Source organism: Sebastes umbrosus, chromosome 1, assembly GCF_015220745.1.
Source record: "Sebastes umbrosus isolate fSebUmb1 chromosome 1, fSebUmb1.pri, whole genome shotgun sequence".
Lineage (NCBI taxonomy): Eukaryota > Metazoa > Chordata > Actinopteri > Perciformes > Sebastidae > Sebastes > Sebastes umbrosus.
Window position 1 is genome coordinate 20,601,601 of NC_051269.1, and position 63,945 is coordinate 20,665,545.

At 39.6% G+C, this 63,945-nt stretch overlaps 4 protein-coding genes across 6 annotated transcripts in view; 3 read left to right on the forward strand and 1 right to left on the reverse strand.

The window, feature by feature from the left end:
- trib3 (tribbles pseudokinase 3) overlaps positions 1-4,842 on the reverse strand; it is a 6,945-nt gene extending 2,103 nt beyond the window's left edge. Inside the window, exons 1-2 of the mRNA XM_037778357.1 lie at positions 4,201-4,842; positions 1-21 (exon numbers count right to left, since the gene is read on the reverse strand). The exon at positions 1-21 is cut by the window's left edge and continues 258 nt beyond it. Of these exons, the coding sequence (XP_037634285.1) occupies positions 1-21 (21 nt within the window). The 5' untranslated portion in view covers positions 4,201-4,842. The remainder of the gene's footprint in view (positions 22-4,200) is intronic.
- Positions 4,843-33,273: 28,431 nt separating this feature from the next.
- Positions 33,274-40,097, forward strand: pnp4a (purine nucleoside phosphorylase 4a). The gene is made up of 7 exons (XM_037795878.1): positions 33,274-34,077; positions 35,637-35,800; positions 36,594-36,697; positions 38,051-38,226; positions 38,447-38,637; positions 39,481-39,560; positions 39,883-40,097. The coding sequence occupies exons 1-7, from the start codon at positions 34,055-34,057 to the stop codon at positions 40,030-40,032; spliced, it is 888 nt and encodes a 295-aa protein (XP_037651806.1). The 5' UTR covers positions 33,274-34,054; the 3' UTR covers positions 40,033-40,097.
- Positions 40,098-41,626: 1,529 nt separating this feature from the next.
- si:dkey-111e8.4 (uncharacterized protein LOC793802 homolog) lies at positions 41,627-46,825 on the forward strand. The gene is made up of 5 exons (XM_037795646.1): positions 41,627-41,697; positions 43,762-43,921; positions 44,739-44,953; positions 46,291-46,350; positions 46,558-46,825. The coding sequence occupies exons 2-5, from the start codon at positions 43,824-43,826 to the stop codon at positions 46,722-46,724; spliced, it is 540 nt and encodes a 179-aa protein (XP_037651574.1). The 5' UTR covers positions 41,627-41,697; positions 43,762-43,823; the 3' UTR covers positions 46,725-46,825.
- Positions 46,826-51,071: 4,246 nt separating this feature from the next.
- Positions 51,072-57,906, forward strand: rem1 (RAS (RAD and GEM)-like GTP-binding 1). Of its 3 annotated transcripts, none has more exons than XM_037792315.1 (5): positions 51,072-51,390; positions 53,467-53,888; positions 55,342-55,424; positions 56,875-57,105; positions 57,205-57,415. In XM_037792315.1, exons 2-5 carry the CDS (start codon positions 53,501-53,503, stop codon positions 57,274-57,276), a joined length of 774 nt encoding a protein of 257 aa, XP_037648243.1. In that variant the 5' UTR covers positions 51,072-51,390; positions 53,467-53,500; the 3' UTR covers positions 57,277-57,415. The 3 variants fall into 3 exon arrangements, with proteins under 3 accessions (XP_037648243.1, XP_037648084.1, XP_037648168.1); XM_037792156.1 differs by having other exon boundaries at positions 51,086-51,390; positions 56,875-57,082; positions 57,205-57,906; XM_037792240.1 differs by having other exon boundaries at positions 51,091-51,390; positions 53,467-53,876; positions 56,875-57,082; positions 57,205-57,906.
- Positions 57,907-63,945: the final 6,039 nt, after the last annotated feature.

Below are 63,945 nucleotides of genomic sequence, written 5' to 3' on the forward strand. Positions count from 1 at the left end.
TGCCGTCATGCCCATGCTCATCTGTGATTGGAGGAGACAAGTGAGGTGACATCATCAGGTTAATTACAACTTATAGGTTTATTGTTACTGTGAAACAGCTGCAGGAGGCGTATAAAACAAGACGTTATGTCGGACTGGATCAAAGATGCTGAATATTCTCCCCGTTGAGGCAAAGCCATGTTGAGACGTCTTTATTTACACACAGAGCATTTTGGAGTCGTGTTTGTGTCCAATATTTACACTTTTCCCCCAGGAAACAACACTATGAGAGCGGTGAGAGTGAACCAAAAGTAGCAGCTGGACAGCTAAACAGTGAGCTGTAACTCACTATAAAGCTTCGTAAAGTTGAGGGGAGCTGCAGGTTCACCACTACCAGCAACATTTTTCACATCACCATTTGATACCTTGTTATAATAACAAAATATTGATAATAGCCGCGTTAAGTCTGCAGATTTCAGTTTGCCTGTTTGGTTTAGCTCAGGTGTATTTCAGGTTAAGATCTATATATGTATAATTAACTCTTTTACAACGTTTCAAGCATAGAAGGTATCCTAACTACATGTATGCAGATTGTTTATTGTGGACAGTTTAAAGTTCATTCTCTTTGGCAGCACCTGTGGTGGTAAGCGTAACAGCAGGTGTGTTTTTCACTTCCCACAAAGCGCTGCTTGTGGTTTTCCCCGGGAATGTCCCCACAGAAACCAAGTTAGCAATAATGCAAATGCAAGGGGCCAATCACTATTGTGCTCAGCAAAATTCCTCAAGATTATTACTTTAAGTGTGAGAACTTTAATTAGAACTTGTTGTGTTTTAGTTTATGTTGGAGACTCCCTGGATAAAGTCCTGGTAGAACCAGTTTCATGTCTGCACTGCAGCGCTCTCTGCTGGTCCTGTGACAGCTGAGCCTCCTCCCACTGAACCCCCCTCAGTTATACGTCAACATACAGTAAGAAGAGTTGAATCACGTCTCGCTGTGTTCTCTGTCTCTGCTGCTCACATGTTACACTGCTAACGTGTCTATAGGCTTCATGATGCAACTTCCTGTAAGCTGACAGACGCTTCAGCTTTCAGATCATTGCATCAGAGCACAACAGTTTATAGTTTAAACAGGCTTTAAATACAGTCAACAGCTACCACACACACACACACACACACACACACACACACACACACACAGTGAGAGTGTGTGTCTGTTTTTCTATAAAGTTTTTCAGAGCCTGCAGTTGCCCTGGTGACGCTGTGTGGCAATCTGCTGTTGGCCAACGCTGCTTTCACTCTGGTGAAACACCCTGAATCACAGCGTCACCACGGCAACGTCATCTCCTGACACACACACACCCACAGAGAGTGAATCTGTGCTGTTTGATGTCTCATCTCGTCAGCTGCAGTTTCACAATCTGAGATCAGACTCTTAATAATAAACAAAACCTCAGTAGATTCTACTGAACTCTACTGGATCTGTGAGCATTTACTTAATTTGTCTTTCATAAAATAACAAAGCGTGTTCGTCAGCTTTACTCTCCATATTTGGAGAAATCAGCATCCGTTGCAGCACTTGCTATTAGAAGACAACTTTGTGATTTTAACAAAGTTAAACAGCAATAACTCTGCGCCCATACAAAAAGACTACAGCTCCCATGAACATTTAGCAGCAGCGGTGCCTGAGCCTTCCACATAATTAACCAACTCTCACTGTTCACCTTTAATCTCTGCTGTCTGCTTTATAAACATGTATTCACTCCTCTCTGTCCGGCTCACCGCAACATTTTCATTTGCCCTCGGACTCACAGAGCTGTGACGTTAAGGTCGCAAAGGTCTAGGGCTGATGGGAAATGTGTTCTTTAAAGGTAGCTAAAAAATTAATATTTAATAAACAAAGATATATATATATAATGAACCACACGACATTGAGTAAGGTTATGATCCAAGGTTAGATTTTTAGTTAATTACTTATTACAAATGTCAATGGGATTTTGAATGAGGTTTTCTTACTTCTGAAATACAACCTGGTAGTTCAGGTTTCACTTTCGCTTATTTTTTTTAATGTACTGAACTCTACTGGTCTCAGCCTTACTGAAAAGTTCCACTCTTGTCTTCATCGGAACATTCACAGTTTGACGTCTTCTCTCTACGGAAAGAGGATTAGGGCCACATGTGAAAAATGTATTTGAGTTCAGAGTTTAAAGTCAGGATTATATGTGGCTCTAATCCTCTTCCGTATCTCTCCGTCCTGCAGATCAATGTTACAGCTGAGATTAACAAGAATCAACTTTTGTTGGGTTTTCTCTGCTTCAGGAGGAAATCTACTCTCTGACATCTTTACTAACTCATCTTAAAACTCGACTGCAATTAACAATTATTAAGAGTATCGATTTATCTGCTGACTATTTTCTCCTTTTAATCAATGAATCTATTGATCTATACAGTGTTAGTGTCTCCCAGAGTCCAAGGTGATGTCTCAAAAATGTCCTTTTTTCTCAGACCCCAAAATAGTAATTTACAATGGTGTGAAATTTTAAAAGTACAAATCCTCGCTTTTCAGAAACTAGAATCTGTATTTTTAAAGATATAACTTAATTTACTAATCGACCATCAAAGTTGTTGTTGATTAATTTTACTGTTGATTGACGCATTGATTATCGACTGTTTCAGCACTAAAATTCAATTTCGTACAAGAGTTTTTCACCTTATTTACTTATTTTACACTATAATATTTCGTAGTTCACTATATTTTTCCTGCTACTGTTTGTCTTGACTACTGATAGGACCTTCTTTTTTATATTTGCTCCTATTACTGAGTCTAATTCACGTTTTGTTTGTATTATATTTGTGTTCACAGTGCACACTCGGGCTGCAGTAAGTACATGTTTACTCAAGCTTTTCAATCGTCTTTATCAGTGGATGGAGTTCGCTCAGGTGTCGTTGAGTCAGTCGACATAAAAGCATCAAAGTTTATTCTCGATCTTGGAAACGGTGCTTGGACCAAACATTCCCAACTCAAGGGCTCACTTGCTAGCTTTTTCTAGAACCTTCAACTGTATCACACATTGTGCCAACAGATCAAAATCTCCAAAAAGTTAAAAGACACTGAGCTCAGGTGTCAACAGACCCGTCGCCATGACAACTGAGCACACTCATCCGCTGATGATGATGACTGTCAGAGTTTCATCAGTAGAGTCCAGTAGACTCTTCTGGACTGTCTGCTGCTCTCAGTGGTGTAAAATGAGCATAAAATATATTTAATCAAGTATTGTATTTGAGTGCAATTTTCAGGTATTTGTACTTTACTAGAGTACTTGCATTTTTTGCTAATTTGTACCACATTTCAGAGGGAAATATTGTATAATTTAACCTTTAACTGATAGCTAGATGCAGATAAAGGTATGACAAACAAAACCTATGAGATATGATCATTTCTATAAAATGAAACTACCAACAAAACTATATTAAATTGATCAAATGGGCTCCACCTCGACCAGGTACAACATAATGATGCTGTTTATGTTTAATGCATCAGTAGAAGTAATACATGAATATTAAAGGTCCCATATAATGCTCATTTTCAGGTTCGTACTTGTATTTTATGTTTCTACTAGAACATGTTTACATGCTGTAATGTTAAAAAAAAAAACTTTATTTTCCTCATATTGTCTGCCTGAATATACCTGCATTTACCCTCTGCCTGAAACGCTCCGTTTTAGTGCCTTTCAATGGAATTGCAGCGGCATTGCGTTGCGAGGCAACGATGTGGGTCCACGTTTACTTCCTGTCAGCCGATGTTATTAACATACACTGCAACAGGAAATATAAACTGGGACACATTTAGAATGTTTACATTTAAAACCATGTAATGATCTAAAAAATGTATATTTGTGACATCACAAAAGGACAGGAACGCACAATTTCTGAATATGGGCTGTGTGTATCTCTCCGTATATTGAGCGTTTTGATACTTTCATAGTATTTTTATAGCATTTAAACCTGCTTTATAATATAAAAAAAACATGAAAATCTAACTTTTTACAATATGGGACCTTTAATATAACACACTGAAAGAGGTAAGTCTCATAATGAGTACTTTAATTATACTTTTTGCTGATAATACCTGTGTATTTTATACTTGAATGAACGACCTTTATTTATAATTGAATATTTGTATAATGTGTAAATGATCTTCCACCACTTCTCTCAGCTTCTTACCTTTAGTCTTCAGACAGACAGGAAACCAGTAGACTCAGTAGAAACCAGTAGACTCAGATGGTCGGTCTGTGGAGTAGCTACAAGTTGCTGAAGGCATAAAAAGCACAAGGTTTTGTCCTCCTACTGGGACCAGCAGCTCTGGTAGTATAGGAGACAGCAGTCCTACTGGGAGACTGGGTCTGTCCTCTGATGACGTCTTTGTCTCGGTGTGTTATTATTGTCTCGGTTGCGCAAAGTGTCGTCAGACAGTCAGGCAGTCAGCTGTTTGCTGAGTTCAGTTTCTTTTTCACTTCTTCAGTCTGAGCAGATGAAAAACTCTGACGATGAAAATAAAGAAGTAAACAAATAAAAACTGTTACAAAAAAAAAATTAAACTATTTTGTTTATAACGTATCCATAGCTGAAGCGAACAAAGCCGAGTCAAACCGAGTCAAACCGAGTCATACCGAGTCAAACCGAGTCCTGTCGTCCGTCTAAAGAGTTTAAATGAAATGGCCATGTGTCGCTGTGTGTCTTATATATCCAGTGAGATCCTCCAGGACTCTGGTCTGCTCTGACCCGGTTCTTCCAGCAGGACTACAGGAGGAACAGAAGAGGACTGCAGGTCTGACGGTCTGGATCTGGCTCTGTTTGGTTCACAGCTCTGGTTACGTTGTCTCCTCCAGCGGTGGGCGGGGCGTCCAGCGGTGGGCGGGGCTTAGATGTTGCAATCCTGATCCGATCAGTCGTCAGACAACAGACACGAGAAACAGTCTGTTTCATTACGTCTCTTTATATGAAACACAACCAGAGGAAGCACTCACATACTTTAATGTCACAGTGTAGAAGAAATACTCTGTTACAAGTAAAAGTTCTGCATTCAAAATGTTACAGAAGTATTATTATCAATACTGAAAGTAAAAGTAGACCTAGTCATAATTCAGAATGACCCATATCAGAAAGATAAGATAAGATATTCCTTTATTAGTCATCATCTTCATCACTTTTATGTTGAAGCTGGTGCGTTTCCACCTGGGGATCAATACAGTTTTTATCTTAATCTGTAATATTGCATCATCATTTATTTGTTAATGATGTTTGTTCATCTGAATCTGCAAAGTAACTTATCAAGTAGATGTAAGGGAGTAAAAGTACAATCATTCCCTCTGATTAGTGGAGTAAAAGTCAGTAAAGTAGAATAAAATGGAAATACTCAAGCAAAGTACAAGTACGTCAACATTTTACTTAAAGTGGCAGTAGGCAGAATATTTTTCTTATCATTGGGCATAAATTCCATAATAACCTTTCAGCATGTTGTAATTCAAGTGTTCTGAGAGATAACTAGACTTCTGCACCTCCTCATGGCTCTGTTTTCAGGCTTTGTTTTCCTCCGGTCTGTGAAATCTTGCAGATACCGTTTGCTCTAATCTTGCCTACTTCAGCTTTTAGTACAATACTTGAGTAAATATACTTAGTTAATTTCCACCGCTGATGATAGATTTCATCACACATAATGAACACGAGTCAGTCTGGGTGTAAAGATACAGACTTCTGCCTGCAACACATTATATATTTTGACATCTTCCTTGTTATGACGATGACAAATATTAACACTGTTTACATTCATATAACTTGAGTCACAGCTCTTTCATACATTTTTTTTTGTATTTTCTAATTAAGTATTTGGAGAGGTAACTATTAGTATGACACCTCTTTGTTATTAATACCAACAAAAGAAAAGTTCTTGTACGGGATGTTTTACCAACAAACATTGTTCCAGTAGCAAGTTATGTTAAGCAGTTATGTTAAGCTACTCTCTGAAAAAGGGTGGATATATGTTAAAAATATCATAGACAGCATGTTGATGATGTCAGCAGCTGCAACAGTCAGAGATTTAATTTTAAACAACAGCTGCTTGTTTTATATATATATATACATATATATATGTATATGGAGATTATTACATTCTACACCGACCCACTGGGCGAAGTGAAAAGTCAAAATCACAAACTTTGGTGAAGGGCCTTCAAAAAGTCCCTAGCCTTTGTGTTTGAAAGGTGATATACAAATAAAGCTACCTTGAATGTTCTATTTATTACCCAGAATCCTAAATTAAACTATTAAAAGTAATATTAGCACCACAGAAGACAAGTTATGTGAATACAAATCTTTTGGTTTGACAATTTCTGACAATAACTACAGTATAATACAGTAGATATGAGGTTTTACTCTGACAATAACTACAGTATAATACAGTAGATATGAGGTTTTACTCTGACAATAACTACAGTATAATACAGTAGATATGAGGTTTTACTCTGACAGTAACTACAGTATAATGCAATAGATATGATGTTTTACTCTGACAATAACTACAGTATAATGCAATAGATATGATGTTTTACTCTGACAATAACTACAGTATAATGCAATAGATATGAGGTTTTACTCTGACAGTAACTACAGTATAATACAGTAGATATGATGTTTTACTCTGACAATAACTACAGTATAATACAGTAGATATGAGGTTTTACTCTGACAATAACTACAGTATAATACAGTAGATATGAGGTTTTCCTCTGACAGTAACTACAGTATAATACAGTAGATATGAGTTTTTTTCTGACAGTAACTACAGTATAATGCAATAGATATGATGTTTTACTCTGACAATAACTACAGTATAATGCAATAGATATGAGGTTTTACTCTGACAGTAACTACAGTATAATACAGTAGATATGAGGTTTTACTCTGACAATAACTACAGTATAATACAGTAGATATGAGGTTTTACTCTGACACTAGTAGTATTATAATACAGTAGATATGAGATTTTACTCTGACAATAACTACAGTATAATGCAGTAGATATGAGGTTTTACTCTGACAATAACTACAGTATAATACAGTAGATATGAGGTTTTACTCTGACAATAACTACAGTATAATGCAGTAGATATGAGGTTTTACTCTGACAATAACTACAGTATAATACAGTAGATATGAGGTTTTACTCTGACAATAACTACAGTATAATACAGTAGATATGAGGTTTTACTCTGACAATAACTACAGTATAATACAGTAGATATGATGTTTTGCTCTGACAGTAACTACAGTATAATGCAATAGATATGAGGTTTTACTCTGACAATAACTACAGTATAATACAGTAGATATGAGGTTTTACTCTGACAATAACTACAGTATAATGCAGTAGATATGAGGTTTTCCTCTGACAATAACTACAGTATAATGCAGTAGATATGAGGTTTTACTCTGACAATAACTACAGTATAATACAGTAGATATGAGGTTTTACTCTGACAGTAACTACAGTATAATACAGTAGATATGAGGTTTTCCTCTGACACTAGTAGTATTATAATACAGTAGATATGAGGTTTTCCTCTGACAGTAACTACAGTATAATACAGTAGATATGAGTTTTTTTCTGACAATAACTACAGTATAATACAGTAGATATGAGGTTTTCCTCTGACACTAGTAGTATTATAATACAGTAGATATGAGGTTTTCCTCTGACAGTAACTACAGTATAATACAGTAGATATGAGTTTTTTTCTGACAGTAACTACAGTTTAATATAGTAGATATGAGGTTTTCCTCTGACAGTAACTACAGTATAATGCAATAGATATGAGGTTTTCCTCTGACAATAACTACAGTATAATACAGTAGATATGAGGTTTTACTCTGACAATAACTACAGTATAATACAGTAGATATGAGGTTTTCCTCTGACAGTAACTACAGTATAATGCAATAGATATGAGGTTTTCCTCTGACAATAACTACAGTATAATGCAGTAGATATGAGGTTTTACTCTGACAATAACTACAGTATAATGCAGTAGATATGAGGTTTTCCTCTGACAATAACTACAGTATAATGCAGTAGATATGAGGTTTTGCTCTGACAATAACTACAGTATAATACAGTAGATATGAGGTTTTACTCTGACAATAACTACAGTAGAATACAGTAGATATGAGGTTTTACTCTGACAATAACTACAGTATAATACAGTAGATATGAGTTTTTTTCTGACAGTAACTACAGTTTAATATAGTAGATATGAATTTTTACTCTGACAATAACTACAGTAGAATACAGTAGATATGAGTTTTTTTCTGACAGTAACTGCAGTTTAATATAGTAGATATGAGGTTTTCCTCTCATAGTTATAGTAGTATAATACAGTAGATACTGTACGAGGTCTTGTTTGTTTGTAAAACCTGAGCAGGTGACCTGTAGAGCTGCAGCCACTCGCTGACCTTTGACCTTTGGCCTTAATCTGTGGGTCGGAGGCTCAGCAGCCGTTCACTACACCTGTTCACCTGAGTTTGTTCCACATTCAGACACGTGTGACATGTTTCGCCTTTTTCTAAACTGGGTTTCCTCTAACCTGTCTCACCTCTGCTCACCTGTCTCACCTGAATTCACCTGTCTCACCTGACTCACCTGTCTCACCTGTCTCACCTGACTCACCTCAGCGCACCTGTTTCTGTCCCTCCCCTCTCTGATCTACACACACAGGTGAGTGACCTTGTTATCTATTAACAAATTGCTGAAGTGAAAGTTCTGTCACAAAACATTGTTCCGTAACCTTGCCGTTTTTAAGTGGGTATACGTAACACAGTGGGTACACAGCATATACCTGCGTATCAAGTAGACGACCCCACTGCTAACACTCTAAGGATGACGAACATGGAAAACATTAAACCTGCTAAACATCAATATGTCAACATTGTCAGAATGATTCAACAGAGTCTAATTTAATCACAATAACACTGAGTGGGGACATTCCTGTTACGAGTCTGTAAAAGTAAAGTAGGCTACTACTACTAGTAAAGTATTGTCATCAAAACATATTTAAGAAAGTAAAAAAACTCATAATGCAGAATGGCCCATTTCAGAATAATGTATATTATATTATTATATTTTTTTATAGCAGACCGTTGCTATGCAAAACAGACTGTTGCTATGGGCGCAGTTCTGTGTCGGTCTCTGGCGGACCATTTTTGTGTCAAATTATTGATTTCTTAAGTAAGTAGCCGTGTAATAAGCGGGACAATGTACAGCTAGCAGGTCGCCCTGTCGGGGTTTATTTCACAACAATGACCGGCTCGCTGTATATTATCCCTTACATACTTGTGGTTTGTGAAGTCTTATCTTTATCTATAATAAAACATCATAATGTATTTGTTAATCATATGTTCTATTATTAATCTGAATCTCCATTTAACAAAAGTTATCAAATAAATGTAGTGAAGTAAAAAGTACAATATTTGCCACTGAAATGTTGTGGAGTAGAAGTACAAAGTAGGATATAGTTTAGTACCTCAAACATTACTTGAGTAGATGTACTTAGTTACTTTAACTGCAAACCTGCACGTGATTACAGGACGTATCCCTCCACCACACACAGAGAGGGACTTTGGAACCTCAAATTATCTTCAACTGAACTGTTAGCAGTACTTTGTGCACAGAACAAGTACTGTGTGTTTCTCACAGTGTAGTACTGTTAGTCAGTATATACTGAATAACTCCGCACATGGACGTATGGGCACGTGAGACATGAGAGCCGCCGTCAATTAATCCCGGTAGGAAGCGCAGACAGACGCCTGCTGCTCTACAGGAAATGAGGTCACATCTTCATTATGTAGATTTACTCTGTTTGTGTGTGTGTTGACCTCGGTGTGTGTGTGTGTGTGTATAGTCAGCTCTGCTCTGATTGGACAGATTCCAAACGACAGGTGGAGAGCCTGACTGACCTGGTTACACACACACACACACACACACGCACACACACACACACACACAGCAGGTTATCTCCACATGGTTAGTGTGTTTTTACGCCACATGATGAAATATTGAAGAAACAGAGGATGAATACTGTGTGTGTGTGTGTGTGTGTGTGTGTGTGTGTGTGTGTGTGTGTTAAACTTTACTGTCTCTTTCATAACCGACGTGATGAAATCAGAGGCCAAGTGTCTGACTCAACTACGGCCCGCCGCGAGAACACACACATTCTGAGAACAACACACACACACTCAGAACACACACATATGTTGTCTTTCCCGCTGTCCTCGTTCTCAGGATTATCACCTGTGCGACACCTGTGCTGCTGCGATGCTTAAAGTTTGATCTCCACCTGAGTCAGGCTGCAGTGTGTGTGTGTGTGTGTGTGTGTGTGTGTGTGTGTGTATGTGTTACAGTTTTAAATCCACTTCCTGTGTGTAGAGCTGCTGTCTGGTCTCTCAGCTCTGTTCTGGTGGCCTCTCTCTGTGTTTTGCTTCAGGGCATCTTGAATGTGGTGAACAGTGGGAGCTTTAAGAGACAGTTTAAGCAATATCCTCGAGCGTATTGATCCAGTGCACTTGGTGGTCTGCTCTAAATGCAGTTTAAACCAGCTAACAGCAGCATTTAAAATAAAAACATACAGATTTGTGTTGGTTATAATAGAAAGCTGAGCTAATACTACTAGATTGCCTGTAAACAAATAGCTGTACTTCCGTGTAGCCGAGCTCTGCTCACCTGTTCGTCCCCAACTCACCTCTCGGAGCAGTAGTTCAGTTTTTCTATATGTATTTACGGACCGTTTTGCACATGTTTACACACTTGTTTAAGAACGATTTGAATTACATTCAAAAACCAAACATAACACAAAAAAAGCAGAATAATAGAAATACATAAACTGGGCTAAGAGCAGTATTACATTTTTTTACACACATCATAATACTGAGTTCACTTTTTAAAAAAAGCCTTCACTCAATCAGCACAACAGCCGTCTGTGTGGACTAAACTATGGATCTCAGTCAAACTCATCTACCACCAAAACTCTGTGTATCTACAGTCCATTTTGCACATTTTTACTTACTAAAAGGTCTTAAATGTACATTCAAAACCAAATATAACTAAATTACTGTAAATTACACTGGGATTTGCTTCATTCTGCTACAACCACATCTAAAAAAGTAGAAAAATAAAAAAATACATAAACAGTTAAACTGGGTCATACAACAATGAGCACCTCATTTACAGTTTTTTTATTTGATCGTTTACATACATTTCATAATACTGAGTTCACTTTTTCTCAAACTCTTCACACAGTCAGCACAACAGCAGTCTATGTGGACTAGACTGTGGATCACTTTTCATTACTTTGACACAAAATGCATTCAATGATCAAGTCTTTTAAAATTCATAAATCTTTTCTCACTAAATCTCTACGTATTTACAATTTTGCACATGTTTACAAACTATTTTAAGAACAGTTCAATTTTCATTTATAACCAAACATAACATCCGTTGGTTCTTGACCAAACCTTTGCCAAGTCATAATGTTCAAATTTGCATCTTTCTTACCACTTTAAGTCAAAAAGATTTCTGTTGATGCTCTCTAAAAGTAGTAGTTCATTATGATCTCTGCCAGGAGATTATGTATTCACACTCACTGTGTGTGTGAGTGTATGTCTGTGCATGTGTCTGTCTGTCTATCTGTCCATGACTAATCTCATATTGCTCGACTCGTCAGCCAAATATTTTTTGTGCTCATTTATGACATGGTTGCGTTGATTCACACTTTTTGAAAACATGTTTTATTGACTGTTTTATACCGTCACTGCTGCCGCCTCCTCACTACTCTTAACTGGCCTCTAGGGGCCGTAAATGATCAACAGCGGCTTCAGTTTGGACTCTTCTTTTGGACTCCTCAATCAAACATTACAGCGGTAGTCGTTTAAAACAGGGCTCAAGACTAACGGCGTCTGGTCCTCAATATGTTCACTATCACTTCGCAAATGACAAACTCAACTGAGCACGCCTTCTCATGTCGCCAGGAGGACAGCTAATTAGCTGTTAGCTATTGGGCATGTTTTTCTTTAGGGGCAGTTCATTTTATTTGTATAATTTGATGGTCTGCCAATGAAAACTATGCTGCTTAGAGAGACAGCGGGGCAAAACGGTGTGTAGAGCCAGCATATTTTCACATCTAACTCGGTGAACTACAGGTTTATTATTACATAACCAAGACGGTTTTGGTGAGTTTTATTTTGTTTCTGTCGAGTTTGAATGAAGCGCTAAGCAAATGACAAGCTGAACCCAGTGCTGACTACAACTGAGCAAGTCTCCTCGTGTCTGTAGGAGAGCTAGTTAGCTGTGAGCAGCCGGTGGGCAGCAGAGTCCTGCGGTGTGTTAGGGTTAGGGTTGGCATTAAACAGTCAACATGAAGCGTTTGATACACTTGTAGTCTAGATGTAGGGTTAAATAGGGGTTCTTTTTTAGAAACAAATCCTGTTTCTCCCTCCAGGCGAGGAAACATTTGATTTCAGCAACTTTTGTACCTTTATTGGATTACGGTGATCTGCTCTATATGAGTGCACCTGACCAGTGCCTAAAGAAGCTGGACACTGTATACCATTGTGCTTTACGTTTTATTACTGGCTGTGGAAACCTGGTTCGCCACTGTACCCTGTATACGGCTGCTGGATGGCCATCTCTGTATGTCCGCAGACTTTCACATTGGTTGGCTCATATATATAAATCGCTCCTTGGACTGGTTCCTTCGTATCTGGGTACATACATGTGCACAAACCGCAATCAATATGGCCTGCGCTCTCACAATGTTCTACAGATGTTGCTCCCAAAGGTTAGAACGGAGCTAGGCACAAAAGCTTTTAAATACGCTTCTCCTTCTTCCTGGAATAATGTACAGAAGGACCTGAAATAGTCAGAACTGATTACTACTGTACGGGGGAATTTAAGTCCATTTTAAAGGATCGAGTGGCACTACAGGTCAATGTGATTGCTCTCGATTTTCTCACTGAATTGTTTTGAAATTGACCTGTTTGTGTGTTATAGCACATTTTTGTGTTGCATACAAACTAGATGTCATGCTCGTTCACTCGTGGTGTGTGACTGTTGTATTTGTCTGCTTGTATTGTTTGTTTTTATTGTTGTAACAATGTCTATGCTGCCCTCTTGGCCAGGTCCCTCTTGGAAAAGACATTTTAATCTCAATGAGTTTTTTACCTGGTTAAATAAAGGATATATATATAGACAATCGTGGAATCTATAATTCAGTCAAACATTACAGCAGAGATCTGAACTCTACTGAGCGCATATTATTTCTACCTTATCTACTGCAGCCACAGTTTCCCTCACAGGAATGTCAAGAGATCAGCCTACAAGCACAGCAGAGTCTCTGTGGTTCATTAGTTTCCATTAGTGTCATTAATATCATGTTGGTCTGATACTTGGTTCCTAAATCACAATGACCGGTTTCTTTATTTCTTACTGTAGAGAGAAGACAAACCTCAACCCCAAGAACATCCGCTGAGCAGGGATCAGTTCACAAACACCTTAGAAGAGTGAAACATATCAGTAAGGAACCATCTCATCTGACGATTAAATCAGTGACCCTGCGTTATGTCAGCTGAGGCAACACTTGAGTCATAAACACATAAACAGAGTTACAGCGCTGCAGAAACTCGTGTCCAGTAGGGAGACTGCATCAAGGACGAGATGAGGACGTGGTTGTCTACATCAGGTGAGTGTCACTCTGAAAGATCAACACACATTTGATTAAACAGCTAATGTTGTTAAATAAAAACATTCTCCTACGTCTGTCACTAAAAGGAGAATGACATCCACAGCAGCTCCTGCAGAATGAAGGATAAAACTCCACCTGAGACAGAAGAAGACAGCAGCTTCAGTTCACTCTGGTCCTTCAAAGGTCAGCACTGTTACACTCTCTGTGGGACCTGGACATGTTGGAGCTGGTCCTGGGTGCAGTGCAACAGAGCCCGTCTGAGGGGCTCATATAAATATATTTATCAGGTGTCTCATCAGAGTAAGAAATCAATCAGTTGTTAGCCATCAACTGTCTTACCTTAGGAAATCACAGCTATTTCTGCTGGTATTCAGGCACAAGTACATTTACTCAAGTACTGTACTTCAGTACAATTTTGAGGTACTTGTATTTTACTTGAGTATTTCCATTTGATGCGATTTTGTACTTCTACTCCACTACATTTCAGAGGCAAATATTGTACTTTTTACTCCACTACATTTATCAAATAACTCAAGTTACTAGTTACTTTGCAGATTCAGCTTTATAATTAAAAAAATATATAAATAATAGGGCTGTTAATTTGCATTAACACGTTATTATGGTGTTAAATTTGATAGCCTTATTAACTAACAAATAATATATATAATAATAATATTCATATTTAAATGATATGTTGATACTGTTACAGTGTATTGTGTTTCCTGCCTGTAAAGGCACATCAATTGTAGTTGGAACGTGAGTTGGATTGAGAAACAAAAGATTTATTCTATGTTTTCAGCGGAGGTGCCCCGACATCCCATCAGCCTCAGCTGTACTTTGTGTTGAGTGCTACTTAGCGAATGTTAGCATGCTGAACCAGATGGTGAACATGGTAAACATTATAGCTGCTACACATCAGCATGTTAGCATTTACCTCAAATCATTGCTATGCATATGCACAGCCTCACAAAGCTGCTGGCACGGCTGTGGACTATTAGTGTTGTTTGATTTTTGATTAATTTAAAAAATAATTTCTGTCAGTCCAATAACAAATTAAGAGGATCTTTTTTGTGTCGCTCTCATCTCATGAAACCTGATCTGGTCTCAGCCTCTTCAGTTCAGTCTCCTGTAATCCCTCACTACGCACACACACTGTATTTAAGTTTCTTCTTATCTCAGTTTTGCATCATCCCTGGTGACCTCTGAGTGTGTGTGTGTGTGAGAGAGAGAGAGAGAGAGAGGGGTGGGTGTACATCTCTATAAACACACACACACACACACACATACAGTGAGGCCGGCCTGGGATTGTCTCTGTGATGAAACCAGCAGTAATGTCTGCTGTTGGCATGACGACTCCATCCACTGTGACATGACTCTGTGTGTGTGTGTTTGTGTGTGTGTGTGATGGGGTGGTCTGACCTTTGACCTCCTCGCTTTTGTCCTAAATCTCAAAATAATATTCTTAAACATATTAGTATTATAAATAATATAAGATAGCCGCGTGACTTTAAGATCAGCTGGTGGTGATCTTTTGGAGCATTTCATCTGTTTTATTGAATTCTGTTGAATTCCTCATGATTTTATCTTAAATGATATGTTTTTAAAAGGCAACTTTGTGTTTGAGAACTACATCTTGGTAATTCAATTTAAGGAACTAAAGCTAGATATATCACTCATTGTGTTTGTTCGTCTTTGTTATATAGTTTTTTTATACTGTTCATCACACAGATCTTCAGACCAGCCTGTTTTTCTAGAGGGAAGTGACAGAAGTGTTGCACCTGTAACCACACCCAACAGTGATGTCACAGTGTCCTGGAGTACACCTGTACATCACTGCAGCCAGGTGAGAAGTTAAACTACTGGAGGACAGGGGGTGTTAAGTTACTCTTTAAAGGGACTATTTGTAACTTTCAGAAATGCTTATTAACAGCGACACCTGTGGCCGTGAAATCAACGAAAGTCAGCGTCGGGCTCGCGCTTGCTCGCTCTAAATATACCTGAACGAGCGTCGCTCAAAACAGTGAGGCGACACACGTCAGCTAAAACCACAATATCACTCTATATTTCAACGTCCCCTGTGCATTCACTAGATATTCTCAGAGCTAAACTAACTCTTCTGCAGTGTGTAGTGAGCGCGCGTTCACGTCTAGAGGTGGAGGACGCGCGCGCTGTCTGAGTGAAGGAGAGCAGGCAGTGGAGACGAGGCTCCGGCCACACGCGAGCGCGCATATGCGAACGCGCATGTGTGCCGACCCGCTACATTTATACGCTTAAAAAGTTACAAACAGTCCCTTTAATGATTGTAGAATTGTTTTAGATTTTTTTTTTTGTAGTTGATTTCACATTGGAGGCGTCATTTTATGTTCCTGTTTAAGGTGTTTTCATTTTATCCTGTATTGTAAAGCTCTTTGTTTTGATACGATAAAGGAAATCATTGATTATCTGGTGATTGAAATATCAGTATAACATGTAAGGACAGCTGTTCCAACACAATCGGTAAAACTGCACTTCTTCTTCGCCGTTCTTTTCATTGTTGGGTCTAACGAGCGGTGGAGCGCCCGCAAGTATCAAGCTCCAGATCGTAATGACTGATATTCCTGGTTTTGTGCTTACAGAGTTTTAGTTGTGACACTTTTTACAGTTTTATGCTTCCCGGCCTTTTGGACTTTTCTGGGATTTGACTCTACTTTTTTGTGTGTGCTTCATCTGTGCGACTCCTCTCGATATGCTGTCTTGAATAAACAGGAGTGACTCACCTGTAGCTGCAGGGCCGAGCTCACCTGCGCGTCGTCCTCCTATAAAGCCGGCGGTGACGTTATCTGTCACTGCTTGTCAGCCTCCTCATGGTTCCGGGCTACCCTGCTATTTTCTTAATGTAGCTGAAGATTTATGAATGAAACGAATGAACCTCTCAGGATCCTCTCAGCACAACTCATCGTCTTCTTCTGCGTCTCCTCAGCTGTGTTGCATCAGCAGCTAATTAAGCACCATATTCTTCCCCCTATGTGACCCTCATATCTCTCCCTTATTTACCAAAAGGGATCAGCATATCATCATCATCATCATCATCATCATCATCATAATCATCATAATAACAGAGAGCGACTGTTTGTTCTCATCAGGCTGGTTTAGTAAATCTCTGGAGAGGATTTATTGAACCAGACTGACTGATGGATAACGACGACTTACGAGAGTTAAAGTCAGTAAGACTCTTCCTCCTGTGCAGACGCTTCGCTGAGTTGCTCTTCGCTTTGCTTTCTTTTTATCATTGCTATGCTTATCTTTCGCTACTAAATTTTTGGAAAACGGGTCCTGGATACTTACAAATCACTGGGAGTTTAATTTATGAAAGAAACTGAAGGCTACCACTATTTTAAAAACTGTTTTACTTTGTGAGCGTGGCCTATCAGCAGCACAAGCCTGTACTATAGTGAACGGGAGCGAGGTGCTTGGCTAAAGATAATCAGCAGCAAGATGCCTCCCTTCTCCACGGATGACTACTACAAACTTCTACAGAAGATAGCAGTGCTGGAAACAAAGATTATCCGGCTCGAAGTGAATGCGGAGGTGAATGGACTATGTGGGAATGAAACCACTCTACCACTGACTCAAAACAGTGAACTGGAACAGACTAATAGAAAGCTAATTAGCACCAACAAGACCACCAAGAATCAAGAGGGCAATAAATCGACTAGTAGTCAAAAACTCAAAACTCAAACTCTGATTGTGGGTGATGCTGCTGTTAAAGATGTGAAAAGCATGTGGAGTAAAGACATCAAAGTACTCTGTTTCCCCAAAGATATGGTCTCTGATCTGGCAGAAACAATCCTGGATATTGTGACTGCACACCCAAATGTGAAAAATGTGGTATTGCACATTGGGTCGAATGATGTTGTGAAGCAACAGTCTGAAGTGCTGAAACGGGACTTTGCTGGTCTGCTAAACACGGTCAGCTCTCTGAATGCTCAGGTGTTTATCAGTGGACCCCTGCCGCCGATCAGAAGAGGAGTCGAGAGATTCAGCAGGTTGCTGGGACTGAACACATGGCTTTCAACAGCATGCAAATCCCACTCAGTGCATTTTATTGACAATTTTAACTTTTTTTGGGACCGCAGACATCTCTTCAAGGCAGATGGACTCTGCCTAAACAAGTCAGGAGTAAAATTGTTCAACTCCAACCTATTCTACTTCCTGCGTCATTCATCTGTTCCCTCTGCCAAGGACGCAAGACAAGAGGAATCACCACTGGAGGAAGACACAACACAATGTGCCAGGGGACCTCAAGGAGAATCATTTCACCCCCCACCACAAGCCAGCCCTGGGATACAGCAGAGACAAGAGGAGGCATCCTCATCCTCGCTTATCACCCTTTCTCCCTCCTCCCCCCTCTTGGAGTTCACTGACCACATGAAGGAGCTGGTCAATGCTGGAACTAAACTTACTCCCCGCCCTACACCCATTTTCTCTCCCATGATCCCCCCACGAGGTCGACCTCGAACAACTTTGGCACTATCTCCACAAGCACGACACCCACCACCTCCATCCCCTCCATCCCCTCCACAATGGAATCAGCCTCTGTCTCCGCAGCCTGATAAGGATGTTCCTTTACAAAATGTTCCAAGCACAGATTGATATGTGCTGGGTCCAGGCTTCAAGGCTAATGATACACGTGACTGTTTCCAGGATAAGCTGGGGCCCTGTGTGATGAGAGCTTCTTCTATCTCAGTTCTAATAAGTAGTAGAAAAAGAATGGTGAACCTGCAAAGAAACAGGAAGATCTTTACTGATTGTGCTAATTTATCAAATTTAGCATTGATTCCTTGCCAGCCAAACCATGTCCCAAAAAATAATAATAATGCTTCTAGCACATTAAAGCTAGCCCTGTTAAACGTCAGGTCTTTGGCAGGAAAACGTTTTTTAATCAATGATTTTATTATTGAGCACAAGCTTGATTTTATGTTTTTAACTGAAACTTGGTTAGACCAAAATAACAGTGCAGCTGTTCTTATCGAGTCAACTCCTCCCAACTTTAGTTTTATGAGCGAAGCTAGAATGCATAAGAAAGGAGGTGGAGTTGCCATATTGTTTAATGATTCCCTCCAATGCAAACAGATATCTTATGGACATTTTGCTTCTTTTGAATATGTCGCTCTTCAGCTGAACTCCTCTTCTCGAGCTTTGTTTCTCAATATCTACAGGCCACCTAAATACTGTGCAAACTTTTTTGATGATTTTACTGAACTGCTGTCTGTAATTTGTGTTGACTTTGACTGTGTAGTCATTGTTGGTGATTTTAACATCCATGTTGACAACCAACAGGACAGAGGGGCCAAAGAACTGTGTCAGGTTCTTGATAACTATGGAATGAGTCAGCATGTGACGGAGCCCACACACAATAGGGGACGCACTTTGGACTTAATCATATCAAAGGGCCTGAACATTTCCAAGGTTGTAGTGATGGATGTTGCTCTGTCTGATCATTCATGTGTATTCTTTGAGAGTACTCTTCCTGTGCACAGAAATGATAAGACAGAGGTAATCACAAAAAGGTATATCACTGAAAATACCAGTGATCAATTTGTTCAGGCTTTCTCTTCCACACCCACCCTCCCCTGGACCTCTGTCAATGAGCTTGTAGATAATGTCAATTCTAAAATGACAAATGTTATTGATACCATTGCACCCAAAACGGTGAAGATTGTCTCTGGTAAGAAAAAATCTCCATGGTGAAATACCATGTTGGTAAGAAATGAAAAAAGAGAGTGTCGAAAAGCTGAACGCCAGTGGCGGAAAACAAATCTACAAATTCATTATGACATCTATAAAGAGAGGCTTTGCATTTATAATTCATACCTGAAAAATGCAAGGCGGTCCTTCTTCTCTGACATCATCACCAAAAACAATAACAATGCACGTGCCCCGTTTGCTACTGTCGACAGGCTAACAAACCCTCCTGTGTCAGTAGCCTCTGAACTTTTATCCACCAGGGCCTGCAATGAATTTGCATCTTTTTTACAGAAAAAATTCACAAAATCAGACAAGCAGTCACTTCCTCCATAGCAGGTACAGGATGTTTGTTTCCCCTGCGTCCACTTAAACCTGGCGCAAATACCATGACACAGTTTTATCCAATAAATCAGACATACCTGGAGGAAATCATACAACATCTAAAATCCTCCTCATGCTGCCTTGACATTCTGCCAACAGGCCTTTTCAAAAAAGTATCAGATTGTATGGTCTCAGAGCTTTTACAGATTGTTAATGCATCTCTTGTTTCAGGAGTCTTCCCACAGGCCCTGAAAACTGCTGTCATCAAACCACTCCTCAAAAAGAACAATCTGGACTCATCAGTAGTAAATAATTACAGACCGATATCAAATCTTCCATTCTTGTCTAAAATAATTGAAAAAACAGTTTTTCAAAAATTAAATAGCTTTCTGGCACTAAACAACTCTTTTGATGTCTTCCAGTCAGGTTTTCGACGAAACCACAGCACTGAGGCTGCTCTTGCTAAGGTCTTCAATGACATCCGATTGAACACAGACAGTGGTAGAACTACGGTTTTAGTTTTACTGGATCTCAGTGCTGCATTCGACACGGTTGACCATAATATATTACTAGACCGACTGGAAAACTGGGTGGGTATTTCTGGCATAGCACTCAGCTGGTTTAAATCCTACCTAAAAGACAGGGACTTCTTTGTGTCTATAGGTAATTGCAAATCTGAGCTGAACAAAATCACATGCGGAGTTCCCCAAGGCTCCATCTTGGGGCCTCTTTTGTTTAACATCTACATGCTCCCACTGGGTCAGATTTTTGAGAACAACAAAATAAATTACCATAACTATGCAGACGACACACAAATTTACATAACTCTATCACCAGGAGACTACAGTCCAATACAAGCACTGAGTGAGTGCATTGAACAAGTCAATAATTGGATGTGCCAGAATTTTCTTCAGCTGAACAAAGACAAAACTGAGGTCATAGTTTTTGGAGCCAAAAAAGAAAGATTAAAGGTTAGTGCTCACCTACAATCTGTGATGTTAAAAAGCTCGGACCAAGCCAGAAACCTTGGTGTAGTCATGGACTCAGACCTGAGCTTTAACAGCCATATTAAGACAATTACAAAGACAGCCTTCTATCACCTGAAGAATATAAGAAGAATTAGAGGACTGATGTCTCAGCAGGATTTGGAAAAACTAGTCCATGCATTTATCTTCAGCCGACTTGACTACTGTAACGGCGTCTTTACCGGTCTTCCTAAAAAATCAATCAGACAGCTGCAGCTGATTCAGAACCTGCTGCTAGAGTCCTCACTAAGACCAAGAAAGTGGATCACATCAGTCCAGTTCTGAAGTCTCTACACTGGCTGCCTGTCTCTCAGAGAATTGATTTCTAAATACTGCTGCTGGTTTACAAAGCACTAAATGGTTTAGGGCCAAAATACATTTCTGATCTTCTGCTGTGTTATGAACCATCCAGACCTCTCAGGTCATCTGGATCAGGTCTGCTTAGTGTCCCCAGAGTCACAACTAAACATGCAGAAGCAGCGATCAGTTTTTATGCACCAAATATCTGGAACAAGCTCCCAGAAACCTGCAGGACCGCTCCAACTCTCACTTCTTTTAAAACAAAGCTTAAAACTTTCCTGTTTGCGGGTGCCTTTTATTAAACCAGATAATGATCTGACACTGCACTATAACTTTTACTCTTTTGAGTTTTATGCAATTTTAGCTTCTATCCTAGCTTTTATTTTTAGCTCGTTTTTATTTTCTAATCTTTAATGTTTTAATGTTTTAATGTTTTTATAACTGTTTTAATTATTTCTTAATGTTCTTTTGCATTTTGTCGCAATGTTCTTGAATGTTTCTGTAAAGCACTTTGAATTGCCCTGTTGTTGAAATGTGCTATACAAATAAAGCTGCCTTGCCTTGCCTTGCCTTGCCTAAGACTGTTGTATAATAAGAGAGTTGATTGTGTGAGGATTAAAATACCATGCATTGACAATATGACATCATATTCAATTCAATTTGTGTGTAATAACCGGGCCGCCAACCTCCAGTTCTGTAAAGTGAAGCCAATGTAGAAGTGCCTTAAATTTGCATTCTTTCTAATAGCCATTGCTAATTCTTCTTGCTCGTCGTCCGCTATGTTTGTTTACACTAAAATCATGTTTGATTGCAAGATATTTTGCAAGATATCCGTTTGATAACCTTGTTGTTCATGAATGGGGTCTGTCAGTGTGTGATGTGCTGTTTTAGCCAAATCGTTGCTCAACACACACTACAGGATCAAAACTGTTCAATTTAACATAACATGTCGTTATGTGTGGGGTTTCTCACATTTCCAAAATCTGTTAAGATCTGAAATATCTTTTCGTGTGGACCAGCCTTTAGCATGAATTTCTCTTTACTTGTATGTAAGTGTGAATGTGAGTGTGAATGGTTGTCTGCCTGGTGTACCCTTCCTCTAGCCCAGTACGAGCTGGGTTAGTATAGCTCAGCAGCCCTGAACAGGATAAGCAGCTGTAGATGATGGATGAAAGGATGGTTATTTAAAAAGTCAAACTCCCAGATTAGAAAGCTGCGATTGGCCGGTTGGACTGACTCGTCGTGTAGCCGAGCAGATAGTCTGACATCTAAATGTTCAGTTGATTAAAAACTTCAATAAAAGCGTGTTTAATACATAAAGTAAATGATAAATAAAGTGTTTGCCCTGTCTGAATGTTCTAGACGAGAAAAAGATTTAAAGTTTTCAGCATCAAGACGAGAGAATAAAAACTATGACAGTTTATAAAAACCTAAATAATGTAAATATAGAAGAAACATCAAATATTAATTCATAATTTAACTCTCCAATGTGTGGGTATGTGTATGTGAATGTGAATATATGTGTATGTGTGTGTGTGGCCGTGGTTTCATTGCTCTCCTGTGCAACCATCAAATGCAACTTGAGGCAATACCCTACACGCACACACACACACACACACACACACACACACTCGCCCATCTCCGACTGAAACAAACAAAACAAACAAACACACACACTCCCTCCATCACCATCCGGCTGCTTTCTGCCGTAACGAGGTGCAATCAACACGCAATGCTGACCAACACACACACACACCCACACACATACACACCCACACACACACGCACACATACACACAAACACACACACACACACCCACACACACTGAGGCTGGTTAAAAGATGAAGTCAGCCTCTGATTGCAGAAGAGTTACAGAGTGTTGACTTGTTCCTGTGTGTGTGTGTGTGTGTGTGTTGACCTCATACTGCCATGATGTCACATCCATAACAGTTGCATTAACAGCAGCAGCCGTCTTCACGTCCGCACACATTGAAGTTTCTAACATTTACGCAAGGAAGTGAACTCAAACGAAATCAAAGACATTTGTTTTTTTCATCTATTAATTGTCACTTCTCTTTTTAATTTAATTCAGTTAACAGTAAACACTGAATGATGTACGTTCAGGTAGTTCAGGATAGAAGTGATGAACTAAATATATAAACACAGGGCTGTAGCGACCGCTGAGGACAGAGAGGTTGTGTCCTCTGTGTTTTTATGGATTTGTGTTGGTTTTAGAAGTCTGACATTACACAATTAAAATGTATATATAATAAATCAAATGCATTGATTGTCAAATATACAATCATACACAGTTCAACATATAGTGACATTTTTAGATGCCTAGCTCCAGAATGAATGAATGAATGAATGAATGAATGATTGTGTAAAGTAGTGCTGTTGCTTAATGCGATAATAACGCGTTAAAGCAAATTTGTATAACGCCACTAATTACTTTAATGCAACTTGAGAGTTTTACATTGTCGCGTAGAATGAAGATACTGGTATCATATAAAACTAGGAAAACCTAAGGAATCCATTGGTACCAACCATGTCATACTAGCTTGTCTAAAGGTTAAATAACGCTCCAAACTTATGCTACATTTTGGTGAGGAAAAACTGGCATGGTCATTTTCAAAGGGGTCTCTTGACCTCTGACCTCAAGATATGTGAATGAAAATGGGTTCTATGGGTACCCACGAGTCTCCCCTTTACAGACATGCCAACTTTATGATAATCACATGCAGTTTGGGGCAAGTCATAGTCAAGTCAGCACACTGACTCACTGACAGCTGTTGTTGCCTGTTGGGCTTGAGTTTGTCATGTTATGATTTGAGCATATTTTCTATGCTAAATGCAGTACCTGTGAGGGTTTCTGGACAATATTTGTCATTGTTTTGTGTTGTTAATTGATTTCCAATAATAAATATATACTGACATTTGCATAAAGCAGCATATTTGTCCGCTACCATGTTGATAAGAGTATTAAATACTTGACAGATCTCTCTTTAAGGTACATTTTGAACATTAAAAATGTGCGATTAATTTGCTATTAACTATGGAAAATCATGCGTTTAATCGCGATTAAATATATTAATCGATTGACAGTCCTAGTGTAAAGTCTTCTGTATACTCTGGTTCAGGGGTTCAGGACCTGATTGGCCTAAGAAACTCCTCCTCATTAGCTGATGATAAGCTTTTTTAAGACTAAACATATTGAAATTTAACGACTTTTAGGCCAACAAAAACTAATAAATGTAAAAACTATAATGTCCCAAGACTCCAGTGGCTCCGCAGGATTCAGAAAACACTGAGCAGAGGGCTTTCAAACTAAATCTAAATGCTGTAGATCTTCATGTTATCTTCATAATCAAATTGCGCAACAGGTGAAGACTGAAAATCCTCCATTACTTCATTTCTGTTTCCGTTTTACAAACTCTTTATGACCGGTTGTTTCCCTCAGCTGATCAGAGTAAATGTCAGTAGTTTCTAGTGTTGCGATGAACAGTGTTGGTCAGTAGTGAATCATAGTAATGTGACTTTATAAAATAAATTAGAGTCTACATCCTCTTAGCCTGATGTTTCTCTGCATCACATAACAACTGGAGGTTGTGACATAGCAGCATTTTGATTAGCTGTTGCAGTAAATATAAACAGTTTTAAACTATTTTGCATGTCGGAGCTGATTATTAACACAAACACACTGAAGTGTTTCAGCAGCATAAATAACTTTAATCTACATTTGTTGAAGGTTAGGTGTCAGAGGGTGTTTTTACAGTGTTTTTCTGTAATGAAACCAGTCCAGTTATCTCACACCTGCTGTGTGTGCGTGTGTGTGCGTGTGTGCGTGCGTGTGTTTGTGATCTACACAGAATGTCCGCATGATGCAACACTCACACAATCGCCAATAACACACACACATCACACACACACACACACACACACACACCACATCACTCTTTGGTGATGAATGACACTCTAATGCTCCAGAAGTGAAGGACTTCAGTCAGATCACACAAACTGTTGAGACTCTACTGTGACTCCGCTGTGATGTCACAGCTCAGGTGACTTCTTTACATCACATTCATATAAACTCTGATCTTGTGATTAAAGTTCAGTCCGTGTTTGTTTCTGTGTTGATTCAACAGGACAGAATGAGACGTGAAGAAGAGAGACTTCTAACCACCAGAGGGAGACAAACTCCACCAGCTCATCAGGTCTGCTCATATCCATCTGTCTTCACAGAGACCAGTTTGCTTCTGGTTTGTTTTTTATATATATATATTTAATGAAAATGTGGAAAAGCAGTTGGATATTTTTTAATACATGTTACAATGTAGCCAATTTCAGTAAGGTAAATCTGGAGGATATTAAAAAATGTCCCCACTCTACAAAAATGGCCCCACTCTACAAAAATGGCCCCACTCTACAAAAATGTCCTCACTTTACAAAAATGTCCCCACTCTACAAAAATGTCCCCACTTTATAGAAATGTCCCCACTATACAAAAATGTCCCCACTATACAAAAATGTCCCCACTCTACAAAAATGTCCCCACTTTATAGAAATGTCCCCACTATACAAAAATGTCCTCACTTTACAAAAATGTCCCCACTCTACAAAAATGTCCCCACTTTATAGAAATGTCCCCACTATACAAAAATGTCCCCACTATACAAAAATGTCCCCACTCTACAAAAATGTCCCCACTATACAAAAATGTCCCCACTATACAAAAATGTCCCCACTCTACAAAAATGTCCCCACTTTATAGAAATGTCCCCACTATACAAAAATGTCCCCACTTTACAAAAATGTCCCCACTCTACAAAAATGTCCCCACTTTATAGAAATGTCCCCACTATACAAAAATGTCCCCACTATACAAAAATGTCCCCACTATACAAAAATGCCTCACTTTACAGAAATGTCCCCACTATACAAAAATGTACCCATTCTACAAAAATGTCCCCACTATACAAAAATGTCCCCACTATACAAAAATGCCTCACTTTACAGAAATGTCCCCACTATACAAAAATGTACCCATTCTACAAAAATGTCCCCACTCTACAAAAATGTCCACACAATACAAAAATGTCCCCACTTTACAAAAATGTCCAGACTTTTAAAATCCTGATTACGTGTATGTATTGAGATGTCACGTTTTCCTCGTCGTAGTAGTCAGTGTACGTACTGAAGTGTGTTTCCAGACCGTGTCGTTGTGCGTGCATCAGAAAGTCGGCCTTGTTGAAACTAAAATAATAATAATGCAATAACGAAATGAAATCCAGTCCGAGGGCGGCTAGCGTCCAAACTTGTGACTGTGTGCTGATGGTCACAAGTCTGCGAATATACTGTTTTTGTGAGTTTAGTAAGAAGCTGCAGGCTTGTGGAGGATTGAGAGGTGATTTATTTTTAGGAAGGATGAAGGTTATGTGAATAAACCTCTCTAACTGCAGGCTTTCATTTTTTTTCTTTTTGTACAATGAATGTTTCTAGTTTTTAGAAACATTCATTTCAACTCCACAGCCTTCATTATGTGTAATAATATTCATATTCAGCTTTTCATTTAAAGAGTATCTTTCACTGTAAAGTGAAATATATATACAGTTACTTCTATAAATTCATAAATACTGTCATACTGTACTTAGGTATAATTTTTAGGTACTTTTGCTTTACTTGAGTATTTCCATCTTATGCTTTATACTTCTACTCCACTACATTTCAGAGGGAAGTATTTTACTTTTTACTCCTCTGTATTCATTTGACAGCTGTAGTGACTTGTTACTTCACAAATTAAGCCATTCAGCCATTTTCAAAGGGGTCCCTTGACCTCTGACCTCAAGATATGTGAATGGTAATGGGTTCTATGGGTACCCACAAGTCAGCATGATGTTCATTTAGTAAATTATGGTCCCATTTAGAGTCAAATAGACCATAAAGCAAGGGATGCTTTAGGGCATGGCTACCTCGTGATTGACAGGTCGCCACCACGGCGTTGTCCGGTCTGCAAGTTGTCCGTGTTTTTGTCTTACAACTTTGACCCTTTCACAGTGTGCTTTCAGTTCATGAAAATTTGAATTAAAATTTAGTTGCCTGAAAATGTCTTATTCAGAGTTCGGTTGTACTTAGCTCCATCCTCTCTTGTCACTTCTGGTTCCAACAAAACAAGATGGCAACGGCCAAAATGCCAAACTGTAGTCCACAAACCAATGGCAATCACTTATATAGAGTCTATGGTGTGTCACACTCACACTGTAAAACACATACACATTATCAGAGATTGTCACTTGATGAATCTTTGTTTTCCTTCTTTTTTGTGTCACAAATATAAATTATTTTATTTATTTCTGGGACTATTCCAATCAAAACAGAACATTATTTACACGACGCACGGTGTCTTTACTCTGTTCACTTCAAATGTGGTCTAAATTTAACACAACTCTAACTAGTAAAACTAAGATGAATTATTGTAGGATATTATTATTCAAAATTATAGTTAAGTTAAAAGTTTAAGTTATCTTGATACCCTCATTTTGCTGATTGAAGAGTTATTTCTGTTCTTCTCTCTCGGTTCCTGCTGTGTCATTCAGACGTCACACTGACAGAAACAAACACAGACTGTTTTCATTGTGGACACAAAACCTGAGTTTCACTCGGAGTCAGAAACAATAAAACCTTCCTTCATCAGTTTGTGGAGCAGCAGTCAGTCTGAGTCGACTCGGAGAATCTGAAATATTCTCTGACTGGTTCAAAATGTTACACACTCACTTTGTTTTTAGAGACACAGGTCAGTTCGACCTTCTTACACAGAGACAGAAAACCTTATGATCGTGTCATCAAGAGCAATAAAAGATTTCTGTGTGATATAAAACTAACAGAGATCAACAGACTGAACTGGTGTTTGCTGTGAGTGATTTGAGTGTTTAATGCAGTGGTGGATTGTAACTAATGAACTCAAGTACTCTACTTAAGTACAAATTTAAAGTACTTTACTTGATTTCCATTTTATAACTTTTATACTTCTACGCCACTTATCTCAGAGGCTGGTGTTGTATTTTTTACGCCACCACATTTGTCTGACAGCTTTAGTTACTTTTCAGATTGTAACTTGCCAGATGCCATGTAACCATGTAAACCTTATAGCTCCAGATGTGGTGATAAAGGAACACTTCATCCTTCGGTTAATGTGTTGGGAAAACTGTCGTACTTCTTAAGCTAAATAAACTATTCAAAATCAGCTGGAAAATGCATCGTCACAAAGCTGAAAACAGGGCTCTTTGTTGTGACACCATGAAAAGTTGACTTTTTAGAGATGCGTGGTTCTCACATGGCAGCGACGCTACGAACATATGATGATCTTATAGAATACAATTCATTGCTGTAGATTAAACTAGCCAACAGTTAAAATGAGCACAGCCCTAAACATCTACATCAGTAAAATGCAACATACACATTAATGCAGCAGCAATATTAATCCAGAAACATCATATATATAACAGTAAAACACTGACAGGGAACATTTTACTGCACCATGAGTACCTTTACTCTTCCTACTTTACGGATATTCTGCAGATAATACTTTTACCTAAAGGAGTAGTGTGTAACATTTAGGGGATCTATTGGCAGAAATGGACTATAATATTAATATATGATATGAAGTATGTGTTCTTTAGTGTATAATCACCTGAAAATAAGAGTTGTGTTTTCGTTACCTTAGATGAGTCGTTTATATCTACGTACGGAGCGGGTCCTCTCCACGGAGCCAGCAGCCATGTTTCTACAGAAGCCCAGAACAGACAAACCATTGTGTTATAACTTTTTCGGATAACGTTACCCGCTCCGGAGTTAAACCCCGACACTTCACTCAACCGCTGGGAAACAAGACAGGAAACTTAAAAACTTAAAACTTAGAAAAAAAAACAACTTTAAATTTTATTAAAATCATCATATACATACAGCTACACACATGGAATTTGACCTCTGCATTTAACCCATCCTTAGGAGCAGTGGGCTGCTGTAAAGCGCCTAGGGAGCAACTTGGGGTTCAGTGTCTCGCTCAAGGACATGCAGACTGTAGGAGACGGGGATCAAACCAGGAAACTTGTGGTTAAAGGACGACTCGCTCAATCCACTGAGCCGCAGCCGCCCACGTTTCTGCACAAACTGCAACTTCCACTGCACATTCACTTGATATTCTCGGATCTAAACTAACTAACTCTTCTGCTCCACTCACTCACTTGTTGGCTCACTCACAATCACTGCCACTCTCTCTCTCTCTCTTGCTTCACCACTCACTTCCCACTCTACATACTATCTCTGCTATTGTCCAAATGACCTACGCTACTCTTTCAACATCTGGCTCTAGAGAGGGTCCATTCGCATTTTCACTTCACCCACCGTAGTTCTCCTACCCACTTAACACACGGGAGAGGCTGCAATCTGCAACCTCACCACTACCTGCCGCCAGATGTTGAACACTGCACCTTTAATAGCTCGCTGCAAAACAAATTTCCTTCAGCATAATAATACACTTGAAGGTGAAATTTAAATTGAAGTTAGCTGTAAATGTGATAAGACTTTTAAAAGAAATACCAGCCTAGATCAGGCTCATAAAAGCTGATAAAAATCCCATAATTATGAGAATAATGAGGATGCCATCCCCCATCGCTTACACTGGATGCACATTAGGAAACAATCTTTACTACTAATAGTTTTACTGCGTTGTGTGAAGCCCACCTTCTAGATATTTGCTGGCCTCATCGAGCTGGGGCAGCAGGAGTAAAATATGTGCGGGACACGACAGACTGCTCGTATATCACATACGTCCAGGAATGACAAATATCTGAATGACAATTAAATGGACGCGGTCACATTTTTCACATTTTGACTGAGGTGCAGGAACGCAGTAATGTTGAGCGTTCAGCTCATTCACTCAACATGTGACAGAAAAACTTCAAGTCAAATGACACAAATTAATCTGTTTAAGTCTTGAACAGCAGCAGTAACTATTTTAACTTTATCTGAAGCTGATCAGTTTTCTGTTGGAAAAAATGCCAGATCCAATAAATCTTTGATTTAAAATAAACTTGGTGACGTGGTGGAGAATTATCCTCTTCCTCTACCCGCCAAAAGACCTTTTCCATGATTCATGAGGGTGCCATGTTTAATTCAAAATGGTGAATTAAATATTTGTAAACTAGGTCGAATGAGTCCATGAAGAACCAATAATAAGTTTTGTCCAAAACACGCTGTTGTTTTCATCCACCTTTAAAATATCAAACTAAACTAACTCAGACGAAGCAACAAGCCCTCCAAATTAAAAGAAATAATACACTGTCTGTCCATGAAACAGAAACGTTTTCTGATCTGACGCCACTATCAGCTGGACAACATTTCCCAGTGCAGGTTTGTGCACGACTTTATGTAATAACGATTTGTTTATGATGTACGGTCTAAGACCTGCTCTATATATAAAGCGTCTCGGGATAACTTCTGTTATGATTTGACGCTATATAAAAATAAATTGAATTGAATTGAATATACACAAACTGCATATGTATCTTGTAAAATGCCAGATTTTGTCCTCAATGTCTGTCTCTAACCACCAGCTGTGCTGTGTTCATTAACCTGCTAACCAGCTTCCACATGGCTCCTGTTAAACCACACACACACACACACACACACACACACACACGCATACACACACACACACAGTGGCCCATGTCACACTAAAAGACGAGACTGAACAAAACTGAGTCAGACAGATTTATCTGTTTTATTTGCAGACTTTTTTTGTATTTTATCCAAAAATTTGGATTTTACAGTTGTGACGAGAAATGTGTTCTGCAGGTGGAGGTGTACTGAGGCTCAGTCTCGAGGTTTCGGGTTTTCAGTTTGATGGACTCACAACACAAACACACTGTGGTCTGACACACACTGCAAAGGTGGCTCACTTCCTGTCAGTTTAAGCGGTCCCTCCGGTTCTAGTCTAGCTCTGGTCCTCGTCCATCAGACCCACATGAGCCTTATTAGCAGCTGATCAGAGCAGCAGCAGGGAAACATGTGAAGTGTGTAACTGGTCATGAGACTCCACGTGGAGTTTCAATTACTGTACAACAGAACCGACCGACGAGCTGCTGCTCGTTAAAACGCCACATCTCAGCTCTGATTGGCTGAATCCAGAGTCTGAGTCTGAACCTGATGGTGTTAACAGGGTTCAGGTGGACACATTTAACTTATCTGATGTAAACGCGCTACACACTGATTCATATTAAACCTCTTTTAACTACAAGTAAACTTTGAAGCGCTAACTTGCTAACTGACAGGCAGCTGTTGATAGGTGGGGTGTTACAATTTTGATTCCAAATCGAAAATTGATCGATTTCAATCTTCGAAGTAAAAAGCAGTTTCAGCGATTGTTCCAGTATTTTTTTTTCTCTACCCACGCCTACTTGCGCACGTCCAAAGAAAAACACGACAAAGTCATAGAGCGTAGCTTACCGGTAGCCTGCAGCTGCACTTTGAGACACCATGGCTACTGCCAGAGTCGGAGAACTGGAAAATCCTCCTGCTTCCCTGAAGTCACCGGTTTGGCAACTTTTTGCCTTACCCGGGGGTTACGTACAGTAAACAACAAACGCGTCGTTGACAGAAAAACTATTTTTTAGGCTGCAGTAGATTTAGAGACTACAGCAACCAGTGGAACGCAGCGCTCGGCGAACTTCTTGACAAATTCAGCCGCGGTCGCATTATCCACTTTAAAAGATGTTGATGTATCACCTAAACAATCCAATTGTTACCTGCTGGTGAACTCTAGTAGAGGAGACAAACACTGAGGTTGATCCACTCTGCTGATGGTCCGCCTTGAGGAGGACTACAGAAATACATTGATACACAAATACACATCTGGAGTTTAATTTGCAGCCCGAATGCCATGTTATAAACAAGAAAACCTCACTGTAAAGGATTCATAATGGTGTGCTTTTAAACTTGGTCTTAAAGTGGCAGTAGGCAGAATATTTTTGGCATCATTGGGCAAAAATCCCGTAATAACTTTTCAGCATATTGTAATTTAAGTGTTCTGAGAGATAACTAGACTTTTACACCTCCTCATGGCTCTGTTTTCAGACTTTAGAAAATCTCCGTGACGGGAGACTTTGACCAATCACAGGTCATTTCAGAGAGAGAGCGTTCCTATTGGCTGTGCTCCGGTCATGTGACCGGTGCTTGGTATTCCCTGAAGATATCTCAACATGGCTGCCGGGTCACAAACGTTCTCATTTTACAGCTAAACAGTACACTACAAGATGTTTCTGTAAACATTTGAGGCGAGAGATAGGCATTAACGTAACATAATATTGATTCATATTTGATCAGCGCTGCCTAGTTTGACCGTTTGTTTGGAGTTTGCGAGTGATTGACAGCTGGCTCTCATAGACAGCAGATGGACAGCAGATCCCAGTTCAGCTCTTACTGCTTGTTTTCCTCCGGTCTGTGAAATCTTGCATATGCTGTTAGGAGCACCGGAGGACACAGAGGAACATGATTTTTTCAGGTTACCTGTTTCATGTACAACTGTCAGGATATAGCGACCATTTTATAAAAAATAACTTTTTTTAATCATATTTGCTCCAATCTCACCTACTGCTGCTTTAATTTAGTTGTCAATTAGAAATTCAGAGCATTTCTATTGCCTCCACACGGCTCTCAACATGGCGACGGCTGAGCCGGCAGCTCGTAGCTAATGGTGCAAACAGCGCTAACAGTGAAAACAACGGCAACAGTGTTGACAGAGATAACAGTGTTGGGGTGCGCACTACGCTTCCATGATGGTGTTATCAGCTGTATCCGCCGTGTGAGAGCAGAGCAGAGTGGCGGCCGTGAGCTAGCTAATGAGACACTCTCACATGCACTAACATGCACTTAAAGGCACGGGCGGCCGGCCCGGCTATGTCAACACAGCACAGAAAAGCTCTGATTACAACACACACAGAGGGAGAGAGACTTCACTCTCTGCTCAGGTAGACATTACTCCTCTATATCTTTTATCTTTACATAGCAAATAGTTGTTTGCTGCTATATTAATGGTCTGGATATCGTATAGAGAACCTTTAAAGAAAAGTAGAAAAAGTAGAAAAGTATTTGCATTAAAATGATACTTAAAGCATCAAAAGTAAAAGTACTCGTTATGCAGGATGAGCCATTTCAGAATAATATATATCATCACTGGATTATAATTATTGATGCATTGATTGTGTTCATCACTCATTTTAATTACTTTATGCTGCTCGTGAGTTTACCCCTGAGGATCAATAAAGTCTTATCTGTATCCATAATAAAACATCATCATTTATTTGTTGATTATATTTCATATTATTAATCCCAATCTATAAAGTAACCATCGTTATAAATGTAGTGGAGTAAGAAGTACAATATTTACACAGTTAATGTCTGACTGTATGAGTGTTGAGTGTGTTTTAAGGTCACGACCGAGTCACAGCTGACTCTGTGCGTGTGTTGAGCCTCAGAATCCCAGTTAAAACTTAAGTAAAGTCACGTTACTGTCAGTGGGGGCATGACGCAAAACCAGACTCCACCAAAAGAAAAAAAATCCCAGAATCCTGTTCAGGAATGCCAACACACACACACACACACACACACACACACACACACGCATATTTCTACAACACTGTAGCTCCATTGGTTGCTGCTGATGAATGGACGAGTTATCGACCAATCAGGAGCATGTGACCGGTGAATATGTAGGCCGATCGGCATCAGCTGGCATCCGCACTCAGACTGTCAGTCCCTCCATCACACACACAACTAGTGACAGAGGCTGTTACAGAAACACACACACACACATCTCATATTCATCGTAATCATCATCATCGGTCATCTGTCATCCATCCATCATGCACAGCAAAGAACAAATCAGGTAAGATATCACCTTCATAACATCTTATTACAAATCTGTGTTTTATTGTTGTGTTGTTCTTTCTTCCTCTCAATACACTAGACCAGTGTTTACTAAATGTGTTGGCTTGCGATGCTTCGTCATTACATATTTGTAATGTGACCAGTTCAACCAAAAAGTGATTATTTTTCTTTGTTTTTTGTCTTGTTAATCAGTTTATGACCCCTCAGATTCGTCTTGGGACCCCATTGTTATTGTTATTGTTATTGTTATTGTTATTGTTATTGTTATTGTTAACCAGACTTTACTACATAGCCTGCAATTTACAGCGTCCTTTTGTTGTATAAATCAGGTAATACTCATTGCTTCCTACTGGTGCTCAAATGTAAACACAAGGAAGGAAACAAGACTTTAGAGTAACAACTGGGCATTTTAGAGGAAAAGAGTATTTTGTGTAAATACTGGGTACCTACAGGGAAACAAAACTGAAGTTTGGGAAAAGTTATGTTAACAACAATGATATTTATCTATTATTACATATATAATACATATATAATTACGTATTTCACAGTTAAAACTTTGGGGTACAGTAAGGAAACAAAAAGGGGCTTTGGGAAAATCTCGGTAGGGAATTCAAAGTCGTTGCAGTTGTTAACAAAACACGGCGCCATAAACAAATATAAATGTTGTGTCAATCTTCTCATCCGAAAGCGAATAAGCGTAATTCCCAAAATGTCAAACAATTTCTTTAAAACAAAGATAATTCACCAAGATATTTGAGAAACAATAATATAAGTGTATTTGTGGCTGTTAAGCTGCACATTATCCTAAATGTTATCCTAATAGTTCATGTTTTGACAATTATTTGTCAGTTTTGACGACATTGTGTGACATGTAAACACGGCAGCATCAGTGAGTCCAGCAGGACGACAGCACCAGCAGCGAGATGATCAGACAGGCTGTAAAGAAAACCTCACAGTTTAACCAGATTATCTAAATCAAACTGAATGTTAAGGTCATTGTAAAGGTCTGTTAGATACCGCAGAGCTACACCTCCTGACCTGTTTGCCATGTAGAGGTGAACTGTGATCATCTGCTGCTTCCAGAAGGATTTTTCATCTGTTTATTTCCATTTCAAATTATTTTAATGACCTCATCAGTTTTTGCCTATATGATATAAGCATGATGAAATATTTGGGTATTTTCTATTCTACGGTATTTAACTGCCCCCAAGTTCAAGATGAGTCATCAAAACTGTATTTACATTTTACAGGAAGAGAAAAGAGAGGGATTTTGACAGGAAAATACCCCAAAAATAAATGAATACATAATAAATAAACACAGGGACATTGGATTAGAACTTGGAAAACATAGTTTTCTTTAACATTAATGTGTTTGTTGGTTAATCGTATTTCAGTGGTATGTTTAATTATTCCTCCTACCTCCGTTGCTAAAAGTAACACTGTAGTATTTTGGTGAATACGACATCTAAGGACTTCAGAGGGGAGCTCTTTTTTTAATTCACACTTAATAATAAATTCTTCCTAAAATAATTAAATGTAATTTTCTCTTGTCTGCAGTCATGACGAATACCAGAAGACAGCTGATTGGCTGATGTCTCAGACGAAGCACCGCCCCCAGGTGGCGATCATCTGTGGGTCCGGACTGGGCATGCTCGCCGACACCCTCAAGTGTCAGGACTCCTTCGCTTATTCTGACATACCGGGCTTCCCACAGAGCACAGGTAATCTGAATATATTATATTACATAATATATGGTGTGTAACTTTATTACTGACTGACAAACCGACAGTATAAAACTGCTCACCACATATTTATTCCCATATATTTTAAGCTTGTATTAACTGATAAACTCAAATCACATTAACGTCTGTCTGTAAATTCAGTTTCAAAGCTTCATTTACTGATTGACAGTCAGTGTTTTCATATATAAATTCTGAGACTGTCAGTAAATATTTACATATAAAGCCTACTGTTTTCTGACAAAACTAATGACTAAGTAATAAATAGTAAGTAAATCTATGTTAAATCTTCAATCACACGTCTGTGTTGAATTCACAAACTGTGACTTTAATCTCTAAAACTGGCCACAGAACACACACAGAACTGCTCAAAGATAGCCGACCATAATTTCCAGATGGATGATGAATTGGGAAAATATTCATCAATCTCCTCAAACTGAACATCAAACAATAGCTGATCTGGAGGGAATTGATCATTTCTGATTATAAAATTTGTCAGGGATGACGATACGAGGTTAAAGGTGCAGTGTGCAGGATTTGGTGGCATCTAGTGGTGTGGTTGCAGACTGCAGCCAACTGCCCGTCCATCCTGCCAAAAACATGAAAGGCTCTCTCTAGGGAATACATTTAATTTCATAAGGAAAAAAACATTTACCTTCCAACAGCTCCAAAGCTGTCTGGTTACAGGTCTACATGTAAATTTATATTCCATTTGTGGGTTAATTAGCATCACTCTACTTGTCTCTCACTGTAATCCTGACTTTGTGTGTTGCAGTTGAGGGTCATGCAGGTCGGCTGGTTTTCGGGGAGCTGAAGGGGAAGACGTGTGTGTGCATGCAGGGTCGCTTCCACATGTACGAAGGACACTCACTTTGCAAGGTACACACATACACACACACACACAGACGTTTGCATTACTAACCTTAAAGGAATAGTTCAACATTTTGGGGAATACACATATTGATATCGCTCGTGTGTGTGTGGTAAATAGGAAGCTACCACCAGCAGCCAGCCACAGACAAGAAACTGAGGGAAACGGCTCTAGCTCTGTCAAACTGTTACAAAATCCACCTACCATCACCTCCACACCTCACTAATTACCACACTGTATCTCATTTGTTTAATCTGTACAAAAAAAGTGTAAAAACGACAAATTCACAATTTTATGGAGGTTATGTGCCAGAGTATTCGTTACTAGGGAACCAGCAGAGACTCCAGGAAGTTACTGGTACCAGCCAAGAAATGGTCCGGTACATAACCCCCTGTAAAATGGCGAATTGTCATTTTTATGGGTTTTTTTTGTACGAATTAAACCAACAAAATACCGTAGGTTAATGAAGGAGCTTTGGAGTTACTGGTAAGTGTCTTTTGTAACTGTTAGACAGAGATGTTAGAGCTGTATCACATTTTTGCAGACCACAAGAATGCACCTGAAGGCACCATTTGAATATTTTCACCCAGTTCACATGTTTAACTGTGTTTACACACAATACATGTAAACAGAGCAATAAACACAAATACATTCTACACATGGGAAGCACTTCACACACGCACGCACGCACGCACACACACATGCAGGCACCGTATGTGAGCCGATTAAAGCACGTCAGTCACGCAAACCTTGGTGGTATAACACACATAATATTGTTTGTAATCAGCAGCATGAGACTGAACCTGTAACATGACCTGTGTGTGTGTGTGTGTGTGTGTGTGTGTGTGTGTGTGCCCGCTTGTGTGCGTGTTAAGTCATGCATGAGTTTGGTCACATGCAGCCTTTTAGCAGAGTGTTCAATGCTGCCATTGTTTCCCTATATCTCACACACACACACACACACACACACACACACACGCATACTCTCTATCTCTCTCTCTCGTGTGTCACGCTGAGAATACCTGACTGTCCTCTAGAAGCTCTACCTCAGATACCTCAGATACCTCAGACACATCAATAGAAGGTAGTTCTACCTGGAAGGCTGCACTCAGGGCAAAACGAGCTCAGCACTGAACCATTAACGGGAATGAAATGTGATTGGTAGATTATGTAATTGTCAGGAGACACCGCCTGAGTTTCAACTGAGAACAAAAATGTCTGAAGATTAAAAAAAATCTAATTGTTTGACATCCTGCATCACATGAAGAACCGCCGTCTCCATAACAACGAACCTTAACAGGAAGCTTCCTATGTTTTAGAAACAGATGATTACTCAGGTTATCTGTCTCTCTGTTCATAAGACCACGTTTCCAGTCCGAGTCTTCAAGCTGATGGGGGTGGAGACTCTGATCGTGACGAACGCCGCCGGCTCATTGGCCGACGGCCTCCAGCCTGGTGACATCATGATCATCAAAGACCACGTCAACTTCCCCGGATTGGTTGGTCTGAACCCGCTGTGCGGACCCAACGACGACAGGTAACACACACATATATACCTGGTTATTTATTGTTGTTTCATGTGTTTATGATGACGCTCGTTGTTTTGATTATTTCTTTTTCATTGTTGTTTGTTTTTAAATGTATCGTTTGTCACACTCTTGTTGTTCATAGTAACAGAGTATTGAGGTTTTGTTGCTTTGTTGTTAAGGGTTTTGTTTCAGTTGTTGATCTTGTTGTTTATTATTTGTTGTTTACAGGTTCGGGCCTCGTTTCCCGGCCATGTCAGGTTGCTATGACAAAGGCCTTCGTTGCCAAGCGATGGAGATCGGCAAGCAGCTGGGCGTGGCCGCCCTCATGCAGGAGGGCGTGTACGCCATGGTGGGGGGGCCGAACTTCGAATCCATCGCTGAGGCCAGAATGCTGCATCGACTGGGGGTGGACGCTGTCGGTAAGACACACACAAAAACAAAAAACGGACTGATGCTGCAGCGTTCATTATAACCACTATATAAACAAACAACACAATGATAATTTAGCTGTTATTTGAGCCTTACTGTCATTTAAATCTAATAGGTTCATCCTCTGAGGAGCAGGACGTCTTTTCTGAATTTATAAGTCCCAGAATTATAATAATGTTGGCATTATTGGGACATCTTCTGTCCTCTGTGCAGAGTGTATGTAGCAACCAGCACATAAACCAGGATCCTTGTTGGAAAACCACCAGGCACAGGGTTTTTAATGTCTCAGTTTGACACAAACTGATTAAAGATCATTTATGTAAAAACCTTTTGAGTACAGTACTTGCACTGACAGGGACGTTAGTTAATAATGTAGGACGTGTTGATGTTTTACTTCAGTGGTGCAAATTTTCAAACAAAGATTATGCAGCTCAGTGAACCTGAAGCTTTTATGTCCTGGGGAAGTTGCCCAGTTGGTAATCCATCTTTGTAGTGTGTTGTAATTAATCTGAGATTTCTCAGATTAATCCCAGAATGCAACATTGGTAGGGTTTTTTTTTGCATATGAACCTAATCCTCTTTCATCAGATGGGTTTTTACGTTCAGGGTGAGGTCACATTGAATATCTCTTTGTTTTTACGTTTCTGAATATATTTTTAAAGCATGAAATAGGAGCATATAAACAGTATAACTTCATCCTCATATTTTATATGGATTACAGAATTATTCACTGAACTGATTTACTAACAGTGAGTATTATTCACAGTATTATCATCAGTACCAGTAGTATTGTTGTGGCCTGTCTCAGTAACGTCAGGTGTTGTTGTTTACAGGTATGAGTACGGCTGCTGAGGTCGTCGTGGCGACTCACTGCGGTCTGAGAGTGTTCGGCCTCTCTCTGATCACCAACAAGGTAAACACACCGATCAATACGTCAAAGTATTGGATTGATGATAACGAGGCTGCAGGGTACAACGTGACTAATCAACCTGATTAATAAGATTGACAACTCAATCTTCTGGAGTCAACTAACTAATTAATCAATTCATTAATTGTTTGATCAATTAACTAATATACTGATTTAATTAATTAACTGACTGATTGTTTATTTGATCAATTGATTGATTGATTGATGTGTGTCAGGTGGTGAAAAGTTATGAGGACTCTGACAGTGCAATTGACTGATTGATTGATTGATTGATTGATTGATTGACTGATCGATCTATCTGTGTCAGGTGGTGAAGAGTTACGAGGACTCGGACAGTGTGAACCACGAGGGCGTCCTGGAGGTCGGCCGGCTGCGCTCTCAAACTGTGCAGCAGCTGGTGATCGAACTGATCAGCAGGATGGAGATCAATAACAACAACACCAATAATGCTGTCTGAACACACACACACACACACACACACACACACACACATACTGTGTACATATTTGATTGTTGTATTTACAACATTTTTTAGAGCTTTCTCGTATTTTATCATCCGTCATATTATTTTGTACTTTTGCTGTAATGAAACTTTATTTATATCAACATGGTGCCTAATAAGTCTCTATCAGGGTACATTTGAGTGTAAGTATTCATGTATGATATTTTATTTTAATCCTACAGATTAATATAACGATGACCACTGGTGCTTTAATATAAAAACATATGACACAAAGATTTTTCTAAAGATTCTTCTCTTGTACATTTTATTTTGTAAAAACATTCACTGCCTTCTGGATTAATCTGATTAAAAAAACATGCTGACAAACGCCGTGCTTCCTGTTTTCCTGTTTGTGTTGATCAACCAGAGCTCACGTGTGTTCAGCTGCAGTTCCTCTAATGTCCACTAGATGCTGCTGTGATAAAACTCTCACTGTATTGAAGTGAATGGGAAGAACTCACAACTTCTCTCCACAAACACGGGACTCCCTAAAAATGTGGTATTTCATACGGATGGGCGTGGTTTTGCAGGACGTCGCAGTGCACGCTTCGGCGAGCTCCGTGCCCGTCTCTCAGCCGTCAGCCCCTGCTCCGAGTACACGTTCATGAGTTATGTTTTGTGCAAATAATGTAGCTTACTACGTTTAATTTTCATTATTCAGGCATGCTAATATTAGAATGTCATGACGTGCTCCATATGATGAAATTTAGTTGGTACCGTTAACGTAAGCCCCATGGAGCTATAAAGAATGAAGTCACCCTAGTCTATTGTTAACGTTAAATTATATAACCATAACGTCACCAGTTTGTCAAGTAAAGTGAATCGCTGTTCAATTCAATAATTTAATAAATTGAATAACTAAGACAGAAATAGACAAAGGAAACCAATAAACCAATACAAAATTATAGCCCATTTAAAAACTGGGAAAAAGCCATGAGATGCAACTTGAGCGCAGCAGTCCTTTGAGTGAAATGCAAACGTTAGCCTGCCAACATACTGATGTTTTTTAGGTATGTTTTCCACATTCACCATCTTCATTTTGTATGTTAGTATGCTAACATTTGCTAAGTAGCACTAAACACAAAGTACAGCTGAGGCTGATGGGAATATCATTCATTTGGCAGGCATGCACAAAAGATAAGATGAACCTTTATTAATCCCCTGCAGGGAAATTCAGGTGTCAAAGCAGCAACAACAGCAAACAGAGTGAAACACTGGAGAGGTACAGGTATGCAAAAATTATAAAAACAATAATAGAGATATAAAAGATACAGAGTGAATGGGTTAACATAGTGTGTACCGTCTGTCAATACATAAATGTAGTATAAATGTAATATGTACATATGTGCAGTCTATGGACAAAGGACAAAACCTTAATTTTCTCTGGAAAAGGCAAATAATTAAGGTTACAATTAACCAGAATCAACTGATAGTAGAATAAAGTGACTTATTGTGTAGTTTAAGGTTTCCTGTCTGTGAGAAAGACAGAATATGTTTATGCTGTTTATTAAACTCTGATTGGTTTAAGAAATTAAAACAAAACAGAATGTTTTCTTTCAACTCTCTCAGAATGACAAACTTCATTTACTTTAAACTACAGGATCCCAACAAGAGAGGCAGGTGAGTTACACATACTAATCAATACATGATGGAAGAAGAAGGTTTTACAAAGACTGTTACTTGTACTCTACTCTGACTTTATGGTACACCAGAAGCTGCATCTCTTTTCACGATTTATTGTCTCCTCGATCCTCGATCCTCCGGATATCGATCTCAGCGCTCCTCTTGAAGGACTTCCCAATTTCTAAAATGCATCTCGAGGATCGAGGATCGAGGAGGCTTGCTGGAGGAGCCATGAGCGAGGATACACCAGTGTTTCCTCTACTGTAGTCTTTTACCGACCGACACGCCCCCCTTATTGGATATCATTTATTGATTGGACGCTGCGCCGATCAGACTGATCTGATACATCAACATCACTGGAGTTTCATACCAGAGTGAAGACAGATCACAGATTAACAGTTTTATAGTTTAGTTGTCTTCTGATTCACCATCTAGTTATAATCAACAACAAACAGACCATGTTGATGGTAAAGTGTTGCAGCAGCAGAGGAACCTGCAGGATCTCTGCTCACACACAGCTGCTGAAGGAGTCTGTTACTGAAAGGCAGGCTGGACTGGCCTTCTGGCATACCGGGCATTTTCCCGGTGGGCCAACGTAGGTCTTTTTTTTCTTTTTTTTGACCCATAAAACAGGTTAATCGGCCCATTTTCCTTAATTGACACTGGGCTGGCCCAATCCCTCTGTGCCAGGCGGCCACAGTGAGGAGGAGAGGGAGAGAGATGAGATAGAGAGCTCTGTATGTATAATCCTAAAAAAGGGACAGCAGGGGCAAAACAAATGAATTATAACTGATGAATATTAGATTATGCTAGATATTCACATGCAAAGTTTATGCCAGAGGAGCGAACTATTCAGTTTTCTTTCCTGAGATTTAAAGGTGAAATTAGAAGTTTAACATAAAAATGCTGTTGCAGTATACTTATTATTTTTGTTATTTTCATTGTTTTAAAGTCACCAGAAGTCAGGAAACAAAGTCTCTGAATCTCTAATTTTTCTGGGGGAGGACCCCCAGACCCTCCGCTTTGGTTTGAAATCCCCCCTATTTTTGAGGTCTCAATGTTGGCGAGTATGCAAAACAACCATATTTGAAGGGATTTCCTCAAACAGAGCCTTCAACAAAAACCTGGTACACACAGCACAGATAACCGGTGATGGGGCCGGTCTGGGCCAAAATTAAAGGGGTTTATAAGACCTGACAAACACACCTCAATCAACTTTCTTCATTTATTAGAAAGAGTTTTCTTTGGATCATCTGTTATTTCCCCCATTAACTTTTATTAAGGATACAGTTAAAGTCAGAGAGAGAAGGAGGGTCTGTCTTTTACACCTTTTACATAATTTATCTTTATTTCCATTCAGTCACATGTGAGGCTGATAAATCCTGAGCGTTGGGTTTGATATGAGTTACATCATTTACATTTTCCCTGAAACATACAGCCTAATACATCATTTCTAGTGTCCGAATATCAATAAATACAGAAGCTTATAATGAATAAATAATATAAAGGCATTGTGCCCATAGAGATGGTTCCTGGTCCTCTAAGCAGGACTCAGTCCACAGTAGAAATACAGACTGCAGCTGTTACTCATGTGCAGGTGTTTGTTAAACAGGTAACAGGCTACGGGAGAAAACACTGCTGCTCTGCCACTGATAATAACTTTCTTTATTAGTATTAGTACAGTTCAGACATAAACAGCTGTTAAAGCCGACTGACAGCTGATCCAGCTGTGATCAGCTGCTGCTGTCAAAAAACACTCTCACCGCAAAATCCATGTAGTAGTTGTTCTGGGGCTTTCTATCAAATCACACGATCTTCATCATCAGACACAGTTGTACTGGAACTGTAAAAGTTCAAATTTTCATTTTTCATAAGCACTTTAAGGAGTCCTTATCCACGGTGGCTTAAAAGTTGAGGTTTAAAACTCTTCTTCTGAGGAAGCTTGTGTGATACAGCTACTAAATGGACTTTGTGGTACGATTATTTTCTCAACTGCTGATATCAAGATCAAGAATAAACTTTAAACTTCAATGTTAATCTATCTTTTTTCTTCCTAAACAGGTGTGTTGTGTTGAGAAGCAGAGCCGATCGCTGCCCCCTGTTGTTCAGATATAATTTTGACGATGAACAGTGAAATCTTCATCGTGTCCATAGTGGCTCTGCTGCTGGTTCTGATGGTTCTGATGGTTCTCTGCTGGATCCTCAGACGGAACAGAATGAAGTAAGAACTGACAGCCGCCTCATAGAGACTTCAGCAGCTCAAATCTGCTTTAAAAAGCTGCTGAGTCAAAGTAATTTTTATTCACATTTAGCTGACTGTGGATTTTATTAAGGTTTCAAATCTGTGTTGTTTAGCGTGAATCCGGTTTCCCCTCGGTCACAACGATTGTGCTCAGTTATGGACCACAACAACCACACCAAAACCCTTTAGAGGAAGACGTCTCGGTACGGTCATAAACAGACTCTGGAGCACTTCATTTGTGATAATCTGACCTCGAGCCAACACAAATACAAGGCATACTGTGCATGTTTGAGCTAAATAACTGCTATAGCCAGGTGCACTTTGCATATTGGGATGTGGATGAGCGAAAACAACACTTGCTCGCAGCTAACCGGAGAAAGAATCAAGGTCTGAACTCGACTAGCAACTAATGTACGTTAGCCTCTTCATATTTGGGCAGATGACTACATCTACCAGCTTCTACAAACAACACATAAAAAAACCGAAAACCTCAAAATGTTATCTGTCAGCAGGGGATCTGACTGGTCGCTGAACGGTGCCGTGTTACAGTAAAGAAACTAAGGCAACAGTACATTAAACCTTAACCCAGAACACAGGACCTTTTTCCTATGTTTACTTTCTTGCTCCCACCCCAGACACATCTAACCAATGACCAGAGTGAATGTTCTCATGAATCAAGGGAAAATGCAACGAGACAACAACTTCCCCACTGATTCGGACCAGAACAAAGTAACTAGATGTTTGAAAATGCCCTAAAACGAGTTTTGAAGTGTCTCTCTGGGTTCTGATTCCTCAGAAACGTCACAGAGCTGCAGATCTCAGCAGGACAACCTGCTCGTGTCATGATCAAAACCGAGGCAGACAACGCCCAAGACATGCTGGACCGCCTGCTGGACCGAGTCTTTCTCCAGGAGGAACTTGATGACGAAAACTCTACACCTGATGAGGAACTTGGAGAAGAACGTAGACCATCTCCACGGTTTTCAATATCAGCCACTCTTCCCATGAAAGGTAGGAATATTGAACCCAACCTTTTGTGCGGACTGTAAATATAATCACACGTCAAGAAAACATTTGAAATAGTTCAGTTATCTTTTCTATTTCTTTTAGATGTTGAAATGTACTTCTGTGGGAGTAACAGCTAAAGTTGAAGCACCAAAAATAACTAAAAATGTATTGTCAAATTATGTTTAGAGCACTGAACAAAGTTGAAGTGGCACTCGTAACAGAGACGCTTAAAGAAATCTGAGTGGCCGATGAAATTTACGTCAGTTGAATTGAAAGTACTGAAATTAGCTTAAGAGTCTGTTAAAGTGCAAAGACTGAAAGGAGTTGAAGGGTCATTTGAAGTACACAAGCACTGACAGGAGAAGTGTCGGAGACAGAAAGCACTGAAAAAAGTTGAGGTGTCAATTGAGTTGAAGGCACTGAAAGTAGTTAAAGTGTCGACTGAAACAAGAACACTGACAGCAATCTAAGCGTCAGGTTAAATCTGTGTCAGTTGAAGTGAGAGTGCTGACAGTGGCTGATAGTAATTTTAAGAGCAAACACTACAAGGAGGTGAATTTTTGGTTGAATTGAAAGCACTGAAAGGAGTTTATGTGTCAGCTAAATGGACAATGCTACAACAAGTTGGAGGCTCAATTAAAGTGCAAGGACTGAACAGGGTTGAAGGGTCAGTTAAAATACAAGCACTGAGGTAGTTGAATTGTCAGTTGAATTGAAATAAATGAAAGGACTTGAGGTGTCATTTGCATTGAAAGTACTGAAAGGAGTTGAAGTGTCAGCTGAATGGAAATACAAAAATTTAAATCTGAGTGAAATTAGATTTAACTACAGAATTATATTTTTATAGAGTCTATAGTAGAGTTTCTATAGCCCTCTTGGTCCTATAATGTCTATTACATGTCTGTGCTTAAAGGGATCCTTCCTCTGTCGCTCTTCCTGAGGTTTCTCCATTTTATCCTGTGAAAAGTTTTCTCTGGAGATTTTCCTTATCTGATCTGAACATGAAGATCTAAACATGCAGGATGTCATATTTTGGACAGATTGTAAAGACCTCTCAGTCAAATCTGTAAATCTGGGCTGTAGAAATAAATTTGACTCCAGTTTTAAGTTATTTGAGCTTTGAGATGTTCCTTTTTCCTGAGTCATTCTCAGTTTAAAGTCACTCTCTTCAGTCAGCAGCAGCCCTACCTGCTGGCACTGCACTGGCACTAACTACAGACATAACTAACTAGAGACTTAACCTTTTCTATTTGGAGCTCTGATAAAACTGTGATAATCAGAATTATCCAGGTTTTATGTAACTTTGATTGAAGCTTGACGGATTTGTTTCTCTCCTGCAGCCGCGAACCCTGTTCGTGGCAGACTGTGGCGCTGGATGACTCATAGAGCTCCTCCTAAAGGTGAGAAAAAAGGACTTTCAAAAGTCTTTATGGATCAAAACTTACATTCCTATTGGCGCAAAAAAAAATACATACAGTAATAATAAACACAAGCCTATAATATTAGGGGATTCTTTAAAATATACTTAAGTACACATTTGCTTCACATGATTTTCATCATTACATTTTCATCATTGTGTACTTTTTTATTTATTTTGGTGAAACTAGAAGCCACTCCAGCCCCTCCTACTCCTCCTCCTCCCACCGATGAGGATCAAACTGACGATCAAACTGACGATCAAACTGACGATCAAGCCAACGGTATCTCCTCTCAGGACGCCTTCAGCAGTGGGGAAGAAGAGGAAGAGAAGAAATCTGAAGCGCCACAATTTTAGAGATATATCAACTATTAAAATAACAGCCCTTCATCCTATAGGATGCATAACATTAAAATACACACTGTCTGAAACTGTCAAATAAAACACATATGTTTAAATGGCCGTTTTTTAACTGAACTATAATGCATTCTTAAAAAACATCCCTTTACTGCTGATCAACTGTCTAAAGTATCATCAGTAACAGTTTCAAGCAGTATTTTTTAATTCTGGGACCTGATCTGCACATTTAAGGCTTGTACATTGTACATGATTGTAAAATCAGTGAATTAGCTTTATTGTTCTTCACTCACATGTTGTTATGGTTTCATTCTGTGCTTGTAGCCAGCTATAGACAGACATTTTGGGAAAAGTGTCAACAAGTCTATTATAGCCTTTTTCCTAACAAATGCCTTTAATTGTATTTAGTGTGACTATTCTTATGTCTGTAACCTGCTAAGTCTATTCATCTAGGCAAAAAATACTGTTTATTAAAATGTATTTAAAAATACAACCTAAATAGTGCATTAAAACAAATCAGTAAGATAATGTAAAAGAAAGGTGAAAAACAGCTATATAATGTATCTTTAAACAGTAAATTAACTGTAAAATACTGTGTAAAGAAATAAAAAAAAAAGTTCAAACAGTATTTTACAGTACAAAGCTGTACATTTCAGCGACAGTGTAATAATGTTAATTTTACAGTAACGTAAAGGCAACCCTGCTGCCAGTTCTTTACTGTTATTTTACTGGGAAATTCTTAACAGTGTAGCAACAGTAACTAAGGGTAAACAGTCAGTTTTTATAATGGTAGTATAACCGGACAAAAACAAAACCATGTATACAGAGAAATTGATTATTTTTAAAAAGCAACTAAAAATGAGCAGAGAAACTCAGCTGCTCCTCTCTGTCAGTCAGTGATATCAGTCCACCTGCAGAGGGAGTGATGGAGCTGCTGGTGGAGCTGGAAGCAGCTGGTTGGACTTGATAAAGGGGTTGATGATTAGTGATTGGCTTCTGAGAGGAAGTGTGTTTTATGATCACTGGATTGGATGAGGTGATGATGATCTGGGAGGAAACTCCCCTTCTTACATTTTAAACTTTTAAACTGAGGGGGAGGATAAAATCTAAACATCTGTGATGTGTTGAGTTTCAGTAAGAGAGACACAGAGGAAGTGATGTGAGTTTTTCTATAATCTAATTTTCCATGTCAACTCATGCCAGGAAAGGGGGGGGGGGGGGGGGGGGGGGAGATTATGAAGAAGAATGATCAAAATCTGTGCAGCAGCAGAAGCAGAGATATCCTAACTTTTAACCTAATATGGATCAAACTCCAAAAACCCTTTCATTGGACCCTCCTAACACCGACATCTTTCAAACTCCACACCTCCAGTTTCTGAAATCATCAGTGTTATTTTCTCAGAGTTGACAAAGCTCTAGAAAAAGAAGACTGTTTATACAACTGGCTGAGTAGGACTAACCATGACCACTAAACCAACCTTCATGTGTAAAATTAGTGGAATGCACCTTTAATATTTCAAGCTAAAATGTAATGTAAAATGTAAATCTGCATAGAGATTTTGAGAATCATTCGTTAATGCATTGATATCATTGAAAAGAGTGAAAATATGACACAAAGTAAGGGATAATGTACAGCGAGCCGGTCATTGTTGTGAAATAAAAAAAACAAATCAAAAATTTGACCCAAAAACGGTCCGCCAGCGTCCGACATCAGAACTGCACCCATAACGACGGTCTGTTATACATACCAACGGTTTCCTATAAAGAAATAACAGACTGTACAACACCGTGATTTAGAATCAGAATTGAAAAGTCGTGAAATAAACTTTTGTAAAAACTATATTGACTTTGTATTTGTATTGAGAAATTGTTTTTTTTTCCATTCAGTTCAATACAGTCAGAGTTTTATAATCTAGTGGACATTACGGGAACTGCAACTGAGCCCACTTGAGCTCTGACCTCAACACTCTGATCAATAGTCAATACTGTGTGGAAATACTGGATTTAAATGTTTGTTGGTCAGATAAAGGGACTTGACTGGTCCTTCGTCAGCTAAACTGGTTTCTTTGCTGTGTTAAATAATGAATCATAATGCTTTTCTTCGCTAGACCCGGCCTGCATTGCATTCAAGCACTAGGATTGGCCAGGCGCCCATACATGGGCGAGGTACCGGTTAGCCGATTTGTTCAGATCCGGTGCCCTGACCAATGGGCTATCCTGACTCGAACCAGTTGAGGTCAATGCTTAACCTCAACCAATCGCACTGACCTCAACCAGCTATGCAGGCCAGGTCTTGCCAAGAAAAGCAGTGGGATTCATAATTACGCATCTTTGTCGGTTGGTCCTTCGTCAGCTAGCTAGTTGGTAAACTGGTGATTCATCAGCAATAGTTAATAAACTAGTAATTTCATCAATTACTCCAATCATGTACTAGCTAGCTAAAAAAAATGGTATCTTTGTCAGTTAGTCCTTCACTAGCTAGATCCTGTTTGCTTCTTGTTCTTAGCTGATTTTTAATCTTGCCTTAAAAATACTCAGCATTTTGGTCAACTTTTGTTGTTTTTAAATGTGCTTATAAACTTACTTGTACTTGATTTAACTGGTCCTTCATCAGCTAAACTGGTATCTTTGTCAGTTAGTCCTTTATCAAGTTGGTAAGCTGGTGATTCATCAGCTAGTTAATAAACTAGTATTTTTATCAATTACTCCGATCATCAACTAGCTAGTCAAACCGGTCCTTTGTCAGCTAGCTAGTTGGTAAACCGATGATTAATCCGCTCAGGGGTTAAATTGGACCAGGACTGTCTGGGGCACAGCCCCGGCACATAGGCCTACGCTTTTCTGTGTTTTCACTGGTTTTCTTTTTCTTTTTTTTTCTAACTGAAGGTCAGTTAGCTATCGGTTAGTCCCAAGCCCCCAGGAAGAGCGCCGGGCTGTGAAGTAAATTTTCAAAGTGGCCAAACGGCGGTATTACAACTTTTGTGTCCATCACCTGACGCCATTGGGCCCAAAAATACTTTTTCCCATAGACTTACATTGAGAAAGAGACGTCTGTAACTCAGCAGATGATTCTTTTTTAGGTAAATCAACTTCCCAGTATGAACACTTGAATAGCCCTTATTTAAATCATGAGGTCCTAAAAGTTGTAAAATGCAATAATAGCTGAATCCAGAGTTATTTCCCTTCCTCCGGTCATGTGAATGAGACCCAGACCGAGGCTGGACCGAGGGCTGGGAGGCGGAGTTAAAGGAAACACTACTACGCCTGCTCTATGGGCCCAATGGATGCAGAAGATCGGCGGATGATTCAGGTACTTTGTCACTCGGCAGTTGAGCCATTTTGCCTAGCAAACATATGACGTCAGGAAGACATTCAGATCATGTCTGTATAACGTCCATCAGTCCGGACCCACTTTTGTATGTCTGGTGGACGTGTAAGTTGGGTTCAATATTTGAACGTCTGGTTAAGGGCCTTTTTGGACGTCTGCGGACGTGCAAAATGGGTTCAATATCTAGACGTCTGACTAGGACCCCTGTTGGATGTCCGTGGACGTGCAACTCAGGTTGACATCAATAGTTGAATGTTAAAAAGACGTTTAGAAAAAGACGTCGCAAAAACTTTCATTCTGGCTCCTCAGTGGACGTCTTTTTGACGTCTATAGAGACGTTAAATTGACGTCTTTTGGACGTGTCTTTGCTCAGTGGGTGGCTTCATGCACCACTGAGCAACTTTCATAGGAATGAACAGGAGCCCCCTACAATACTATATCCAGTTCTCTTTATACATCCATAGTTAGTCCTTCATCAGTTAGCTACGTAGTAAACCACTAGTTAGTTAATTGGTCATTTATATCACTAGTCCTTTATCTGCTAGTTTGTAAACTTCTTTAGTAGCCAACTCTACTCTCTGATATTCAGTATCTCTTTAAACATTTCCTATTTAAAAGAAACATCTCTAGTCACGTAGCTTTCCAGTTAGTGAATGAACCTAATATTCAAAGCTTTAAATTCAGTTTTCTGTTTTTTATTTTGGTGACTATAAAAAAGCTCATCCTTAATCTGACTTTGACCCCAGATAGAGAAAGAAACACGTTATCATGTAGCTACTGTTTTATATGTAAACTAGTCTCTCCTGACTGAACTGTTTCATGAATCCAACTGTGTCTTATGGGTCTAACAGGAAGTGACCAAAACAAAAAACTCAACCCCCCACACTGATAAAACAACGCACACACACACACACGCACACGCACACGCACGCACACGCACACGCACACGCACACGCACGCACGCACACACACACACACACACGCACACACACACACACACACACACACACACACACAAACACACATACACACACACACACTCCCTCCTCAGTTATCTGTTTCTCCTCTGCTGTCGCTCTGACACACACACACACACACACACGCACACACACGCACACACACACACACACACAGACACACACACACACACGGGGGGAGGTAGATAACTCTGTGATTCCACTGCTGAATTTTTAACGCTGTTGTGGAACTTTTTTTTTCCAGGCGGGTTACTGTGGCACCAGGGTACTGTTACACCGACAGAGACACAGAGACAGGGTTCAGTTCAGTTCTGTTGTTTACTGAGGCTGGACGAACACAGGACTGTTCATGGGGTGTACGGTAAGTTTATCTATCTATCTATCTATCTATTTATCTATCTATCGCATGTTATTTTCTGCTGATGTTTTTATTTCTTTGAGTTTTTCAGCTGTCTCTTACAAAAAAGCATGCGTGAAATTTATGTTTCCACACGTTAATTATTATATCTCACCTTTGAAATGTCAAAAAAACTAATTTACATTATATCAGCATGTCATTTTCAGATATTTTACATGCAAAAACATCAATTTCACATTTCATATCACACGTTACATATAGGCATATTTCACATGTAAAGTGTAATTTGGAAATGTGAAAACCTACATAACTTGTGCCTTTTTAAATAAGGAGTTTCTATTTGATCACACTTCACTAAAAGCACCGGATGTACTTCATTAACTATTTTCAACAAGCTAACTAGCAGTCATGTACTGTATGACATTTTATTGTAGATGAAAGACCTCTGACCTTTGACCTCCTGACAGCAGAAATTATTAAAATATTATTAAAATTATTAAAATATAATTACTAATTTTTTAAGCTGTTGCTGTTCATCCAAAATAAGTTACAGTTACCAGTCCACTAACTACCTCCAAAGGCTGGAGCTCTAACTCGCCCTCACTATCACTGACTGTCGTTCTTGGCACCTTTAAACTCTTGAATTATTTATTGTAGGAGGTTTGTTTGTGTGTCTGTGCTCTCTTATGCATACTAGAGGTCCTCATGGGTCCATTCGGCTTCAATTAACCAGGATTCAACCTATTTTAAATCATATTCAGCCTGATCAGTTTTTGACTTTTCTGAGTTACATTATTTGTACAGTTAATTCATTTGATTTTGGTTCCAGTATATTAAGTTCATTGTAAAAAACCTTCAACAGACAGTTTTATTAAAAAAAGAGAAAGTAATGTATGCAATAATGTGTGAAATAGCATTAAATCACACTGTACACTTTACAACATAATGCTAAGCCTGCTCAGTGTCATCACAAATGTAAAGGGATGTAGTCTGTCACAGGAAATGTACTCCCAATGTAAATATTGGAAAAAATGGTCTCTCTTATCTTTCTAACATTTTCCATGACAACACATAATAAGGAATGACTTGTACCTGCTCAGAAGGGTTAATTATATCTTACTGTAAATAAACAATCATAACACTGTACACACTTTTTATCCTGGTATTCCCGTCCTCACTGGTATTTTCTGCCAGGCTTGATACTCAAGTCCCTGTAGGAGCAGATAGTAGAGTTAGAGAACTCTAATAATTCAGCGATGAACAAAATAAACTTTCCCTCCAGTCTTCTTTATAGTAAAATTATTGCCACCATAAGTTCTTCTGCCAATGCCTGAATCCAATTGGACGGACATTGTGAAAGTCAGCATATTGAGGGTCAAATTATGACCCTGAAACTAGGCAGAAAATCTGGAGAGCACATTAGAAACTAGAAGTGCACTCGGAGAGAACAGACCTCCACCAAGGCGGTACGTCGCTGCCTGAATTAACCGAATAGTGGCTTCTATCCGACTCCAGTATAGTGGTACTTAGTGAAAAAAAACACATGGCCCAACCATGCTCGCCATTTTCATGAGTTTGAAATAGGTTGGTGGCCCCTCCCCTTCCACTACGTAGCAAAGATTGCGACCGTTGTGCATGAGAAATCTAATGTCCTAATGTCGTACTTGCAAACCTGTGAGCTATCACAGTGTTTCACCGCCCTCTCTAATTGAAAGTTTCCAGTCTGTTGCACCTGTAACCCCACCCATTGGTGATGTCACAGTGTACTGACACGCCCTAGAGTACACTTCTACATCACCGCAGCAAGGTATGAAGTTAAACTACTGGATGGCAGCGGAAGTGATCTCTGCTTTGTCTTAGAAAATGGACAGAAAACTCAAAGAACAGCATCATGTTTCATATTTTCAGAAAAAGATATGATTAGATTAGAGAGGGGACAGGAATTCTGCTCTCTATGCCAAAGTAACGCTCTGTGATTGGTCGTTTTGAAAGTCAATCAAAAGATCTGTCAAGAATCTTAAAGATCATAGTGAACCAGACTTTATACTGAAACCTGAATCCTCCCATCTCCTCCCTCAGATCTGTCCTGTCCTGATGCCGTTACAGTAGCAATATGACCCTCAACACCCAGAGAGAGAAGGAACCTCTGCGCCGGCGAGGCAGCACACCGATTCCTCCCGCCCACTTCTACCAGCACCCGTCCTGGACTCGGGACCTTCAGGACCCTCGGCTCCCCAGCAACACCCAGCCTGACCCCGAGCAGCCGCGCCCCCAGCGTAGCCACCCTCCTCTGGGACAGTCGGCATCCTACCATCCTGGAGACAAGTCCCTCCACTACCGCGCCCAGTGGAGTTCAGACTCGGACGATGACTCCCAGAGTGACTCGGACTGTGTTTACAGAGTGGTGTTGCTAGGCGACCACGCTGTCGGAAAGACCAGCCTGGCAGGAATCTTTGCCGGGATCACAGAGAAAGATGAGCAACCTGGAGGTGGGATGTTAGGTTTGTTTGTCTGATTAGTTTATCTAATTTATCTGTTGAATGTTCTGTCTTAAACACACCGTATTTTATTCTTTGGAAGAGAAAAGCTTTAAAGTCAATTTTGTCTTCCTTTCAAAAATATGCTACGATATAAGTTTAAAGTGAGACTATGGAACTTCTAAAAGATTAACAAAAAGCTGTAACTGTCATATGAGAACAGTGCAGACCAGCGGCCGCAAGCTAGCCAGTGGGGCATTCTCACATGCACGAACATGCACTAAAAGGATGAACATGCACTAAAAGGCACGCACAGCCAGCCCGATTATGTCAGCAAAGAAAGAACGAGCTCGGATTACAACACACAGTAGAGTGGTGTCAATCTTCTCAGAATCACATGGGGAACCCTGTCAATGTTTTCTACCATGTTTTATTGTTGTGTTGTTTCCATGGATGTATAAAGAGAACAGGTTACAGCGTCAGAGGCGGGGCCCCGTTCATTCCTATGAAAGTTGCTCAGTGGCACATAAAACAAAAAGTTTGACTTCCAAGTGATAAAGTACCCGGATCTTCCGCATCCATTGGGCCCATAGAGCAGGCGTAGTAGTGTTTCCTTTAACTCCGCCGCCCAGCCTCAGTCTGGTCTCATTCACATGAACAGAGGAAGGGAAATAACTCTGGATTCAGCTATTAGTGCATTTTACAACTTTTAACACCTAATGATGTAAATAATAGCTATTAAAGTGTTCATACTGGGAAGTTCATTTACCTCAAAAAATCTCTTTCCCAAAGTTAGTCTATAGGAAAAAGTCTTTTTGGGCCCAATGGCTTCACGTGAAGGATACGAAAGTTGTAATTCTACAGTTTGATCACTCTGAAAAATTGCTTCAAAGCCTGGCGCTCTTCTTTGGGGATTGGTTGTTTCATACTCCAACTCAGTCCTCAGCAGCTCAGTGCTCAGTTTCTGTCTCTAACTTTGTTCTGACATCACAACCTTGACTGACCTAACATCATTGATCAGCTCCTGTGTCACGTGTTGATTGGCCTGAGGCCATGATTGACAACCTGCATTGATCCAGTGACAGTCTGACATGGTGTGAGTAGACAGAGCATGTCTGCTGTTAGTATTCAGGTTGACTGAGCTCAATGTCTGGTTCAGTTTCTGCTTTAGTTTCACATGTTTTTATTATTCTTGTTGCTGTGTTCTTGGGTTGATGTCTGTCTCTTCATGATCACAGACGTATCAGCAGCTGTGATTTGTTGTTGGTCCTCTATATTGTTTATTGTTTTTAGCTGTGCTTGCAGTGTGGCTCTAGGGACGAAGATGTTTGGTCGGTCAGTCCAGCACTTTGGTCCAGACTAGAATATCTCAACAACTATTGGATAGATTGCCATGAAATGTGTTACTGTAATAACTCTGGGGAATTACAGCCTCATACTGCACATTCTCAGTCTTGTTGTTTATTGTTTGTTACAGAAGACACTTACGAGCGGACACTGACAGTAGATGGAGAGGAAACCACACTCATCGTCATGGATACCTGGGAGAACGACAAACTGGTACATTGTGTGTGTTGATGAAGTACAGCCAAAGAGTATAGAAGCGCAGTGTTTTTTTGACAACATCCGCTGCCTCCATTTTGGACTGAAAACGGTTATTATATTTATATTATTTTATTGTTCAACGCAGTGCTGCTGGGCGCTGATGTTGCAATGGAACGACCAATTGACTTTCACTTCTTGGCAGTATACGTTCTTTGGTCCACCTGTGGAGCATTAGATGTCACCTTTGAAGCAGACTATTATGGGTACATGGCGTCCTGCAAAGGGACCTGATGTAGCTGATTTCAGTGTTCTCGCACTTATTGTTGAGATCATGAAATAAAAAGCCAAAGTTCTTCTTGATAACAAAAGTATTATTTTGTAATCTCAAGAACATTTGTTTGTTTTGTTGAGATCATAAAATGCCATTTACCAAGAGAACTTTTGTTATTTTCAACTGGATAAACTTTATCAAAAAGCACGTTTTACTAACTTCTTTCTTGAAAACCTGCATCTTTTAATGTATGAAAGTGTTCTTACAATAAGTCAGAATGTATTAAAATGAGTGTCAGGATCACTGTTCAGGAGTTTGCTTTCTTAGCCTCTGTGATTAAGCAAACTTCCTGTTGCTCCTTCACAATAAGGGCCTTCAAGTGGTTCACTGCAGAGAGGCTTTTATTGTGGAACAGCAGAAGTTTACAGTATCTAAACAGCAATATCTTCCATTGAAGCTCTTTTGAATGCAGATCAGAAAACAGTAAAGCTGCTGTGTGTTAGATGAAAATAAGAATAGCAACATGGTAGAAGTTATGCTGTCTTATTGTTTTCGGTACTCGTTCCAGACGAAAATCAGTCACTGCTCAGCATGTACTGAGGTTTGGTGCCCAGCTCAGTGTGACTCTGTGGACTCTGACAGGGATTCCCCCATCACCTTTACAGTTTGTGATATTCACTGACATCATGGTGCGGCCACAGTCTGGAGACTGTCTGGTTCAGTGACACTCACTTCTGTGGAACGTTTTGGTTTCATCAAACCACGACCTCTGAGCTGGAGAGATGTAAATCACAAATCATTTTGCAGGCTTGTTCAGTTTAAAGGTTCATAGCGATTGACTAATTATCATCGTTGGCATCACAATTCATAACGCTCTGACTTTGAGTTTAGTCTAAATTCAGTTGTCTTAATCTGAGACCATGGCCATGATTGGACCCAAAACACATTGAAGGAACTACATCTCCCAGCATGCCTTGGAGCTCTTGCAAACTTTCCCAGGAGGACCTTGAGGAAGTTGCCAGATTAATGGATCTTAAGGCTGCCACCTCGACTCCACCAGAGCTAGCAACCTTAAAAGTAGACGTTTATCATATTGTTTTTTCCAGATTAGCTCTTAAAATCTGTATTTAAAGGAAAATATTGGTAAATGTTTCTTTCTCTCCTTCTCTGTGTCCATGTCTCTCTACCTGTCAGGAGGGGGACGACGACTCCTCTCAGGAAAACTGTCTGAAAGTCGGGAGTGCCTACGTCATCGTCTACTCCGTCACCGACCGCTCCAGCTTCGACGCCGCCGCTGAGCTCCGTATCACGCTGCGACGCACCCGCCAGGCCGAAAACCTTCCCATCATCCTTGTGGGCAACAAGAGCGACCTGGTCCGGTCTAGAGAAGTCGCTGTGGAAGGTGGGGGTCAAAGGTCACAGAGGGTACATACATACACATATCGATATACAACAAATTGATAACAGGTAACGATTGACTGATGCTATTATAATTCTCTTTCTGTGTGTGTCTTTATTTCCCAGAGGGCCGAGCGTGTGCGGTGGTGTTTGACTGTAAGTTCATTGAGACGTCGGCGTCTCTGCAGCACAACGTGACCGAGCTATTCGAGGGCGTGATCCGACAGATCCGCCTCCGTCGGGACGGCAGCGAGGTCGTCAAGCGCCGACGCTCCATTTACAAGCACAAAGAGAGCCTCCCCCAGAAGGCTCGCCGCTTCCTGGACCGACTGGTGGCACGCAACAACCAGCGCATGGCGGCCAAAGTGCGCTCCAAGAGCTGCCACGACCTGGCCGTCCTCTGAAGACAGGTGTCCACCAGGAGCATCAGGTTGGACCTTCTTTGAGCTCTCTCTGGTTGTGATATCGTGGACGATGGCGTTTGTGATGATCCTCACGTTCAGCGAGTCAGCAACATAATATAGTAATCAGCAGTGAAAGGAGTCAGTGGACAGTTACGTACGTCGCTGTGACCAACTCATTTTCCTCTTTGACCATTTGGTCTCAACATTTGCGTGACTTGTCCTCCAGATGATCTAAATATAAAGAAACTAGACTGTGAAGGATCATCACTGTTGGGTTAAAGGTTGGATGACTGCGTGTGTGTGCGTGCGTGTGAGACTGTTCAGGATGTCCTGTAGTTTCCACTGTGTCTACTGTGCTGTTCTCCTGAGGTTTCTACTGTTTTCAGTTCAACACTGTGCAGAATAAAGTCTTAAAGGAACAGTGTGTAACACCGCCATGTTGTTCCGCCATGTTTCTACAGTAGCGTAGAACAGACAAACCAAAGTTGCTCCTGAAGTAGTGATATTGTTGTATGTGGCCTCTGAGCGAGGTGAACGGCGTTACCACGGTTTTGCACTCGGGTGCTCATGTTACCCTCACATTGATTGCTTGTAAAAGGAGGACCACCACTATTCTAGATATCGCCAAATCCTACACACTGTACCTTTAAAGGAACAGTCCTCTCAAAATCATGTTTTACGGACGACCAACAGATGACCACCACATAAATATGGATTTAATTTCAGTTCATCTTCATACATTTTTTTATTTTAATTTTTTTTGTTTTGTTTTTATCTACAACTGACTGCTCAGTACACCTAGTTAAAAGCTAAAAGTTAGCTAGCGACTGTTGTCATATCAGTAAAATCAACGCTTGTGGCTAGAAATGAAGCAACTTTTCTAAACTTCTGTCTGAAATCAAAAGACCATTTATCAAATTACTAAGATTTTTGATTATATAGGCTTTATTTTCATCGCAAACTGATTATTTGCAGTGTGAGAACAGAAAACTTTACAGACGTAGCAACAGTTACTAAGAATGGTGGTAAATTATCAACTTTATTAATTTCAGATCATTTGACTTATTTTTAAAATATTCAGTATCTTCATTTTATGTTACATCAAATCATCTCATGTGTGTTTTGTTTTTAGTTGTAATCTCCTTTCTGCAGGAGCTGCAGGGATCAAACCTCCGTCCTCACAGAAACACACTCGCTCAGGTCGCCACATCCAATGTTTACTGTTGCCGTGGTGACGCGTGGTTTTAACAGAGCGATCGTCATGACGTCAGGGTTGCATGTTGAACACTTCTGTGGGGTTGACAAAAAACAGGCCGAGTGTTTGGTTGATGGATGGGACAGTGTCTCCTAACGGGACTTTTCTGCCCTGAGTTTACCCTCTTATGCTGACATGCTGATGTTTAGCAGGTATCACTTTCACCATGTTAGTGTGTTTGTGTGCTAATATTTGCAAATTAGCAGTAAACACAAAGTACAGCTGAGGCTGATGGGGATGTTTTCCAGGTATTAAGTCATAAACCAAAGTATTAGACTCATATATTTTTTCAATTCAATCATCCTGATGGGGACATGAATCTCTGTTTCATGACAATATTTCACTCAGCCCAGATGTGAACCTGCTGGAGGCGCTAGAGGAAACGTTAGAAGTTATTATTTAGTTTTATAAGAAGTGAAACGAATCTGAGTTGCTGTGAAATGACAAGAAACTGGTTTATCTGGAAACCACATCAGGCAGACTGGTTGTCCCAGTTTTTACTGATCAAATATCCTATCTGCTTATTGATCGGGCGTTTTGGTGACACATATACACACACACACACACACACACACACACTGTGGTTGTACAGGGACGGTAGATGGAGGGGGAGTGTTTAACATTGATTTGATGAGGAGGGTAATGGAAAAAATGCATGACTCTGCTCAACCCGGATGACACACACACGCACACACACACACACACACACACACACACACACAGAGTGATGTGTAAACATCCTCTTAGTGGAGGAGGACCAGAGGCTCAGAGCTGTGAGTTCAGCTCCCTCCTGAATCTGTTAAGAATAGAAACATCAGAAAATCCTCCACAGTGTTTCCTCTCTGCGGTGTAAAAGTTATGGAGAACATCACTTTGTGACACCAGAGAAGATAAATAAACAAATAAGGTTGAATCATTTGATTTCCTGTTGTGAATCCATGTACTGATGATGCAGTGATATGTCCAAAACTGATCAATCAATGAGTCAACCTGTCAGTCAATATAACTTGTTTACTCGTCTTTGTTGGATTGTAGAAAAGTGTGAACACGAATCAGAACAACGATGTATCTTATTTTTCTCTTGGTTACAGGTGTGAGAAGCGACCGTAGTTCAGGGTCTTAGCTCGTGCTTACAGAGATCTACGTTCAGAGCTAACAAGAGTTTCAGCTGCAGGTAAAGATGTTGCAAAGTAAGTTTTCCCAAAACACTAAAAAACATGAACTGATTTTCTCCTCGCCATCGTGACATTAGAAAACATTGTAAACAGCTGATTGTTGAGCTGTGAGGAAACCTGAAAGCTTCAGACTCTGTGGCCTATCTGTGTCTGAACACACCGTCACTGAGCTGAACATTATTCTAAAGGACATTTCAAACATTTCAGCCCCTTTAAGGCATGTTTGATTTACAGCGACAGAGCAGAGAACACAGAAAATCAAACACCCCCTGTTTATTTAAACTGCACAGTTTCCTCTCTGTCTGCCTCTGGTTCAGTGTAAAAACCTCAGCACTGTAACTCTGCCTCTCTATTCACACACTTACTCACTCCGAGGCTGCCAAGAGGAGCAGGAATGTAAACTGAGGACTCTGCCAGCAGAAAGACTGAGACTCTGGCTCCCCCTGCTGGAATAATTTTTAATTATTCAAAATATACATACAAAGATAAACATAAAAAGACATTTCAGAAATCTAAATAGCAATGACACATGAATATGAAATACAATTACAGATAAATATACATAAACAAGTGAACATTACATTTTATCATTTTATTTATAATTAAATTATACATTTTAATTTTAATTTTTGTTTTATAATGCAGGACAAATATTAAAGGTCCCATATTATAAAAAATGTAGATTTTCATGTTTTTTTTATAATAAATCAGGCTTAAGTCCTATATAAATACTGTGAAAGTATCGAAACACTTAATCCACAGGGAAATACACACAGCCCGTATTCAGAAACTCTGCATTTGAAACCAGCTGTCAGGATTTCTGCCCATTCGTGATGTCACGAATATACAATATTTAGAACCAGAGGGTAAATACAGGCATATTCAGGTTGACAGCATGAGGAAAATAAAGTGTTTTTTGAACATTACAGCATGTAAACATGTTCTAGTAGAAACACAAAATACAACTATGAACCTGAAAATTAGCATAATATGGGACCTTTAAAGATGACACACTACAAATAAGAGGGGTCTCTGGAGAGTTTTAACCCTAAAGCAATGCATTCTGGGTACTCAGCTAATATGCTAATTGTGTCTCTTTAAAAACTTAATTTGATGAGTTAAGTACATTTTCCAATAAAAAAATCGGATGAACAATTGATTAAATTATGAAGCTGGTACGAAAATAAAGGAATACAAATAAAATATTGATTGTTTCCACTAACTTCCTGTATTATTTTTTACAGTGTATAGGGATGTCATTGTGTACATGAATTTTGACATTTGCCAAGCCTAATTATTGTCCTCAAATATATAAATTAGATAAATGACCTGTTCCAATAGTTATTTTTCATTACTACACCATTTAAACAGGCAATCAAGATGTTTTATTTATGTGCTCCTTATTATATTTATTATTATTTTAGCTGTGGTTCCCTGAATCACACCTTTGACTGTGTGTATTTTTATGAAATTGCTATACATTATAATTACATATTATCATGTTACCTGTCTTGGTTGCACTGCTTGAGACTTGCTTTTTAATAATTTAAAGTCAGGCTAAATGCAGATGATTGCAAAAATGGAGTGATGTAATGACGTCACAAATTTGGAAGAAACTGGGGAAAAAATCTGCAAAAACACAAAAAAAGTTGAATTTTTAGTTCTATATTTCCACATAGAGTTGGTGGATTTCTTCAGCGGCTGATGTCTGGTCGTTTTGCTGTACAGCTCCACGTGTTCTGTGTTAACAGACGTAAATGGTTTTGAACATTTTCATAAGTGTGCATATTATATTCAAAGTTTTGGCACTGAAGAAGTTGTACTGTATATAACGGACCACAGTCTTATAATCACGACCCTACTATGCATACCAGAGAGTAGGAACAGGCAAGGATTACGAGAAGGAAGAATGAGATCAAAGACTGTTTCCTCATAAACATTTTCATTTGGTGCTTGTGTGGGAAATACCTCAGAGAGTGTATGCTGCAGGCAGGTGGGCTCCCTCTGGGCTCTGGTGGAGAACTTCATGCCCAGGCCTGACATAACATGCCTACACCTACGCTTTGAAGCATGCTGTCTAAATCCCCCTGTACCACAGGCAGGAGCATGGCCTTGACATGAGTACACTCTTAAAGTGGGTCCTGCTTTATTACCTGATCTTTACTTCCTTCACCATTTCGGTATTGTGCTTACATGCTGCATCTTCTTAAATTGATGTAATAAACCATTCATTCATCTATTATCTGTAACCGCTTATCCTATTCGAGGTGAAGGGGGGGGGAGGTGCTGGAGCCGATCCCAGCTGACATTGGGCGAAGGCGGATTACACCCTGGACAGGTCACTTAGACTATCACAGGGCTGACACATATAGAGACAGACAACCATTCATTCTCACATTCACACCTACGGGCAATTTAGGGTCAACAATGAACCTGTTTGTCTTTGGACTGTGGAAGAAACCAGAGAATCCTGAGAAAGCCCACGCTAACACAGGGAGAATATGCAAATTCCTGCAAGTGCTGGTAATAAATCATATTAACCTAAAGCACATATATCTCCTGGTAGATATCCAGGTGGAGAGCAGAAGGAACAGGGGGATTAGCGGGGGGCTCATGGCTTTCATTTGCCCCAAGGCCTCTTAAAAGGTTAATCCAGCCCTGTTCATATGGAGAGAGAGAAGTGTTGCCTTGCTCCTTTCACCAGCAGACCCTCAACCTAATGTTTTGAGCACCTTGTATGAAATAATATTGATTCTGTTAAAACAGCCAAAGGGACCTCCACGACAGCTGCCCTCTGGGTTTGCGTAAAGGGGATGGACAGTGGCTGACATGACATCATCTGTCAGGATCCTCACATCCTATTGACCTATGAAGTATTTACCTCCAGGAGAGACAAACTGCCCCAACATGTCTGACACACAATGCTCATGTTAGCTCACTGTCAAGAGACAGATCGGTTTCAAAACCTGGAACAAGAGGACTGCAGGACCTCAGAGACGCTGCTGAGCTGACACAAAGTCAACTTTTAACATTTCTGTTTATAAAGCTGTTCAATAAATAACATGAATGAATTCAGTAAATCCTCTGATGTTCAGTGTTAAGGTGTTCATGTTATTTTGTCCACCCCCATGTTGCACTTGTGTTATCCACTCTGCTCTGTAATCCATTCCAGATGGGGCGTGGTCGACATTCCTGCAGATCAGTGGAGTCAAGACCCCCGAGCAAAAATCACATGAACACCGGAAGTTATGCTCGTATCCTTCAAAACAAAAGCCTGCAGTAATTTTCAAATATTCAAGATTCAAGATTCACTTTATTGTCATTTCATTGGGTATTTGCATACACAGAAGGAAACGAAATATTGTTTCTCCCAGCTCCCATCAGTGCATTAAAAAGGATAGAATAAATAAGTAATAAAATTAACATACCTAAAAATAACAATAGAAGAATAAAATAAGTAAACGTTTCAGACAAAATTCATACAATTTGTAGTCATACACCCAATTTGCAGCTGTGTTTAACAGCAGAGAAAAGTGCATTTATATCCATAGTAAAGTGCTGTTTTGCATTGCTGTTCCAAAAGCCTGCAGTAATTTTCAAATATTGACTCTTTAACCTTTATTTACAGAGGGTGGTCCAGTCCAACTTTTGTGTGGGGCATTGGGTATCCAAGATATTAAAACCTGAGATATTGTAATTTTGAGTAAAAACAGGAAATTTGATAAGGGGTGTTATTTTGTATAACCTGTAATCTGTAGGTGCAGCTTTCAAATGTCAGTGTGCAAATATAGCCTCTCTTTTTTTTGTGGCACTAAATCTTTTAAACCAGGGAATACAAATCATATCAAAGTGAGGTGATTTCAACTTAGCAGGTCATTGCACTCAAAATGATTACAGTGCAGTTGTATGGTGTAGAGTTATATTTTGGCCATTTTCCATTCATATTCTCTATTTCTGCTTCTAGCTGTAAAATGAGAAAGTTTGTGGAAAAACAAAGCACCGCCCACCAGCTGGAGAAAACTTTCTCATTTTT

Bases quoted from the DNA above. Each gene is read 5' to 3' on its own strand.
- pnp4a (XM_037795878.1), top strand. From the start codon at position 34,055: ATGCACAGCAAAGAACAAATCAG. The intron at 35,801-36,593 runs GTAATCTGAATA...TGTGTGTTGCAG, and splicing joins GGGCTTCCCACAGAGCACAG to TTGAGGGTCATGCAGGTCGG. The intron at 39,561-39,882 runs GTAAACACACCG...TATCTGTGTCAG, and splicing joins TCTCTCTGATCACCAACAAG to GTGGTGAAGAGTTACGAGGA.
- si:dkey-111e8.4 (XM_037795646.1), top strand. From the start codon at position 43,824: ATGAACAGTGAAATCTTCATCGTGTCCATAGTGGCTCTGCTGCTGGTT. The intron at 43,922-44,738 runs GTAAGAACTGAC...CTGATTCCTCAG, and splicing joins CTCAGACGGAACAGAATGAA to AAACGTCACAGAGCTGCAGA. The intron at 46,351-46,557 runs GTGAGAAAAAAG...TGGTGAAACTAG, and splicing joins TCATAGAGCTCCTCCTAAAG to AAGCCACTCCAGCCCCTCCT.
- rem1 (XM_037792156.1), top strand. From the start codon at position 53,501: ATGACCCTCAACACCCAGAGAGAGAAGGAACCTCTGCGCCGGCGAGGC. The intron at 53,889-55,341 runs GTTTGTTTGTCT...TGTTTGTTACAG, and splicing joins ACCTGGAGGTGGGATGTTAG to AAGACACTTACGAGCGGACA. The intron at 55,425-56,874 runs GTACATTGTGTG...TCTACCTGTCAG, and splicing joins CCTGGGAGAACGACAAACTG to GAGGGGGACGACGACTCCTC.